Below are 55409 nucleotides of genomic sequence, written 5' to 3'. Positions count from 1 at the left end.
ACTTCGGCTGTGTAACTGCTCTGTGTAACTGTCTCTGTGTAACTGTCCTCTGTAACTGTACTCTGTCTCTGTGTGACTGTCTCTGTGTAACTGTCTCTGTGTGACTGTCGCTGTGTAACTGTCTCTGTGTGACTGTCTCTGTGTGTCTGTGTGACTGTCTCTGTGTGACTGTCTCTGTGTAACTGTCTCTGTGTTACTGTCTCTGTGTTACTGTCTCTGTGTGACTGTCTCTGTGTGACTGTCTCTGTGTAACTATGTCTGTGTGACTGTCTCTGTGTAACTATGTCTGTGTGACTGTCGCTGTGTAACTGTCTCTGTGTAACTGTCTCTGTGTGACTGTGTAACTGTCTCTGTGCGTCTGTGTATCTGTCTCTGTGTAACTGTCTCTGTGTGACTGTGTTACTGTCTCTGTGTGCCTGTGTAACTGTCTCTGTGCGTCTGTGTTACTGTCTCTGTGTAACTGTCTCTGTGTAACTGTCTCTGTGTGACTCTCTCTGTGTGACTGTCTCTGTGTGACTGTCTCTGTGTGACTGTCTCTGTGTAACTGTGTCTGTGTAACTGTCTCTGTGTATCTGTCTCTTTGTAACTGTCTCTGTGTAACTGTCTCTGTGTGACTGTCTCTGTGCCATCACATGTTTAAACACTCCTTTTGTAAACCTATCTGTAATGTCTGTGTGACTGTGTAACTGTCTCTGTGTAACTGTCTCTGTGTAACTGTCTCTGTGTGACTGTCTCTGCCATCACATGTTTAAACACTCCTTTTGTAAACCTGTTTGTAATGTATGTGGTCTCTGTAACTGTCTCTGTGTAACTGTGTCTGTGTTACTGTCTCTGTGTAAATGTGTCTGTGTATCTGTCTCTTTGTTACTGTCTCTGTGTAACTGTCTCTTTGTAACTGTCTAATGTCTGTGGTCTCTGTAACTGTTTCTGTGTAACTGTCTCTGTGTCTGTGTTACTGTCTCTGTGTAACTGTCTCTGTGTGTCTGTGTAACTGTCTCTGTGTAAATATGTCTGTGTAAATGTATGTGTAAATGTGTAACTGTTACTGTCTCTGTGTCTGTGTTACTGTCTCTGTGTAACTGTCTCTGTGTGTCTGTGTAACTGTCTCTGTGTAAATATGTCTGTGTAAATGTATGTGTAAATGTGTAACTGTTACTGCCTCTGTGTTACTGCCTCTGTGTAACTGTCTCTGTGTTACTGTCTCTGTGTTACTCTCTCTGTGTTACTGTCTCTATGTTACTGTCTGTGTTACTGTCTCTATGTTACTGTCTGTGTTACTGTCTCTATGTTACTGTCTCTATGTTACTGTCTCTGTTACTGTCTGTGTAACTGTCTCTGTGTAACTGTCTCTGTGTTACTGTCTCTATGTAACTGTCTGTGTAACTGTCTCTGTGTTACTGTCTCTATGTAACTGTCTCTGTGTAACTGTCTCTGTGTAACTGTCTCTGTGTTACTGTCTCTGTAACTGTCTGTGTAACTGTCTCTGTGTTACTGTCTCTGTGTTACTGTCTCTATGTAACTGTCTCTATGGTACTGTCTCTATGTAACTGTCTGTGTAACTGTCTCTGTGTAACTGTCTCTGTGTAACTGTCTCTGTGTAACTGTCTCTGTGTAACTGTCTCTGTGTAACTGTCTCTGTGTAACTGTCTCTATGTAACTGTCTGTGTAACTGTCTCTGTGTTACTGTCTCTATGTTACTGTCTGTGTAACTGTCTCTGTGTAACTGTCCTAGTAACTGTCCTGCCCTACCACAGAACTACTCCAGGTGTGTGTGCAGGAGGAGTGGCATCAGGAGAAATAACACTAAACCCTACCATAACCTAAACCCTAAACCCTACTATAACACTAAACCCTACCATAACCTAAACCCTAAACCCTACTATAACCTAAACCCAACCATAACCTTAACGCTGACCTTAACACCTAACCCTACCATAACCTTAACCCTACCATAACCTAAACCCTACCATAACCTAAACCCTACCATAACCTAAACCCTACCATAACCTTAACGCTGACCTTAACACCTAACCCTACCATAACCTTAACCCTACCATAACCTAAACCCTACCATAACCTAAACCCTACTATAACCTAAACCCAACCATAACCTTAACGCTGACCTTAACACCTAACCCTACCATAACCTTAACCCTACCATAACCTAAACCCTACCATAACCTAAACCCTACCATAACCTAAACCCTACCATAACCTAAACCCTACCATAACCTAAACCCTACCATAACCTAAACCCTACCATAACCTAAACCCTACCATAACCTAAACCCTACCATAACCTAAACTCTACCATAACCTAAACCTTACCATAACCTAAACCTTACCATAACCTTAACCCTACCATAACCTTAACCTTACCATAACCTAAACCCTACCATAACCTAAACCCTACCATAACCTAAACCCTACCATAACCTTAACCCTACCATAACCTAAACCCTACCTTAACCTAAACCCTACCATAACCTAAACCCTACCATAACCTACACTCTACCATAACCTAAACTCTACCATAACCTAAACTCTACCATAACCTAAACCTTACCATAACCTAAACCCTACCATAACCTAAACCCTACCATAACCTACACTCTACCATAACCTACACTCTACCATAACCTTAACCCTACCATAACCTAAACCCTACCATAACCTAAACCCTACCATAACCTACACTCTACCATAACCTAAACTCTACCATAACCTAAACCCTACCATAACCTACACTCTACCATAACCTACACTCTACCATAACCTAAACTCTACCATAACCTACACTCTACCATAACCTACACTCTACCATAACCTAAACCCTACCATAACCTTAACCCTACCATAACCTAAACCTTACCATAACCTAAACCTTACCATAACCTAAACCCTACCATAACCTACACTCTACCATAACCTAAACCTTACCATAACCTACACTCTACCATAACCTAAACCCTACCATAACCTTAACCCTACCATAACCTTAACCCTACCATAACCTTAACCCTACCATAACCTTAACCCTACCATAACCTTACCATAACCTAAACCCTACCATAACCTTAACCCTACCATAACCTTAACCCTAAAGCCTACCATAACCTAAACCCTACCATAACCTTACCATAACCTAAACCCTACCTTAACCTTAACGCTGACCTTAACACGTAACCCTAAACCCTACCATAACCTAAACCTTACCATAACCTAAACCCTACCATAACCTACACTCTACCATAACCTAAACCTTACCATAACCTAAACCTTACCATAACCTAAACCTTACCATAACCTAAACCGTACCATAACCTAAACCTTACCATAACCTAAACCTTACCATAACCTAAACCTTACCATAACCTAAACTCTACCATAACCTTAACCCTAAACCTTACCATAACCTAAACCTTACCATAACCTAAACCTTACCATAACCTAAACCTTACCATAACCTAAACCTTACCATAACCTAAACCTTACCATAACCTAAACCTTACCATAACCTAAACCCTACCATAACCTTAACCCTAAACCTTACCATAACCTAAACCTTACCATAACCTTAACCCTACCATAACCTTAACCCTACCATAACCTTAACCCTACCATAAACCCTACCATAACCTTAATCCTACCATAACCTAAACCATACCATAACCTAAACCCTACCATAACCTAAACCCTACCATAACCTTACCATAACCTAAACCCTACCATAACCTTAACCCTACCATAACCTTAACCCTAAAGCCTACCATAACCTAAACCCTACCATAACCTTACCATAACCTAAACCCTACCTTAACCTTAACGCTGACCTTAACACGTAACCCTAATTCTAACCCTAAACCCTACCATAACCTTAACCCTACCATAACCTTAACCCTACCATAACCTTAACCCTACCATAAACCCTACCATAACCTTAATCCTACCATAACCTAAACCATACCATAACCTAAACCCTACCATAACCTTAACCCTACCATAACCTAAACCCTACCATAACCTAAACCCTACCATAACCTAAACCTTACCATAACCTTAACCCTACCATAACCTTAACCCTACCATAACCTTAACCCTACCATAACCTTACCATAACCTAAACCCTACCATAACCTTAACCCTACCATAACCTTAACCCTAAAGCCTACCATAACCTAAACCCTACCATAACCTTACCATAACCTAAACCCTACCTTAAACTTAACGCTGACCTTAACACGTAACCCTAATTCTAACCCTAAACCTTAACCCCTACGCTTAAAATAGCCTTTGTGCTCATGGGGATGTGGGGAATGTCCCCAAGAGGGAGAATTGTCCTTGTTTTACTATCCTTGTGGGGACCTAAGTCTCCACAAGGATAGAAGAACCAACCCACACACACAAGCATGCAAGCCGTATAACCAAGCTATAGGCACACACAGCATGGGAGGACTTTGATTGACAGCTGATAATTAGAGGAGCATGTCTGACATACCATAAAGATTAGAGGTCAAATGACAGGGCAGAACTCCCTCCCTCTCCCTCACATTCTCTTCCTCACATTCTCTCCCTCACATTCTCTCCCTCACACTCTCTCCCTCACACTCTCTCCCTCACATTCTCTCCCCCCTCTTCCTTCCTCTACTTCACTCTCCCTCCTTCTGACCGACCGACCGCCTTGATTCTGACCGACCGACCGCCTTGATTCTGACCGACCGACCGCCTTGATTCGGGCTTATGTAGCAAACAGTGAAATGGTGTTTCTTACATTGGATTATAGTGGAGACTCAGAGCTACAAAATGGTATATAATACACTGCATTTGAGGAACAATGGGAAAGTAATTCTGCTTTGAAAGTTGATAGACTTGTAACCCCACTTTTGAGAAAATGGCCTTTGAATTTGGTGCCTAGTGGAGAGCTCTAGCCCCACCCATCTCTAAGGGTTGATCTGAGCATTCTGTCCCAACAGCAGCAGTCAAGCACCCAAGCTAACGTTGGCTAGCTACTTCCAGATACAAATGAGAGAACAGCTCACTGACCATTTTACTCACCCTAGCAGAGCTGGGTAGGCTGTTTTTATGTCATTCAGAGCTTTGGTGACTGCAACTGTGCTGCTGGCAACAATTTACGTTTTTTTTGTCAACGTTTACGGCCATATTCAACGGGTGTTGAGCGTTCGTAAATTTGTCAATTATTCTGCGCTCTGGCACACTCAGAAGAGAGTGCTCTGAAATCGGAGTAGATGGCCAGAGTGAATTTACCAGCTACGTCTATCAACAGATGTCGCAGTGACATCATTAACATTCTATTGAAATAGTTACTTGCATAGTGGAGTCTTTTGTTAAGACATGTAGCTAGCTAGCTAGGTAAACAATGAACCATAATCCCAACTCATGGTGTTACTACCCTGCATGAATCTGCCGGTAACTAACCAACCAGGTTCAATGTTAGCTAGCTAACATTAGGCTCTAACTAGCAAAGCAAATGGCTCTGAGATACGAATAATAAGATCATACATGTAATGTTAGCTAGTGAGCCAGTTAATGTTAGCTAGCTAGCTAACAGTACAATTTAACTTTCTGACAAAATTAGAAACGTGTAATAGCTGAAACTGTAGCTAGCTAGACTATCTCCCCGTACACATCATGGATGGACGCTTCTCCCTGTTACAGATGCCATGGTTGCCCTTAGTTTGAAGATGTAATCCGGAGACCGGCGTTTTCTCCATCTCTTTAGCTATCATACTCTAATTCCACTGATTTCAAAACTCTGTCCTCCAGAAAGAGGAAAGAAACACTGATGCAGTTGTACGACTGACCAGCTCATGTTATAGACAGAAGCATGCTATACGGCAGACCAATCTGAACTCATCTCTCTCTCTCTCTCTCTCTCTCTCTCTCTCTCCCTTTCTCCCTTTCTCTCTACAGTTCAACAGTGTCTGTGTTCAGCGGGCTGAGGCCGATGAGGCCAGAAAACAATGTGTATTTGTGTGGACATCTGCTCTGCCCAGAGAGAGAGAGAAGGAGAGTATGCATGTGTAGTAGTGTCCTCAAGAATATGTGTGTGTGTATATGTGTGTGTGTGTGTGTGTGTGTGTGTGTGTGTGTGTGTGTGTGTGTGTGTGTGTGTGTGTGTGTGTGTAGGCCTAGCTAAATATGTGTGAATGTATGTGTGTTGCAGTAACTCAAGTATGTGTGTATAGTGAGCTCATGCCAATAGAATAGATTAGATAGACTGATAGAAGATAAGGGCTAGCCTGGCTAAACGCCACTCTACACCACTCCTCGGGTCAGATATTGAGAGTTAAGGTCCAGCCTGGCTAAACGCCACTCTACACCACTCCTCGGGTCAGATATTGAGAGTTAAGGTCCAGCCTGGCTAAACGCCACTCTACACCACTCCTCGGGTCAGATATTGAGAGTTAAGGTCCAGCCTGGCTAAACGCCACTCTACTCTACACCACTCCTAGGGTCAGATAGAGAGTTAAGGTCCAGCCTGGCTAGAAGCCACTCTACATCACTCTACACCACTCTACACCACTCTACACCACTCCTAGGGTCATATATTGAGAGTTAAGGGCTAGCCTGGCTAAAAGCCACTCTACATCACTCTACTCTACACCACTCCTAGGGTCAGATATTGAGAGTTAAGGTCCAGCCTGGCTAGAAGCCACTCTACATCACTCTACACCACTCTACACCACTCTACACCACTCCTAGGGTCATATATTGAGAGTTAAGGGCTAGCCTGGCTAAAAGCCACTCTACATCACTCTACTCTACACCACTCCTAGGGTCAGATATTGAGAGTTAAGTTCCAGCCTGGCTAGAAGCCACTCTACTCTACACCACTCCTAGGGTCAGATATTGAGAGTTAAGGTCCAGCCTGGCTAGAAGCCCCTTCTCCAGGGACATGGCTCCTGACAGAGGAGAAAAACCCTCAGGTTGAACTACACAGGCTCTTACCTGGGCATAGTCCCTCTCCAACTGGCCCTTCTTCAAACTGTATGTCCTAGAGAGAGAGAGGAGAGAGAGAGATGTTCAAATATGTTTCCTTGCCAATAAAGCCCTTAAATTGAATTGAGAGAGAAAGATGTTATAGTTGACTGACAAAAGGAGATCCACCGTTGATGGAGCAGTGACACAGCAGTAAACCAGGCTATAACACACCTCCCAGTGAGACACTACCAGGCTAGAACACACCTCCCAGTGAGACACTACCAGGCTAGAACACACCTCCCAGTGAGACACTACCAGGCTAGAACACACCTCCCAGTGAGACACTACCAGGCTAGAACACACCTCCTAGTGAGACACTACCAGGCTAGAACACACCTCCCAGTGAGACACTACCAGGCTAGAACACACCTCCCAGTGAGACACTACCAGGCTAGAACACACCTCCCAGTGAGACACTACCAGGCTAGAACACACCTCCTAGTGAGACACTACCAGGCTAGAACACACCTCCCAGTGAGACACTACCAGGCTAGAACATACCTCCTAGTGAGACACTACCAGGCTAGAACACAACTCCTAGTGAGACACTACCAGGCTAGAACACACCTCCCAGTGAGACACTACCAGGCTAGAACATACCTCCTAGTGAGACACTACCAGGCTAGAACACACCTCCTAGTGAGACACTACCAGGCTAGAACACACCTCCCAGTGAGACACTACCAGGCTAGAACACACCCCGCAGTGAGACACTACCAGGCTAGAACATACCCCGCAGTGAGACACTACCAGGCTAGAACACACCTCCTAGTGAGACACTACCAGGCTAGAACACACCTCCTAGTGAGACACTACCAGGCTAGAACACACATCCTAGTGAGACACTACCAGGCTAGAACTTACCCCGCAGTGAGACACTACCAGGCTAGAACACACCTCCTAGTGAGACACTACCAGGCTAGAACACACCTCCTAGTGAGACACTACCAGGCTAGAACATACCTCCCAGTGAGACACTACCAGGCTAGAATATACCTCCTAGTGAGACACTACCAGGCTAGAACATACCCCGCAGTGAGACACTACCAGGCTAGAACATACCCCGCAGTGAGACACTACCAGGCTAGAACACACCTCCTAGTGAGACACTACCAGGCTAGAACACACCTCCTAGTGAGACACTACCAGGCTAGAACACACCTCCTAGTGAGACACTACCAGGCTAGAACATACCCCGCAGTGAGACACTACCAGGCTAGAACACACCTCCTAGTGAGACACTACCAGGCTAGAACACACCTCCTAGTGAGACACTACCAGGCTAGAACATACCTCCCAGTGAGACACTACCAGGCTAGAATATACCTCCTAGTGAGACACTACCAGGCTAGAACATACCTCCCAGTGAGACACTACCAGGCTAGAACATACCTCCCAGTGAGACACTACCAGGCTAGAACATACCTCCCAGTGAGACACTACCAGGCTAGAACATACCTCCCAGTGAGACACTACCAGGCTAGAACATACCTCCCAGTGAGACACTACCAGGCTAGAGCATACCTCCCAGTGAGATACTACCAGGCTAGAACACACCTCCCAGTGAGACACTACAAGGCTAGAACATACTTCCTAGTGAGACACTACCAGGCTAGAACATACCTCCCTGTGAGACACTACCAGGCTATAACATACCTCCCAGTGAGACACTACCAGGCTAGAACATACCTCCCAGTGAGACACTACCAGGCTAGAGCATACCTCCCAGTGAGATACTACCAGGCTAGAGCATACCTCCCAGTGAGACACTACCAGGCTATAACATACCTCCCAGTGAGACACTACCAGGCTAGAACATACCTCCCAGTGAGACACTACCAGGCTAGAACATACCTCCCAGTGAGACACTACCAGGCTATAACATACCTCCCAGTGAGACACTACCAGGCTAGAACATACCTCCCAGTGAGACACTACCAGGCTAGAGCATACCTCCCAGTGAGATACTACCAGGCTAGAGCATACCTCCCAGTGAGATACTACCAGGCTAGAACACACCTCCCAGTGAGACACTACCAGGCTAGAACACACCTCCTAGTGAGACACTACCAGGCTAGAACATACCTCCCAGTGAGACACTACCAGGCTATAACACACCTCCCAGTGAGACACTACCAGGCTAGAACATACCTCCCAGTGAGACACTACCAGGCTAGAACATACCTCCCAGTGAGACACTACCAGGCTAGAACATACTTCCTAGTGAGACACTACCAGGCTAGAACATACCTCCCAGTGAGACACTACCAGGCTATAACATACCTCCCAGTGAGACACTACCAGGCTAGAACATACCTCCCAGTGAGACACTACCAGGCTAGAGCATACCTCCCAGTGAGATACTACCAGGCTAGAGCATACCTCCCAGTGAGATACTACCAGGCTAGAACACACCTCCCAGTGAGACACTACCAGGCTAGAACACACCTCCTAGTGAGACACTACCAGGCTAGAACACACCTCCCAGTGAGACACTACCAGGCTAGAACATACCTCCCAGTGAGACACTACCAGGCTAGAACATACCTCCCAGTGAGACACTACCAGGCTAGAACATACCTCCCAGTGAGACACTACCAGGCTAGAACATACCTCCCAGTGAGACACTACCAGGCTAGAACACACCTCCTAGTGAGACACTACCAGGCTAGAACACACCTCCTAGTGAGAGACTACCAGGCTAGAACACACCTCCTAGTGAGACACTACCAGGCTAGAACACACCTCCCAGTGAGACACTACCAGGCTAGAACACACCTCCCAGTGAGACACTACCAGGCTAGAACATACCTCCTAGTGAGACACTACCAGGCTAGAACACACCTCCTAGTAAGACACTACCAGGCTAGAACATACCTCCTAGTGAGACACTACCAGGCTAGAACACACCTCCTAGTAAGACACTACCAGGCTAAATAACTGGAGAAAGGAAGCATGGGAATCTCACTGGTACATTCTACCTAGCAACAGAGTCACTCTGAACTGTTCCCGTCAAACACTACTTTATAGACCATCTAAATCAAAGTTTCAAAAACACTCTTTAAAAAGGACAACCAAAGCAATGTTTTCAACTCAACATCCTTGTGTTTTTTGTCTTCTACGTCATGTGGACATCAGACAATGCTGTCATGTTCCTGGCAGAGCAGGAGGAAGTACACTCAACTATCACTTAGTTTTCTGGAGGGGATTTCTGTTTGTTTGGTCCATTGCCAGGAGATGGAGAGAAGGAATGCAGGAAGAGAGGGAGAAAGTGAGATAAAGAGGGAGGAAGGAGAGAGAGAGTGGACTCAGCGACCCCAGGGTTACGCAAGGCAGGAATTTCTGTCCCTCTCGCCCCCCTCCCCCATCCATCCCCCATACATCCGCCAGCGGGACAGTGGAGCCCCTATCACAGCAGAGGAATGCATACATACTAAATGTATAACATAGATATACATCTAGTATGTAATGCTAGGCCTAACATAGATATGCCTAACATAGATATGCCTAGCATTACATACTAGATGAGAAAGATCCTCAGTCACCACCTGTCCAGTATCTCCACATCACATTGCCCTGTATGTGACTCACTCACTCACTCAGGTTGGGCGGTATTCAGGTTTTCATACCGTTTCTGTACCAATACCAGGATATACAGTAATACCTGAAAAATATATATATTCTCTCGCACAAAACAAATTTAGGAAACAAGGATCTTGATCCTGGAGGGGATTCAATGTTTCTGCTGTAACCAAGATGCTTGATCATGACATCTAGCCACTTAGCTACCAAGTTAGCAACACAATGCATAGCTGACATCTAGACACTTAGCTACCAAGTTAGCAACACAATGCATAGCTGACATCTAGCCACCTAGCTAGCAAGTTAGCAACACAATGCATAGCTGACATCTAGCCACTTAGCTAGCAAGTTAGCAACACAATGCATAGCTGACATCTAGCCACTTAGCTAGCAAGTTAGCAACACAATGCATAGCTGACATCTAGCCACTTAGCTAGCAAGTTAGCAACACAATGCATAGCTGACATCTAGACACTTAACTAGCAAGTTAGCAACACAATGCATAGCTGGAGCGCTGAGCTGGATATCATTTATTTGACACATCTTAGATTTCTTATAGTTATAATTAACTTGTAGCTATAAGCAGTGGCATAGCACGCACCCCTGCATTTTTTAAAATGGTATTGAAAAGCTGTCATCAAGGCAAAGGGTAGCTACTTTGAAGAATCTCAAATATAAAATATATTTTGATTTGTTTAACACTTTTTTGGTTACTACATGATTCCATATGTGTTATTTTATAGTTTTGATGTCTTCACTATTATTCTACAATGTAGAAAAGAGTAAAAATAAAGAAAAACCCTGTAATGAGTAGGTGTGTCCAAACTTTTGACTGGTATTGTATGTAAATCTGCTTTATGCCATGAGACATGTCTGGACACATCAGGTTAAACATAGCAAACACACAACTAACATCCATACAGGGTGCGTTCTTCCTCTACGCAGTGAAAGCTGATCTGTTTCTGAGTCAGGTCCCCTGGGCCGGCTTGTCCACCCACACACACTCTTTCCCAGGACAGTTAAACCAGCACAGTCATGTTATGAGCTTAGCTTCCGCCTCAAACTCTCAGAAACAGATAACCTCCCACCCTTCCCCCTCTCAACTTGACCCACTACTAGGGCTGAGACCCCAGAACAATCTCTGTTTCGGGGTCTCAAACAGGAGGACAGACAGACACAATGATTGCAGTCAGGGGGTCTGCAGACAGAGGGAGAGATGGATGGATAGATGGGAGGAGGAAGGCGACACTTAGAGAGCATAATTAGGCTACCCACAATCCCCTCAAACACTAATTACAGCCTAGACAGGAAGAGACCTCATCAAGCTCTTTACTGTGTGTGTGCGTGTGCGTGTGCGTGTGTGTGTGTGTGTGTGTGCGTGCGTGCGCGTGCGTGTGTGTGTGTGCGTGCGCACGCCTGAGAAACTGAGCCGTAAACATTCTGCGTTTAAATCCCAATCAAATAGTACAAATTCCACAGGTTCCCTAGTCACTGTTAAGAGAGAGAAATCCACTCTCTTCTCTCTGTCCAGAATGGGACTGCGTCACACACAAACCACTATATTCTCTCTCTCCTGACTGCACCAGTGTGCCTTCTTTACATAGAACGACACAGACTGACAGACAGACCAACAGTTGAAAAAACATACAGACAGATTAGGCATCTCTGGTCTAAAGCTGTGCTCTGAACTAGAGCCTCTGGTTGAAGCAACATCAGCCAATCAGGGATCAGAGTTTAACCCCACCTCCACCATCTACCCCAGAAACCTGACACACGGAAACAGACACAAGCTCCCTATGTCATGGAAACAGACACATGCTCCCAATCTCCTCCAGGCCTCTTTGGCGAAGTAGGTAGAGCGTCAGTCTCATAATCTGAAGGTTGTGAGTTCGATCCTCACACGGGGCAGACTGTTTTACTACGACAAACTCAAAGCCTCAACAAATGTAAAATGAACTCAACTTTGATCACTTAGGCTGAAAAAAACAAACAGAAAATACAAATTCAATTAACCTTAACAACAACAATATAATCTACTGAAACTGTTTGAGTTTCAGTTTGTAGGCTTGTTTGAATTTCTAGTTTAAGTCTGTAAAAGAAGGGCTCAAAGACTTCAATTCCCACCTCTCCACTTTGAATATCCTGTTTAGGAGGAGTATGCTGAAATCCGGAGACTGCATTACAAACAACTGAGTCACCCGTCAATGGGACCTCTCAACGATTAAAACAAAACACTCCAATGCAGCTAGAGAAATCACCTGGTGCTGTGGCTTAGTTGGTTAAAGAGCCTGTCTAGTAAACAGGAGATCCTGAGTTCAAATCTCAGCAGTGCCTTTTGCCGTTGGCAGCATGTGGTTTCACCAATGGCTTGAGAACAGATCACATTCCACCTTCAAAGGGTAGCCTAAAAGGTTAAGACACAAACTGGGCTATTTCCTGCTGTTCAATGGTCCTTTCAATTAATGACATGCCCATTGAGTCTGGACTGGAAACGTAGCCTGAAACGTATAAATAACCTACCATATGAACTTGGTGGAACTGTCTTACCTTTCATCATAACACAATCTGGTAACACTTTCATTGAAAATTGATTAATAGATCATATAAGGCATATGTTAATGATTTTCTGTTGTTAATTTTTTGGGGATCAATATCACTACTTTATTAAACACCTATAACGTTAACAATATGTCTGTTAAATGTTTTATTTATATATATATATTATTTCAACTTTATTTAACCAGGTAGGCCAGTTGAGAACAAGTTCTCATTTACAACTGCGACCTGGCCAAGATAAAGCAAAGCAGTGCGATACAAAGATCAACACAGAGTTACACATGGAATAAACAAAACATACAGTCAATAATACAATAGAAAAGGTCTATACACAGTGTGTGCAAATGAGGTAGGATAAGAGCGGTAAGGCAATAAACAGGCCGAAGTGGTGAGATAATTACAATATAGCAATTAAACACTGGAGTGATAGATGTGCAGAAGATGAATGTGCAAGTAGAGATACAGGGGGTGCAAAGGAGCAAAATAAATAAAATAAATAACAGTATGGGGGATGAGGTAGTTGGGTGGGCTATTTACAGATGAGCTATGTACAGGTGCAGTGATCTGTGAGCTGCTCTGACAGTTGGTGCTTAAAGTTAGTGAGGGAGATATGTCTCCAGCTTCAGTGACTTTTGCAGTTCGTTCCAGTCATTGGCAGCAGAGAACTGGAAGGAAAGGCGGCCGAAGGAGGAATTGGCTTTGGGGGTGACCAGTGAGATATACCTGCTGGAGTGCCTACTACGGGTGGGTGCTGCTATGGTGACCAGTGAGCTGAGATAAGGCGGGGCTTTACCTAGCAAAGACTTATAGACGACCTGGAGCCAGTGGGTTTGGCGACGAATATGAAGCGAGGGCCAGCCAACGAGAGCATACAGGTCGCAGTGGTGGGTAGTATATGGGGCTTTGGTGGCAAAACGGATAGCACTGTGATAGACTGCATCCAATTTGTTGAGTAGAGTGTTGGAGGCTATTTTGTAAATGACATTGCCAAAGTCAAGGATCGTTAGGATGGTCAGTTTTATGAGGGTATATTTGGCAGAAAGAGTGAAGGATGCTTTGTTGCGAAATAGGAAGCCGATTCTAGATTTAATTTTGGATTGGAGATGCTTAATGTGAGTCTGGAAGGAGAGTTTACAGTCTAACCAGACACCTAGGTATTTGTAGTTGTCCACATATTCTAAGTCAGAACCGTCCAGAGTAGTGATGCTGGACGGGCGGGCAGGTGCAAGCAGCGATCGGTTGAAGAGCATGCATTTAGTTTTACTTGCATTTAAAAGCAGTTGGAGGACACGGAAGGAGAGTTGTATGGCATTGAAGCTCGTCTAGAGGTTAGTTAACACAGTGTCCAAAGAAGGGCCAGAAGTATACAGAATGGTGTCGTCTGCGTAGAGGTGGATCAGAGAATCCCCAGCAGCAAGAGAGACATCATTGATGTATACAGAGAAGAGAGTCGGCCCGAGAATTGAACCCTGTGGCACCCCCATAGAGACTGCCAGACTGCCAGATGCCACAGATGTCTCAAGTTTTGAGGGAGCGTCCAATTGTCATGCTGACTGCAGGAATGTCTACCCTAAGCCGCCTCCAACGTCATTTTAGAGAATTTGGCAGTACGTCCAACCGGCCTCACAACCGCAGACCACTTGTAACCACGCCAGCCCAGGACCTCCACATCCGGCTTCTTCAACTGTGAGATCGTCTGAAACCAGCCACCCAGACAGCTGATGAAACTGAGGAGTATTTATGTCTGTAATAAAGCCCTTTTGTGGTGAAAAACTAACTCTGATTGGCTGGGCCTGGTTCCCAAGTGGCCCACCCATGGCTGCGCCCCTGCCCAGTCATGTGATATCCATAGATTAAGGCCTAATGAATTTATTTAAATTGACTGATTTCCTTATATGAACTGTAACTTCATAAAATCATTGGAATTGTTGCAAGTTGCGTTTATATTTTTGTTCAGTATATTTAAAAATCCTCATTACATAGCCTAATATGTACGAATGTCAGAGAGCTAAACTATTTATAAAGATGCTTATGAAGTTAGTTACTTGCTAATGGCTTAGGCCTATTAATGCTTTGGTTTGTGGTCAAAATCATTCTTAATAAGAACCGATTTACAAATTATTCGTAAACGTGATAGCAGTACCCAATCTAAAACTGCAACTACTTACACTTCAGGATTAAATAGCTACAGCAAGTAATTTATAAACTTTGAAATAATTGATAAATGTTTATAAAGTACGTAGTTGCAACATAAAATTGTGAGTAGAAAGAAAGTGTAAATACATTTACACTAGGTAGTAGATTTGAGTCCCAGAAAATTCTAGTTTCCCATTTGTCTGTTAACCGAATGGACGGTCGTTCGAGGCCACCCAGGGACGGCTAGCTTTTTATGAGCTGCCACTCTGGGTGCGGGCTTGGAAAATATACCCCCGTCACCTACCTATCAACAAACGCAAAACCAACAAACATTCAACTGAAACCAGAAACTGATCAAGTTTCTGGCACTAGGGGGTCATGAAGAGGGGCACTAGGGGGTCATGAAGAGGGGCACTAGGAGGTCATGAAGAGGGGCACTAGGGGGTCATGAAGAGGGGCACTAGGAGGTCATGAAGAGGGGCACTAGGAGGTCATGAAGAGGGGCACTAGGGGGTCATGAAGAGGGGCACTAGGAGGTCATGAAGAGGGGCACTAGGAGGTCATGAAGAGGGGCACTAGGAGGTCATGAAGAGGGGCACTAGGAGGTCATGAAGAGGGGCACTATGGGGTCATGAAGAGGGGCACTATGGGGTCATGAAGAGGGGCACTAGGGGGTCATGAAGAGGGGCACTAGGGGGTCATGAAGAGGGGCACTATGGGGTCATGAAGAGGGGCACTAGGGGGTCATGAAGAGGGGCACTAGGGGGTCATGAAGAGGGGCACTAGGGGGTCATGAAGAGGGGCACTAGGGGGTCATGAAGAGGGGCGCTAGGGGGTCATGAAGAGGGGCACTAGGGGGTCATGAAGAGGAGCGCTAGGAGGTCATGAAGAGGGGCGCTAGGGGGTCATGAAGAGGACACACTGGTCATTTATCCAAGGGCACAGAGAAACCCACATCCAGACCAGACTAAACAAACGTACTACCACTGGCAAAACAACAACATCACCTAGCCTATCACCTAGACTCCACCACAGAGCTCACCTTGTCACCATGACAACAGATAAGAGGGTAGGAAGATAAGAAGGATGGGGGGGACAAGCTCTCTCTCAGCTCTCTCTCTCTCGCGCACACACACACACACACACACACACACACACACACACAACACATACGGAGAGAGAGAGAGACAGGAAAAAGCAGGCCTAGACTTGGTATGCACACACACACACACATGATCTTTGGACATGTCTAAGCCTCTCATGCCTCCATGGTAACACTGCCATGGTTGGCTCTGCTGTAGGTAAACAAGAGCAACCAATGATAAGATCTCTCGCACGTGTGCGCACACATTCCCCAATGACTCATTTACACCTGGTTAAATATGAAATATTATTTAATATGACTGGTTTCACTGAGGACAGAATATGTCAGTTTGAATCCTGCAGACAATATCACATAACTAGCATTCACAGGCTTGCAGTTAGGTGTGCTGGGTGGCTGTGTTATTTAATGATCTGTGGCTATGTTATTTAATGATCTGTGGCTGTGTTATTTAATGATCTGTGGCTGTGTTATTTAATGATCTGTGGCTGTGTTATTTAATGATCTGTGGCTGTGTTATTTAATGATCTGTGGCTGTGTTATTTAATGATCTGTGGCTGTGTTATTTAATGATCTGTGGCTGTGTTATTTAATGATCTGTGGCTATGTTATTTAATGATCTGTGGCTGTGTTATTTAATGATCTGTGGCTATGTTATTTAATGATCTGTGGCTGTATTGTAGACCGTGTTTGTTCTTTCAGTAATATAATTTTTTGACAAAGCATTGAAAACGAATGTTCTCAAGAGAGGACGACATATGAAATCTGAATCAGAAATGCATGAGATCATATTAGCTTCATCCCAATGATGCAAAAAATGTCTGAGTCCAAAGAGGGCTATACATAGCTAGAGATGCACGTGTCCTTTGGTCAGCTAGCAAGAACTTAAACGACTGTTAATCAATTAGCATATCTCTTGCGTTCACAAATTCACTCTGGCTATCTACTATGATTTCAGAGCACTCTCGTCTGAGTGTGCAACAGCGCAGAATAACACAACAATGGCTGAATATGACCATAAATGTAGGCAAAAAAAAACAATAGTTAGTCACGAACTCTCTAGATAACATGTAAACAGGCTAGCTAAACAACTCTGCTAGTGTGAGTTAAATGGTCAGAGTAAGGTTTTTGTGAGTAGCTAGCAAGCAAGCTAGCCAACTTTAGCCAGTTAGCTTGGGTGCTTCGTTGCAGGCAAGCTGCAGAAGGCTACAATTCCCCATCGTTTATAAGTGCAATTTTGATGGCCAACTAGCTGAAACAGTTTGAGAGGGTTTATCTTCGTTAGATTTGAGCTCATCTTGCTCTGGCTAGCACTAGTTGTTGATCTAGTTGTTGTTTATGTTCATAACTGAGGCAGAGAGCCTACCTTTTTATGAAAGTTTGATCAAGTTGGACTGTAAAGTTCCCAAATGTAAGAGGACTCCCATGGTATTGACATATTTGTAGAAATCCATTAGGGTGTATTTTGTGGCTTTTTGTTCTATTGATCTAAAGTCACACTGTTGTAACTTCCTGTAAACACACAGTCCAGTTCAAAGTGAATGATGGCAGGTCCTACTGCCTGTAAACACACAGTCCAGGTCCTACTGCCTGTAAACACACAGTCCAGTTCAAAGTGAATGATGACAGGTCCTACTGCCTGTAAACACACAGTCCAGTTCAAAGTGAATGATGGCAGGTCCTACTGCCTGTAAACACACAGTCCAGGTCAAAGTGAATGATGGCAGGTCTGTGTGGCAAATGGCTTGTTTGCATAAAGGCCTACTGTAGTTCTATGGTGCACAGTAGACTCCGGTCCTGGACGAGACATGTTTTTATTAGGTTTCATTTACTGCAATGTATATTAATTGTCCAAACACACCGTCGCTTAACCCCTCTATATTGCTATAGAATTTTCATAAATTCCTTAGCATATAAGTTATTCCCAAACGTTCTAAGAATTTATGAAAACGTGAAAGTCTTATGGCTTGGGATTAGAAGCTGTTCAGGGTACTGTTGGTTCCAGACTTGGTGCATTGGTACCGCTTGCCGTGTAGTAGCAAAGAGAACATTTTATGACTTGGGTGGCTGGAGTCTTCGACAATTTTTAGAGCTTTCCTCTGACACCGCCTGGTATAGAGGTCCTGGATGGCAGGGAGCTCTGCCCCAGTAATGAGCTGGGCCTTACGTGCTATCCTCTTTAGCGCCTTGCGGTCGGAAACCAAGCAGTTGCCATGCCAAGTGGTGAGCAGCCAGTCAAGATGCTCTCAATGGTGCAGCTGTAGAACTTTTTGAGGATCTGAGGGCCCAGGTCAAATGTTTTCAGCCTCCCGAGGGGGAAGAGCTGTTGTCTTGCCCTTTTTACTGTGCTGGTGTGTTTGGACCATGATAGACCTTTAGTGATGTGGACACAGAGGAACATGAAGCTCTCGACCCACTCCAATACAGCCCCGTCAATGTGAATGGGGGCGTGCTCGGCCCTCCGTTTCCTGTAGTCTACAATCAACACCTTTGTTTTGCTCACGTTGAGGGAGATGTTGTTGTCCTGGCACCACACTGCCAGGTCTCTGGCCTCCTCCCGATAAGATGTCTCATTGTCGGCGGTGATCAAGCCTACCACCGTCGTGTCGACGGTAAATTTAGTGATGGAGTTTTTAGTCATGTGCGGCCACACAGCCGTGGGTGAACAGGGGGTAAAGGAGGGAACTAAGAACACACACCCGAGGGGCCCCCGTGTTGTGGGTCAGCGTGGGGGAGGTACTGTTTCCTACCCTCACCACCTGGGGGTGGCCGGTCAGGAAGTCCAGGATCCAGTTGCAGAGGGATGTGTTTAGTCCCAGGATCCTTAGCTTAGTGATGAGCTTGGAGGGCACTATGGTGTTGAACGCTGAGCTGTAGTCAATGAACAGCATTGTCGCGTACAGTAGATGTTCCTTTTATCCAGGTGGGAAAAGGCAGTGTGGAGTGCAATAGAGATTGCATCATCTGTGGATCTGTTGGGGTGGAATGCGAATTGTAGTGGGTTCAGGGTGCCTGGGACGATGATGTTGATGTGAACCATGACCTGCCTTTTCATAGCTACAGATCTGAGTACGGGGCGGTAGTCATTTAGACAGGTTACCTTGGCATTCTTGGGCACTCTGACAATGGTGTTCTGCTTGAAACATGTAGGTATTACAGACTGGGTCAGGGAGAGGTTGAAAATGTCAGTGAAGACACTTGGTCAGCGCATGCTCGGAGTACGTGCCCTGGTAATCCGTCTGGCCCTGCAGCGTTGTGAATGTTAACCTGTTTAAAAGGTCTTACATCGGCTATGGAGAGCGTGATCACATAGTTGTCCGGAACAGCTGGTGCTCTCACGCATGGTTCAGTGTTACTTGCTTTGAAGGGAGCATAGAAGGCATTTAGCTTGTCTGGTATGCTCGCATCACTGAGCAGCTTGCGGCTGAGTTTCCCTTTGTAATCCGTGATAGTTTGCAAGCCCTGCCACATCCGACGATCTTCACAAACGGTATAGTAGGATTCTATCTTAGTACCGTATTGACGTTTTGCTTGTTTGATGGTTCGTCAGAGGGCTTAGCGGGATTTCTTCTAAGCGCACGGAATAGTGTCCCGCTCCTTGAAAGTGGCACCTCTAGCCTTTAGCCCAGCGCGGATGTTGCCTGTAATTAGAGGTCGCCTGATTAATCGGAATGGCTTTTTATATGCACTTCATCATTCCCGCAGCTTTTTATGTGCACTTCATCATTCCCGCACAGCTTTTTATGTGCACTTCATCATTCCCACACAGCTTTTTATGTGCACTTCATCATTCCCACACAGCTTTTTATGTGCATTTCATCATTCCCACACAGCTTTTTATGTGCATTTCATCATTCCCGCACAGCTTTTTATGTGCACTTCATCATTCCCGCACAGCTTTTTATGTGCACTTCATCATTCCCGCACAGCTTTTTATGTGCACTTCATCATTCCCGCACAGCTTTTTATGTGCACTTCATCATTCCCGCACAGCTTTTTATGTGCACTTCATCATTCCCGCACAGCTTTTTATGTGCACTTCATCATTCCCACACAGCTTTTTATGTGCACTTCATCATTCCCGCACAGCTTTTTATGTGCACTTCATCATTCCCGCACAGCTTTTTATGTGCACTTCATCATTCCCGCACAGCTTTTTATGTGCACTTCATCATTCCCGCACAGCTTTTTATGTGCACTTCATCATTCCCACACAGCTTTTTATGTGCACTTCATCATCACACCTTAGTGCTGCTTTTGACATCATCGATCACCACATTCTTTTGTTGAGATTGGAAACCCTAATTGGCCTACACGGAAAAGTTCTTGCCTGGTTTAGATCTTATCTGTCCGGAAAGATATCAGTTTGTCTCTGTGGATGGTCTAGGAGCAATTGTGAGTTTCGGTGTTCCTCAAAGTTCCGTTTAAGGACCACTATTGTTTTCACTATATATTCTACCTCTTGGCGATGTCATTCGGGAAGCACAATGTCAACTTTCACTGCTATGCGGACGACACATATTGTACATTTCGATGAAACATGGTGAAGCCCCAAAATTGCAACCATGGAAGCCTGTGTTTCAGACAATATTTTTTATTTTACCTTTATTTAACTAGGCAAGTCAGTTAAGAACAAATTTTCAATGACGGCCTAGGAACAGTGGGTTAACTGCGTGTTCAGGGGCAGAACGACAGATTTGTACATTGTCAGCTCGGGGATTTGAACTTGCAACCTTTCGGTTACTAGTCCAACGCTCTAACCACTAGGCTACCCTGCCGCCCCATATGAAGTGGATGAAGTGGATAGCGGCAAATGTTTTACTTTTAAAACAGAGATGCTAGTTCTAGGTCCCAAGAAACAGAGAGATATGCTGTTGGATCTGACAATTCAACTTGATGGTTGTACAGTCGTCTGAAATAAAACTGGAAGGACCTCGGCGTTACTCTGGACCCTGATCTCTCTTTTGATGAATATATCAAGAATATTTAAAGGGCAGCTTTTTTAAATTTGATTTCAAGGTTTTACTGCGAACCTACAAAGCATTACATGGACTTGCTCCTACCTATCTCTCCAATTTGGTCCTGCCGTACATACCTACACGTACACCACGGTCACAAGACGCAGGCCTTTTTATTGTCCCTAGAATTAAACAGCTGGAGACAGGGCTTTCTCCTATAGAGCTCAATTTCTATGGAATGGTCTGCCTATCCATGTGAGACGCAGACTCGGTCTCAACATTTAACTATTCACTGAAGACTAAACTCTTCAGTAGGTCCTATGATTGAGTGTAGTCTGGCCCAGAGGTGTGAAGGTGAACGGAAAGGCACTGGAGCAACAAACCGACCTTGCTGTCTCTGCCTGGCCTGCACCCCTCGCTCCACTGGGATTCTCTGCCTCGCAATTACGGGGGCTGAGTCACTGGCTTAATAGAGCTCTTCCATGCTGTACCTAGGCGGGGTGAATCACTTGAGTGGTTTGAGTCACTGATGTGATCTTCCTGTCCGGTTTTGGGCCGCCTCAGGCTCGTGCGGAGGAGGAGATCTTCGAGGGCTATACTCAGCCTTGTCTCAGGGTAATAAGTTAGTGCTCTGTTGATATCCCTCTCGTGGTGTGGGGGCTGTGCTTTGGCAAAGTGGGTGGGGTTATATCCTGCCTGGTTAGCCCTGTCCGGGGGTATCATTGGACAGGGTCACAGCGTCCGCCAACCCCCCCGTCCACGTCTCAGCCTCTGGTAACTATGCTGCAATAGTGTGTGCCGGGGGGCTAGGGTTAGTTTTATATCTGGTGTAATTCTCCTGTCGTATCTGGTGTCCTGTGTGAGTTTAAGTACGCTCCTTTAAACTCTCTCTCTTGCCCTCCCCTCCTGGTGGACGTGAGCCCTGGGACCATGCCTCAGGACTACCTGGCCTGATGACTCCTGGCTGTCCCCAGTCGTGCTGGTCATGCTGCTGCTCCAGTTCTGCCTGCGGCTATGGAACCCTGACCTGTTCACCGGACATACTATATTGTCCTGGACCTGCTGTTTTCGACTCTCTCTCTCCTCTCCCCCTCTCTACCACACCTGCTGTCTCGACCTCTGAATGCTAAGCTATGAAAAGCCAACTGACATTTGCTCCTGAGGTACTGACCTGTTGCACCATCTACAACCACTGCAATTATTATTTGACCCCGCTGGTAATCTATGAACATTTGAACATCTTGAAGAACAATCTGACCTGGCACAGCCAAAAGAGAACTGGCCACCCCTCTGAGCCTGGTTCCTCTCTAGGTATCCAAGAAATTGGGCTTCTACATCTGCATTGCTTGCTGTTTAGGGTTTTAGGCTGGGTTTCTGAACAGCACTTTGTGACATCTGCTGACGTAAAAAGGGCTTTATAAATACATTTGATTTTAAATAATATAAAAATGAAAAATCTTTATATTACTTAAACTAAAAAAACTAGCAAATCAGGTCTCAAAAACTAACTGAAACTAAAATGAATTCTCAATAAAAATCTAAAAACGAATCAAAATAAACACTAATCAACTCAGCAAAAAAATAAACGTCCTCTCAACAAACATAAACTGAACAAGTTCCACAGACATGTGACTAACAGAAATGGAATAATGTGTCCCTGAACAAAGGGGGGGTCAAAATCAAAAGTAACAGTCAGTATCTGGTGTGGCCACCAGCTGCATTAAGTACTGCAGTGCATCTCCTCCTCAGCTGTCCGTCCTGTCTCCCTGCAGCGCTGGCTTAGGTGTCTCACAGTACGGACATTGCAATTTATTGTCCTGGCCACATCTGCAGTCCTCATGCCTCCTTGCAGCATGCCTGAGGCACGTTCACGCAGATGAGCAGGGACCCTGGGCATCTTTATTTTGGTGTTTTTCAGAGTCAGTAGAAAAGCCTCTTTAGTGTCCTAAGTTTTCATAACTGTGACATTAATTGCCTACCGTCCATAAGCTGTTAGTGTCTTAACGACCGTTCCACAGGTACATGTTCATTAATTGTTTATGGTTCATTGAACAAGCATGGGAAACAGTGTTTAAACCCTTTACAATGAAGATCTGTGAAGTTATTTGTATTATTACAAATTATCTTTGAAAGACGGTCCTGAAAAGGGGACGTTATTTTTTTGCTGAGTTTATAAAAACACAAAACTATAATATCCTTGTGCGCGTGAGAGAGAGGGAGAGAGGGCGAGAGACTCAAGAGGCTGTGTCTGCATCACCTGTGCAACCAAAAACAAACACCCCGACAAGACCTGTGGGTGAGTGTGACAGCACACACACACAGCATTTGTGTGTGTGTGTGTGTGTGTGTGTGTGTGTGTGTGTGTGTGTGTGTGTGTGTGTGTGTGTGTGTGTGTGTGTGTGTGTGTGTGTGTGTCTGTGTGAGTGTGAGTGTGTGTCTCAGCAGAGAGTGAACGAGAGAGTGAAATACTTACACAAACAAAGTAAGAGAGAGGGATCAAACATGGGAAAGAGCTGGGATCAGGTGATGAACTATAGAGATCAACGTAAACACTCATATATTCATTGGTCAGAGAGATAATGTAGAGATGGAGGTATGATGGGAGACAGAGAGAGAAAGACACACAGAGAGAGAGAGAGATATAGGAGACTCAACAGACGATAGAGACTCCACTAAATAAGGCTTAAGTGAGGTTGCAGGCAAGGACACAGGCCATGTTAGCCATGAGCAAAAAGCCATATTAACCATGAGCAACAGGCCATGTTAGCCATGAGCAACAAGCCATGTTAGCCATGAACAACAGGCCATGTTAGCCATGAGCAACAGGCCATGTTAGCCATGAGCAACAGGCCATGATAGCCATGAGCAACAGGCCATGTTAGCCATGAGCAACAGGCCATGGTAGCCATGAGCAACAGGCAATATTAACCGACAACACTATAGCCATGAGCAACAGGCCATGTTAGCCATGAGCAACATGCCATGTTAGCCATGAGCAACAGGCCATGTTAGCCATGAGCAACAGGCCATGTTAGCCATGAGCAACAGACCATGTTAGCCATGAGCAACAGGCCATGGTAGCCATGAGCAACAGGCCATGGTAGCCATGAGCAACAGGCCATGTTAGCCATGTGCAACAGACCATGTTAGCCTATAACACTATAGCCATGAGCAACAGGCCATATTAGCCATGAGCAACAGGCCATATTAGCCATGAGTAACAGGCCATATTAACCTACAACACTAGAGCCATGTGTAACAGGCCATATTAACCTATAACACTATAGCCATGTGTAACAGGCCCTATTAACCTATAACACTATAGCCATGTGTAACAGGCCATATTAACCTATAACACTATAGCCATGTGTAACAGGCCATATTAACCTATAACACTATAGCCATGAGTAACAGGCCATATTAACCTATAACACTATAGCCATGTGTAACAGGCCATATTAACCTATAACACTATAGCCATGTGTAACAGGCCATATTAACCTATAACACTATAGCCATGTGTAACAGGCCATATTAACCTATAACACTATAGCCATGTGTAACAGGCCATATTAACCTATAACACTATAGCCATGTGTAACAGGCCATATTAACCTATAACACTATAGCCATGTGTAACAGGCCATATTAACCTATAACACTATAGCCATGTGTAACAGGCCATATTAACCTATAACACTATAGCCATGTGTAACAGGCCATATTAACCTATAACACTATAGCCATGTGTAACAGGCCATATTAACCTATAACACTATAGCCATGTGTAACAGGCCATATTAACCTATAACACTATAGCCATGTGTAACAGGCCATATTAACCTATAACACTATAGCCATGTGTAACAGGCCATATTAACCTATAACACTATAGCCATGAGTAACAGGCCATATTAACCTATAACACTATAGCCATGTGTAACAGGCCATATTAACCTATAACACTATAGCCATGTGTAACAGGCCATATTAACCTATAACACTATAGCCATGTGTAACAGGCCATATTAACCTATAACACTATAGCCATGAGTAACAGGCCATATTAACCTATAACACTATAGCCACGTGTAACAGGCCATATTAACCTACAACAGGCCATATTAACATATAACACTATAGCCATGAGTAACAGGCCATATTAACCTATAACACTATAGCCACGTGTAACAGGCCATATTAACCTATAACAATATAGCCATGTGTAACAGGCCATATTAACCTATAACACTATAGCCATGAGTAACAGGCCATATTAACCTATAACACTATAGCCATGTGTAACAGGCCATATTAACCTATAACACTATAGCCATGTGTAACAGGCCATATTAACCTATAACACTATAGCCATGTGTAACAGGCCATATTAACCTATAACACTATAGCCATGAGTAACAGGCCATATTAACCTATAACACTATAGCCATGTGTAACAGGCCATATTAACCTATAACACTATAGCCATGAGTAACAGGCCATATTAACCTATAACACTATAGCCATGTGTAACAGGCCATATTAACCTATAACACTATAGCCATGTGTAACAGGCCATATTAGCCTACAACACTATAGCCATGAGTAACAGGCCATATTAACCTATAACACTATAGCCATGTGTAACAGGCCATATTAACCTATAACACTATAGCCATGTGTAACAGGCCATATTAACCTATAACACTATAGCCATGAGTAACAGGCCATATTAACCTATAACACTATAGCCATGTGTAACAGGCCATATTAACCTATAACACTATAGCCATGAGTAACAGGCCATATTAACCTATAACACTATAGCCATGAGTAACAGGCCATATTAACCTATAACACTATAGCCATGTGTAACAGGCCATATTAACCTATAACACTATAGCCATGTGTAACAGGCCATATTAACCTATAACACTATAGCCATGTGTAACAGGCCATATTAACCTACAACACTATAGCCATGTGTAACAGGCCATATTAACCTATAACACTATAGCCATGTGTAACAGGCCATATTAACCTATAACACTATAGCCATGTGTAACAGGCCATATTAACATATAACACTATAGCCACGAGTAACAGGCCATATTAACCTATAACACTATAGCCACGTGTAACAGGCCATATTAACCTATAACACTATAGTCATGAGTAACAGGCCATATTAACCTATAACACTATAGCCATGAGTAACAGGCCATATTAACCTATAACACTATAGCCATGAGTAACAGGCCATATTAACCTATAACACTATAGCCATGTGTAACAGGCCATATTAACATATAACTCTATAGCCATGTGTAACAGGCCATATTAACATATAACTCTATAGCCATGTGTAACAGGCCATATTAACATATAACTCTATAGCCATGTGTAACAGGCCATATTAACATATAACTCTATAGCCATGAGTAACAGGCCATATTAACCTATAACACTATAGCCATGAGTAACAGGCCATATTAACCTATAACACTATAGCCATGAGTAACAGGCCATATTAACCTATAACACTATAGCCATGTGTAACAGGCCATATTAACCTATAACAATATAGCCATGTGTAACAGGCCATATTAACCTATAACACTATAGCCATGAGTAACAGGCCATATTAACCTATAACACTATAGCCATGAGTAACAGGCCATATTAACCTATAACACTATAGCCATGTGTAACAGGCCATATTAACCTATAACACTATAGCCATGAGTAACAGGCCATATTAACCTATAACACTATAGCCATGTGTAACAGGCCATATTAACCTATAACACTATAGCCATGTGTAACAGGCCATATTAGCCTACAACACTATAGCCATGAGTAACAGGCCATATTAACCTATAACACTATAGCCATGTGTAACAGGCCATATTAACCTATAACACTATAGCCATGTGTAACAGGCCATATTAACCTACAACACTATAGCCATGTGTAATAGGCCATATTAACCTATAACACTATAGCCATGTGTAACAGGCCATATTAACCTATAACACTATAGCCATGTGTAACAGGCCATATTAACCTATAACACTATAGCCATGTGTAACAGGCCATATTAACCTATAACACTATAGCCATGTGTAACAGGCCATATTAACCTATAACACTATAGCCATGTGTAACAGCCCATATTAACCTACAACAGGCCATATTAACATATAACACTATAGCCATGAGTAACAGGCCATATTAACCTATAACACTATAGCCACGTGTAACAGGCCATATTAACCTATAACAATATAGCCATGTGTAACAGGCCATATTAACCTATAACACTATAGCCATGAGTAACAGGCCATATTAACCTATAACACTATAGCCATGAGTAACAGGCCATATTAACCTATAACACTATAGCCATGTGTAACAGGCCATATTAACCTATAACACTATAGCCATGTGTAACAGGCCATATTAACCTATAACACTATAGCCATGAGTAACAGGCCATATTAACCTATAACACTATAGCCATGAGTAACAGGCCATATTAACCTATAACACTATAGCCATGAGTAACAGGCCATATTAACCTATAACACTATAGCCATGTGTAACAGGCCATATTAACCTATAACACTACAGTCATGTGTAACAGGCCATATTAACCTATAACACTATAGCCATGAGTAACAGGCCATATTAACCTATAACACTATAGCCATGTGTAACAGGCCATATTAACCTATAACACTATAGCCATGTGTAACAGGCCATATTAACCTATAACACTATAGCCATGTGTAACAGGCCATATTAACCTATAACACTATAGCCATGTGTAACAGGCCATATTAACCTATAACACTATAGCCATGAGTAACAGGCCATATTAACCTATAACACTATAGCCATGTGTAACAGGCCATATTAACCTATAACACTATAGCCATGTGTAACAGGCCATATTAACCTATAACACTATAGCCATGTGTAACAGGCCATATTAACCTATAACACTATAGCCATGTGTAACAGGCCATATTAACCTATAACACTATAGCCATGAGTAACAGGCCATATTAACCTATAACACTATAGCCATGTGTAACAGGCCATATTAACCTATAACTCTATAGCCATGTGTACCAGTGCATTCGGAAAGTTGACCCCTTGACTTGTTCCACATTTTGTTACATTACAGCTTTGTTCTAAAATTGATGAAAATAGCCCCCCCCCCCCCCCCCCCTCATCAATCTACACACAATACCCAATAATCACAAAGCAAAATAATGCTTGCAAAATATATATATATCCCATTTACATAAGAATTCAGACCCTTTACTCAGTACTTTGTTGAAGCACCTTTGGCAGAGTTTGACTCTTCTTGGGTATGACGCTACAAACTTGGCACACCTGTATTTGGGGAGTTTCTCCCATTCTTCTCTGCAGATCCTCTCAAGCTCTGTCAGGTTGGATGGGGAACGTCGCTGTACAGCTATTTTAAAGCTCTCTCCAGAGATGTTCGATCGGGTTCAAGTCTGGGCTCTGGCTAAGCCAGTCAAGGACATTCAGAAAGCCACTCCTGTGTTTGCTTAGGGTCGTTGTCCTGCTGGAAGGTGAACCTTTGCCCCAGTCTGAGGTCCTGAGTGCTCTGGAGCATGTTTTCATCAAGGATCTCTCTGTGCTTTGCTCTGTTTATCTTTGCCTCAATCCTGACTAGTCTCCCAGTCCCTGCCGCTGAAAAACATCCACACAGCATGATGCTGCCACCACCATGCTTCACCGTGGGGATGGTGCCAGGTTTCCTCCAGACGTGACGCCTGGCATTCAGGCCAAAGAGTTCAATAATGGTTTCATCAGATCTGAACATTTTGCTTCTCATGGTGAGAGTCTTTAAGTGCCTTTTGGCAAACTCCAAGCGGGCTGTCATGTGCCTTTTACTGAGGTGTGGCTTCCATCTGGTCACTCTACCGTAAAGGCCTGATTGGTAGAGTGCTGCAGAGATGGTTGTCCTTCTGGAGCTCTGTCAGAGTGACCATCGGGTTCTTCTCACCTCCCTGACCAAGGCCCTTCTCCCCCAATTGCTCAGTTTGGCCGGGCAGCCAGCTCTTAGAAGAGTTTTGGTGGTTCCAAACTTCTTCCCTTTAAGAATGATGGAGGCCACTGTATTCTTGGGGACCTTCAATGCTGCAGAAATGTTTTGGTACATTTCCCCAGATCTGTGCCTCGACACAGTCCTGTCTCTGCACTTTACAGACAATTCCTTCGACCTCATGGCTTGGTATTTTGCTCTGACCTGCACTATCAACTATGGGACCTTATATAGACTGGTGTGTGCCTTTCCAAATAATTTACAATCAATTGAATTTACCACAGGTGGACTCCAATCAAGTTGTAGAAACATCTCAATGATGATCAATGGAAACAAGATGCACCTGAGCTCAATTTCGAGTCTCATAGCAAAGGGTCTGAATACTTATGTAAATAAGTTTAACTTTTTTTTTTTTTTTTTTTTTACATTTACTTTAAAAAATAAAATAAAAACTGTTCTCACTTTGTCATTATGGGGTATTGTGATGTCATTATGGGGTATTGTGATGTCATTATGGTTTATTGTGTGTAGATTTCTGAGAAAAAAATGATATTCAATCCATTTTAGAATAAAGCTGTAACGTAACAAAATATGGAAAAAGTCAAGGGGTCTGAATACTTTTTGAAGGTACTGTACAACACTAGGCCTGAGAGGGAGAGTAGTCAACATAGCCTACACTTGTGCATCAGATTTGTGTGTCTGAGCAATCTTGTATGTGTGTAGAGTATGTGTGCGCGCGTGCGTAGAGACTTTGTGAAGGAGACATAAGGGAAATGCAGATTTAGCTGGATTTAGGACGCTTAGCTGACTCGCTAACTTTTTTCTCCTCATCTTCTTCATCCCCTCGCTCGCTCTCCCTCTCTCTTCCTCATCCTCTCTAAGCCCACTCCGTCTACAAGACTGTCTCTGGGGATTAAAGCCACTGGTCGATCTCTCTCTCTGTGTCCGTCTCTTTCTCTCTCCCCCTCCCTCCGTCTCTCTCTCCCCCTCTCTCCGTCCCCCTCCCTGCCTCCCTCCGTCTCTCCGTCTCTCCCTTCCTCCATCACCCCACCACCCCTCCCCCTCCCTCCCTCTCTCCCTCCGTCTCCCTCCTTCACCCCTCCCCCTCTCTCTCATGAGGATCATATGTCTGTGTATGCATACGTCAGCTTTAGTTTGTGTCAGCATATGTGTGCCTAGAGAGAGAGAGAGAGATATATTATGCGTGTGTGTGTGTGTATGTATCTTGGTGTTATTGTCCTCTCCGATTAAACAAGCCCCAGGATTAATTAGGGTAATGAACTCAGAGCAGCTTTGGGGACTAAAGAGTTAATACCTCAGCTTTGCAGAGGAAAGTGTGTGTTTCTACTCTGCCGTCTCTGTCCCTCCTCAGGAACTGAAACAAGACAGATATAAAATGTTTGCATACTCTTCCGCTCACATTAATAAAACATTCACCCACCTGCATTGCACCGATATGCATCAGCAAGCAGACATTAGCTAACTAGTACCCTTTTGCTAATGCTAGCCACAGAGAACAGGGGCTATGTGGACATCCCTTCAAATTAGTAGCTTTGGCTATTTCAGCCTCATCCGTTGCTGACGGGTGTATAAAATCGAACACACAGCCATTCAATCTCTATAGACAAACATTGGCAGTAGAACGGCCTTACTGAAGAGCTCAGTGACTTTCAACATGGCACAGTCATAGGATGCCACCTTTCCAACAAGTCAAATAATAAATTTCTGCCCTGTTAGAGCTGCCCTGGTCGACTGTAAGTGCTGTTATTGTGAAGCGGAAACGTCTAGGAGCAACAACGACACAGCCGCGAACTGGTAGGCCACACAAGCTCACAGAACGGGACCGCTGAGTGATGAAGCGCATAAATATCATCTGTCCTCGGTTGCAACACTTACTACCGAGTTCCAAACTCACTCTGGAAGCAACATCAGCACAATTATAGTTCAACAAGAGCTTAATGAAATGGGTTTCCATGGCCGAGCAGCCGCACACAAGCCTAAGATCACCATACACAATGCCAAGAGTCGGCTGGAGTGGTGTAAAGCTCATCGCCATTGGACTCTGGAGCAGTGGAAACACGTTCTGTGCTTCAACATCTGGCAGTCCGACGGACAAATCTGGGTTTGGCAGATGCCAGGAGAACACTACCTGCCCAAATAAAGTGCCAACTGTAAAGTTTGGTGGATGAGGAGTAATGGTCTGGGACTGTTTTTCATGGTTCCGGCTAGGCCCCTTAGTTCCAGTGAAGGGAAATCTTAACGCTACAGCATACAATGACATTCTAGAAGATTCTGTGCTTCCAACTCTGTGGCAACAGTTTTTGGAAGGCTCTTTCCTGTTTCAGCATGACAATACCCCCGTGCACAAAGTGAGGTGCACACAGAAATGGTTTGTTGAGATCGGTGTGGAAGAACTTGACTGGCCTGCACAGAGCCCTGACCTCAACCCCATCGAACACCTTTGGGTTGAACTGGAAGAAATGTTTCAACATATAGTGGAAAACCTTCCCAGACGAGTAGAGGCTGTTACGGCAGCAAAAGGGGAGACCAACTCCATATTAATGCCCATGATTTTGGAATGAGATGTTCGACGAGCAGGTGTCCACATACTTTTGGTCATGTAGTGTGTACATGTCAACACTGGCTGCAGGCAGAGCTAAGCAGACTCCCTAACAGTTGCCAGCACCCCTCTCACCAAACAGAGACTGAGGCAGATATACCATAAAATATGTTTCCCTAAACAAAAGCAACACCAGCGGTGCAGGGATGAGATCTTTCTCAAACAGACGTGACTGCTGTGTGTTGTCATACATAATCAATGCCTTGTGTACACAGATAGGAGAGCTTCAGAGAGCAGGCAGGCGGTTTCTTCCGTTGTGAAGCTGGGGGTGGCGGGGCAGCTGGGGGGTGGCGGGGCAGCTGGGGGGTGGCGGGGCAGCTGGGGGCGGCGGGGCAGCTGGGGGTGAAGCTGGGGGGGCAGCTGGGGGCGGCGGGGCAGCTGGGGGCGGACGGGGCAGCTGGGGGTGGCGGGGAAGCTGGGGGTGGCGGGGCAGCTGGGGGTGGCGGGGCAGCTGGGGGCGGCGGGGCAGCTGGGGGCGGCGGGGCAGCTGGGGGCGGCGGGGCAGCTGGGGGTGGACGGGGCAGCTGGGGGTGGCGGGGAAGCTGGGGGTGGCGGGGAAGCTGGGGGTGGCGGGGCAGCTGGGGGTGGCGGGGCAGCTGGGGGTGGCGGGGCAGCGTATCATTGCTGCTGCTGTACTTGAAACACACAGTAGATTTGGATCTCATTGCTATTTCCTTCTGGGAACGACTTTTCTCCATTTTATAAAGTGGAGAAAACTGCACTGGTTTCCCGTTATGACTTCCAGCTGTGGGAGGGTCCAGACCGAGAGAGAGACACAGAGACAGAAACACAGAGAGAGAGAGAAAAACACAGAGAGAGAGAGAGAGATACAGAGACACAGAGAGAGACAGGGAGAGAGAGAGAAACAGAGAGAGAGAGAAACAGAGAGCGAGAAACAGAGAGAAAGACAGAGAGCGAGAGAGAGAAACAGAGAGAGAGAGAGAGAGAAACAGGGAGAGAAACAGAGAGAGAAACAGAGAGAGAGAGAGAGAGAGAGAAACAGAGAGAGAGAAACAGAGAGAAAGACAGAGAGAGAGAAACAGAGAGAGAGAAACAGAGAGAAAGACAGAGAGAGAGAGAGAGAGAAACAGGGAGAGAAACAGAGAGAGAAACAGAGAGAGAGAGAGAGAGAGAGAGAGAGAGAGAGAAACAGAGAGAGAGAAACAGAGAGAAAGACAGAGAGAGAGAAACAGAGAGAGAGAAACAGAGAGAAAGACAGAGAGAGAGAAACAGAGAGAGAGAAACAGAGAGAAAGACAGAGAGAGAGAGAGAGAGAGAGAAACAGAGAGAGAGAAACAGAGAGAAAGACAGAGAGAGAGAGAGAGAGAGAAAGACAGAGAGAGAGAGAGAGAGAGAGAGAGAAACAGAGAGAGAGAAACAGAGAGAAAGACAGAGAGAGAGAAACAGAGAGAGAGAAACAGAGAGAAAGACAGAGAGAGAGAAACAGAGAGAAAGACAGAGAGCGAGAGAGAGAAACAGAGAGAGACAGAGAGAAAAACAGAGAGAGAGAGAGAGAGAAACAGGGAGAGAAACAGAGAGAGAAACAGAGAGAGAGAGAGAGAGAGAGAAACAGAGAGAAAGAGAGAGAGAGAGAGAGAGAGAAACAGAGAGAGAGAGAGAGAGAGAGAGAAACAGAGAGAGAGAAACAGAGAGAGAAAGACAGAGAGAGAGAAACAGAGAGAAACAGAGAGAAAGACAGAGAGAGAGAAACAGAGAGAAAGACAGAGAGAAAGACAGAGAGAGAGAAACAGAGAGAGAGAAACAGAGAGAAAGACAGAGAGAGAGAGAGAGAGAAACAGAGAGAGAGAGAGAGAGAAACAGAGAGAGAGAAACAGAGAGAAAGACAGAGAGAGAGAGAGAGAGAGAGAGAAAGAGAAAGAAAGACAAACAGAAAGACAGAGAGAGAGGAGAAGGGGAGCAGCAGGAAATTCCTTCGTCAGATCCCAAATCGGTGTGTTCTTCCAATAAATAGGAATACTGGAATCCTCCTCCTCCTCCTCCTCATCTCTGTGTGTGTAGTATGTAGTGTGTGTACCTCATGTCCTCCAGCAGGTCACATTCTGTCTGATGTTTGAGGTGCAGTCTGGTCATCTGCTCTATGTGACAATTCTTCAGCTCCTGAGTCACTTTTACCTGCAGGGAGGGACACAGTCACACTGTCAATCAATCAATCAATGGTAGATTCAGCAATATTAAGTTACCATAAGTAACAGGGTGACTTCCCAACCACACACACTATCAGCCATTGTCTGTTGGGGGAGAATTCCACTGGCTATTCACTGGGGTTACGCAGTCAGAGATTCAGGACTATTCCAGACAAAACAACAACACAGAGCTCACACTCTCTCACACACACACACACACACACACACACACACACACACACACACACACACACACACACACACACACACTGTCCTGTAGATTTCATGTCGCCTGCCTTTAAATATACAGAAGTAGTGGTCCATGGAGGGGGTTATCATGGATAGAGGGGGAGTGGTCCATGGAGGGGGAGTGGTCCATGGAAGGGGAGTGGTCCATGGAGGGGGTTATCATGGATAGAGGGGGAGTGGTCCCTGGAAGGGGAGTGGTCCATGGAGGGGGAGTGGTCCCTGGAGGGGGAGTGGTCCCTGGAGGGGGAGTGGTCCCTGGAGGGGGGAGTGGTCCCTGGAGGGGGGAGTGGTCCCTGGAGGGGGGAGTGGTCCCTGGAGGGGGGAGTGGTCCATGGAGGGGGAGTGGTCCATGGAAGGGGAGTGGTCCATGGAGGGGGAGTGGTCCATGGGGGGGGAGTGGTCCCTGGAAGGGGAGCGGTCCCTGGAAGGGGAGCGGCCAATGGAAGGGGAGCGGCCAATGGAGGGGGAGTGGTCCATGGAGGGGGAGAGCAAAGGAACTGAATATATATTAATATTAAGAAATGCTATAGATGGAAGGAATGTAGTGTGGAAACGTACCAAAAAACTATTAGGCAACAACAAAATAAATTCCTTTTAGACAACTTCCTGGACAAAACGTTTAGTGAAGGTGTAAACCTGGCAGTAGAAAACCAAAACAGTATATTTGACTTCTCAGCGTCCTTATCAAATTAAACAGCAAAAACATATACATGATCAAATACAAATCTTAGAATCAACTATTAAAGACTACCAGAATCAACTGGATTCTTTAATTACATTAAATTAACTACAGGACAAACCCTCAAACCCAAAAAGGCCTGTGGTGTTGATGGTATCCTCAATGAAATGATAAAATATACAGACCACAAATTACAATTACAATATACTTCAACTCTTTAACATCATCCTTAACTCTGGCATCTTCCACAATATTTGGAACCAAGGACTGATCAGCCCAATTCACAAAAGTGGAGACAAATATGACCCAAATAACGACCGGGGGATGTGTGTCTAAACATTTCCTCAGTTAAAACAATGTACTGCGCAAATGTCAAATTGGCTTTTTACCAAATTACCGTACGACAGACCACGTATTCACCCTGCACACCCTAATTGACAAAAACAAACCAAAGGCAAAGTCTTCTCATGCTTTGTTGATTTCAAACTCGATTTGACTCGATTTGGCGTGAGGGTCTGCTATACAAATTTATGGAAAGTGGTGTTGGGGGAAAAACATACGACATTATAACATCCATGTACACAAGCAACAAGCATGTGGTTAAAATTGGCAAAAAATACACACATTTCTTTCCACAGGGCCGTGGGGTGAGACAGGGATGCAGCTTAAGCCCCACCCTCTTCAACATATAAAGTACCAGTCCAAAGTTAAGACGCACCCACGCATTCAAGGGTTTTTCTTTATTTGTACTATTTTCAACGTTGTAGAATAATAGTGAAGACGTCACTATTAACCAAAAAAGTGTTAAACAAATCAAAATATATTTTAAAATTATTCAAAGTATCCCCCCTTTGTCTTGATGAAAGCTTTGCACACTCTTGGCATTCTCTCAACCAGCTTCATGAGGAATGCTTTTACAACATATGCTGAGCACTTGTTGGCTGCTTTTCATTCACTCTGCGGTCCAACGAGGGTTGCACATTTTGGGGAATATTCAGAGGTGGAAACTTTCTGTGGGAATTAACAGGTATATGGGAATTAACAGAAATATATGCAAATTAATATTAATACCATTTAAATGTAGATGTTTTTTGCATTGGATATATTTACCATATCATATGGAGATAGAAACAGAAACCTTTTACCTTATCATAAGTAGACATATTTGCAAATTATTAAATCCTTCCAATAGAAATGTAAAAAACAATTTAGTTACGAATTGAACTTTAAATGAGTTGACTCTTCACACGGGATGATTTCACTGAACAACAAAAGAAAGGGAATATAGAATGATCCCCAATGATCCATCGCATCTCCCAAAAATGTTTTCAACATACATCTGTAAAATTATAGTCTAGAAACTAAAGCTTTGGTTGTCTTCCTCTCAGGCTTCCATGTCTTCTCCCTGGACCTCCTCAATGTCCAATACTTGAACATCAGACTGAGGCCTCATCTTCACTGTCACTTTCCAACCTTGTGACGACCCTCCCACTCTGTCTACCGAAATCTTTCTCTTTGCTCTCGTTTTCCTTAATATGATGTCGGTGGGCGGAGCCAGGAGGGTCGTCAGCGAAATGGGACACACCTGGGCTTGGGTGTGTCCCAGGATAAATGCACCTCTTCCCCATTCATTGAGGAGACTCTCTCCATGCAGACACTGATATGTTTTGGTTGTGGCATTTTTGTGGCCATTTTGTTTGTTTGCTTTGGCACCTTTCATTATCACATTTATACACGCAAACACTCACTTACACTACTGATTACACGCACACACCATTGTTAATTGTATTTAGTTTACCTCAGTTAATAAATATATTTTGTTATTCCTTATCTCCACGTTGTCTCCCTTTTTGTTACGAACTTCGAGCCGGTTTGTGACAAACATCAGACTCTGAGGCTTCATCATCACTGTCACTTTCCAACCTTGTTGAGGATGGCTCGTTGTCAGACACAAAAAGCCTCAAATTTGCCCGGATGGCAAAAAAATGTAAACCCTTGTATTGATCAGCCTGTTGCGTACTTTGGTGTGTGTGTTCCCAAACAAGGACCAGTTGCGCTCTGAGGCGGCTGATGTTGGTGGGATTTTGAGGATGATGGAGGCAACAGGGGAAAGAGCCTCAGATCCACAAAGTCCCTTCCACCAGGTGGCTGATGAGATATGTTGGCACGACTGCCATATTGCATCTCCATCCCAAAGCCCTTGCTTGGAAGTGGACTTCGCCAGACTGCCAAGAACCTTGCCATCATCCAGGCCAAGGTGGCGTGACACGCCCTGTTGATCTCTGCACCAGACAGGATGCTCTTTCCAGCATATTTGGGGTCCAACATGTACGCTGCAGCGTGTATGGGCTTCAGGCAGAAGTCTTCAGGCTGATGAATTTCAGAACTGCAGTTTCCTCTGCTTGGAGCAACAGTGAAGTGGGCAGGGCAGTACGGATTTCTTGTCTTACATCTATCTGCAAGCAGAGTCTGAACATCAGACAGGATGGCATTGTCTCCCTCAATCCGTGCAATGGCTACTGTTATAGGTTTCAGGAGTTTCAGGCTGCTTACCACTCTCTCCCAAAATACATCAACCAGGAGGATCCTCTTGATGCGGCTGTCCATATCAGCAGACTGTGATATGGCCATTTCTTGGAGAGACTCCTTCCCCTCCAGGAGACTGTCAAACATGATGACAACACCACCCCAACGGGTGTTACTGGGCAGCTTCAACGTGGTGCTCTTATTCTTCTCACTTTGCTTGGTGAGGTAGATTGCTGCTATAACTTGATGACCCTTCACATACCTAACCATTTCCTTGGCTCTCTTGTGGAGTGTATCCATTGTTTGCAGTGACATGATGTCCTTGAAGAGGAGATTCAATGCATGAGCAGCACAGCCAATGGGTGTGGTGGAGGGTAGGTCTCCTCCACTTTAGACCAAGCAGCCTTCATGTTCGCAGCATTGTCTGTCATCAGTGCAAATACCTTCTGTGGTCCAAGGTCATTGATGACTGCCTTCAGCTCATCTGCAATGTAGAGACCAGTGTGTCTGTTGTCCCTTGTGTCTGTGCTCTGGTAGAATATTGGCTGAGGGGTGGAGATGATGTAGTTAATTATTCCTTGCCCAAGAATATTCGATAATATTCTATGATTTGCTTGACGTTTACTTGAACTCTGTTGAATTCTGCATTCATCAAATGAGTAGATAAAGCATGTCTGGTTGGAGGGGTGTATGCTGGGCGAAGAACATTCAGAAATCTCTTCCAATACACATTGCCTGTGAGCATCAGAGGTGAACCAGTTGCATACACAGCTCGAGCAAGACATTCATCAGCATTTCTCTGACTACGTTCCTCCATTGAGTCAAAAAAACGTATGATTTCAGGAGGACCGTGAGCTGTTGCTATCGATAAGGTGTCTGATTAATAATTTTCACCTTGAATAGAAGTAGAGGGACTTTTGTCAGAGGTTGCTTGTTGTGAGCGCTGAGGGAACTTTATGCACTTGGCCAGATGATTCTGCATCTTTGTTGCATACCTCACATATGATTTGGCACAGTATTTGCAAATGTACACCGCTTCTCCTTCTACACTAGCTGCAGTGAAATGTCTCCACATATCAGATAGTGCCCGTGGCATTTTCCTGTAAAGATTAGAAAAGTATGAGTAAAAAAAATGTACGGATAAATAGTTAAGCAGTTAGATTAAACAACTCCTTTGTAAGATAAATGTTTTAAAATGAAACATGTATGGAAACAGGTGAATAAACACTCCTCATGTATGTCATATAAAATATATTCACCCCAACCAGAATTGTAATCAAAACTTACCAGAAAACATGTAGTCCTTGGCTCAGACAGTGTAGTAGTGTGGGCTCAATAGCATCTCATTAGGGATCTTAAGAATCAGCTGTACATGTGATGGAAGAATGCACTGTGCATGCAGAGGATTACAATTCCATTGAATTGGGGATAGTATAACCAAAATATGCCACAAGACCTAGAATTGCCCTGTGTATCCCACTAAAAAAAATTCAGTTATAAGCGAACACTTGATGAATTTAAGCAAAACTCCCCAAATTCCAAGGTTTAACTTTCCATGGAAAATTTCCGGGAAAATTATGGAAATTTAACGGAAAGTTTCCGACCCTTTGTAACTCTAGGTCCAACTCATCCCAAACCATCTCAGTTGGGTTGAGGTCGGGGTGATTGTGGAGGCCAGGTCATCTGATGCAGCACTCCATCACTCTCCTTCTTGGTCAAATAGCCCTTACACAGCCTGGAGGTGTGTTTTGGGTCACTGTCCTGTTGAAAAAACTAATGATAGTCCCACTAAGCGCAAACCAGATGGGATGGCGTATCGCTGCAGAATGCTGTGGTAGCCATGCTGGTTAAGTGTGCCTTGAATTCTAAATAAATTACAGACAGTGTCACCAGCAAAACACCGCCACACCTCCTCCTCCATGCTTCACGGTGGGAACCACACATGCAGAGATCATCTGTTCACCTACTCTGTATCTCACAAAGACACAGCGGTTGCAACCAAAAATCTAACATTTGGACTCATCAGACCAAACGACAGATTTCCACCGGTCTAATGTCCATTGCTCGTGTTTCTTGGCCCAAGCAAGTCTCTTCTCCTTATTGGTGTCCTTTAGTATTGGTTTCTTTGCAGCAATTCGGCCATAAAGGCCTGAATCACTCAGTCTTCTCTGAACAGTTGATGTTGAGATGTGTCTGTTACTTGAACTCTGTGAAGCATTTATTTGGGCTGCAATCTGAGGCTGGTAACTCTAATGAACTTATCCTCTGCAGCAGAGGTAACTCTGGGTCTTCCTTTCCTGTGGCGGTCCTCATGAGAGCCAGTTTCATCATAGCACTTGATGGTTTTTGCGCCTGCACTTGAAGAAACTTTCAAAGTTCTTGACATCTTCCGTATTGACTGACCTTCATGTCTTAAAGTAATGATGGAGTGTCGTTTCTCTCTGCTTATTTGAGCTGTTCTTGTTAGAGGTCGAACGATTAAAATCGGCATGGCCGGTTAATTAGGTTCAAGTTTTCATAACAATCGGTCATCTGCATTTTTGGACACCGATCACGGCCGATTACATTGCACTCCACGAGGAGACTGCGTGGCAGGCTGGCAACCTGTTATGCGATTGCAGCAAGGAGCCAAGGTAAGGTGCCAGCTAGCATTAAACGTATCTCATAAAAAACAATCAATCTTAACATAATCACTAGTTAACTACACATGGTTGATGATATTACTAGTTTATCTAGCTTGTCCTGCGTTGCAAATAATCAATGCGGTGCCTGTTAATTTATCATTGAATCCCAGCCTACTTCGATAAACGGTGATGATTTAACAAGCGCATTCGCGAAAAAAGCACTGTCGTTGCATCAATGTACCTAACCATGAACATCAATGCCTTTCTTAAAATCAATACACAAGTATATATTTTTAAACCTGCATATTTAGTTAAAAGAAATTCATGTTAGCAGGAAATATTAACTAGGGAAACTGTGTCTCTTCTCTTGCGTTCTGTGCAAGCAGAGTCAGGGTATATGCAGCAGTTTGGCCCGCCTGGCTCGTTGCGAACTGTGTGAAGACCATTTCTTCCTAACAAAGACCGTAATTAATTTGCCAGAACAAACATTTTGCAAAAGGGTTTTCTAATCATCAATTAACCTTTTAAAATGATAAACTTGGATTAGCTAACACAATGTGCCATTGGAACACAGGAGTGATGGTTGCTGATAATGGGCCTCTGTATGCCAATGTAGATATTCCATTAAAAATCAGCAGTTTCCAGCTACAATTGTCATTTACAATTATTTCTGATCGATTTAATGTTATTTTAATGGACAAAAAGTTTGCTTTTCTTTCAAAAACAAGAACATTTCTAAGTGACCACAAACTTTTGAACGGTAGTGTACATCTTCACTATTACTCTACAATGTAGAAACTAGTAAAAAAGAAAAGAAAAACCCTTGAATGAGTAGGTGTGGCCAAGCTTTTAACTGGTACTGTATATCAACGAATCGGTGAGGGCACTAGAACATTCTACTGCACCCGGCCTCACCCTGCTAGAATCTGAAGTCAAATGTCTACTGTTTGCTGATGATCTGGTGCTTCTGTCTCCAACCAAGGAGGCCCTACAGCAGCACCTAGATATTCTGCACAGATTCTGACAGACCTGGGCCCTGACAGTAAATCTCAGTAAGACCAAAATAATGGTGTTCCAAAAAAGGTCCAGTCGCCAGGACCACAAATACAAATTCCATCTAGACACTGTTGCCCTAGAGCACACAAAAAACTATACATACCTCGGCCTAAACATCAGCGCCACAGGTAACTTCCACAAAGCTGTAAACGAACTGAGACAAGGCTAAGAAGGGCCTTCTAAGCCATCAAAAGGAACATAACATTTGACATTCCAATTAGAATACTTTAATCAATCAGTTATAGAACCCATTTCCCTTCAGGGTTGTGAGGTATGGGGTCCGCTCATAAACTAAGAATTCACAAAATGGGACAAACACTAAATTTAAACTGCATGCAGAATTCTGCAAAAAGTCCCAAACCTTCCATAACAAAGCCATCCCCTACAGAGAGATGAACCTGGAGAAGAGTCCCCTAAGCAAGCTGGTCCTGGGGCTCTGTTCACAAACACAAACAGACCCCACAGAGTCCAAGGACAGCAACACAATTAGACCCAACCAAATCATGAGAAAACAAAAAGATCATTCCTTGACACATTGGAAAGAATTAAAAAACAGAGCAAACTAGAATGCTATTTGGCCTTAAACAGAGAGTACACAGTGGCAGAATACCTGACCACTGTGACTGACCCAAATTTAAAGAAAGCTTTGACTATGTATAGACTCAGTGAGCATAGCCTTGTTATTGAGAAAGGCCGCCGAAGGCAGACCTGGCTCTCAAGAGAAGACAGGCTATGTGCACACTGCCCAGAAAATGAGGTGGAAACTGAGCTGCACTTCCTAACCTCCTGCCAAATGTATGACCATATTAGAGACACATATTTCCCTCAGATTACACAGACCCACAAAGAATTTGAAAGCAAACCCAATTTTGATAAACTCCCATATCTATTGGGTGAAATATCACAGCTTGCCATCACAGCAGCAAGATTTGTGACCTGTTGCCACAAGAATAGGGAAATCAGTTTAGAACAAACACCATTGTAAATACAACCCATTTTTATATTTATTTATTTTCCATTTTGTACTTTAACTATTTGCACATAATATTACATTTGAAATGTCTTTATTCTTTTGGAACTTTTGTGAGTGTAATGTTTACTGTTAATTGTTTATTTCACTTTTGTTTATTATCTATTTTACTTGCTTTGGCAATGTAAACATATGTTTCCCATGCCAATAAAGCCCCTTAAATTGAATTGAGTGGTGTACGGAGGGGTTTATCAGGGTTAGAGAGGGAGTGGTGTACAGAGGGGTTTATCAGGGATAGAGAGGGAGTGGTGTACGGAGGCGTTTATCAGGGAAAAGTGACTTCACTCCATCCCTCCTTTCATCAGTCACATACGAGACCACAGAAAAAAAGGACAGAGGGAGGAGAGAGAGTGAGGGAAGAGAGAGAGAGACAGAGCGAGAGAGTGAGGGAAGAGAGAGACAGAGCGAGAGAGTAAGGGAAGAGAGAGAGAGACAGAGCGAGAGAAGAGAGAGCGAGAGAGTGAGTGAGGGGAGAGAGAGAGAGAGAGAGAGAGAGCAAGGAGAAACAGGAAAGATAACGGAGGGAGAAAGAAATAGAGAATGGGGAGGTAGAGGGGAGATGTACTCTCTATCCCACCCATAAAGGGGAGGACGGGATGTGACATGTTCAGTCTGCCCACAACGTGTCTTACAGACCCAGTGGAGCAGCAACAGCACCAGGGAATAACCAGTAATTAAGTGAAAACTGTGCTCAGGTACTGCAAGCCGGTAACTGGTTCTCATACACCTATTCTAGAATAACTAAGAGCATGAAAGAGAAACACGGACTATCTATCTCACACACACGGTAAATGGCAGTCAGAAAGAGACAAAGGGACACTATACTTTGTTACAGTATATTCTACATTGTACCAGAGAGTTGTCACAAAACACAAACACACACAAAGGGAAGACTGTAGACAATGGCCCATGGATTACTGCAGTATCCTCTTTTATGAGCTACCGACAGAGGTCATGTCGTTGAATATTATCGGTGATGGAAACTAGGGTTCGAGACCGGATAACTACCGGTCTCTATGGTATGGAAATGAAATGCGCGGTGTTTATGCGTGTTTTGTGTGGGCTGTCGGTAATAACTAGACAGCTGTGATGAGCTATCCTGAATAAGGCACTGTGCTGCTTTTATAGCAAACAACGTCATTACAGTAACCCTTCACTGACTGACCACAGCGGAACATTCCTTCTCCTTCAGTTGACTGAACGGCGCAAACAAAATGCCAGTTAGCTAGCTAGGTTTTGTCCAAATACACTAAAAGCCAATGTAATGGTGTGTTAAAAACACCTAATGGAACAGCGTTGTTCGGCTACCAAATGCACCCCCTTCCTATCTTCTGGTTAGCTATGTTTAACGAGGGGCAGAACCCGTGGACATTACTCCAGCCCAGATGAAATGACAGCGATAACATCATCATCGGAGCTGTCAGAAACATGATTTTTTTTTGTCCTGTTTTATACTTCATCACTGTACTTCAAATTTGTTTCGAAACATTATCATAACTAGCTATGTCCCGAATGTTCCTTAAACTACAGATAATATGCCTATAACTATACCTTTCTGGAAGACTGTTATCTAACTGGCTAACCCGCCTGGGTTAACGGGACAGACTAGCTACAGCTTGCCAGTCATCTGATAGATAACAGCAGGTCATCAAGTAGTGTGTCAACAAGGTTGTTAGCTAGCTCAACAAAACGTTTCATCATTTGCACAACTATAAACTATAGATAAGGGAACAAACTGCAACAGAAAGATAATGAATTGTACAGTACTTGTTCAGCCACCTTAGCGATCTAGTAACATTAGTTATAGCAAGCTGTTGGGCTATTCAACATTTCGCTAACGTTAGAAGGGGCCAGTATCTTTGGCTATCTGTGGTTAGCTAGCTAACGTTACCAGATAGCGGTTCCTCAAGACCTCCACAACCAGACCTAGCTAGCTAACCAAACAGCTCGTAGTGCCTAGTTGGCTAGCTGGCATAACTACAACCAGGGTTGAAATTGACAGTCGTTTACAAATAGCTACAATATGTGCAACCCACATAGCTAATAATAGCAAGCTAGCTAAGTAGCTAACCTTAACGTTACATATAAATGTTATTAGCAAGTCAACATCCCACTGAGAGCTGGCTAACTAGTAGCAATCTAACATAAATCATTTAGATGCCTAGATAGCACAGGGTTGGAGAGAAATAACGTTAGTTAGCCAAGTAAAACTCACCTTTCTCGGCGGGGGCTGCATGTTGAAGCATTGACATGAATGGTGTATTCCTTAAGAAATAGCTATGTTTATTCCAAAGAAATCCAAGGGTGGGGGGGTGGATAATTCCTTCAAACCACCAAGAAGGAGGGAAATGTGAAAAAAGCAGTCAGATTTGGACTCTGGCGGACATGTTAGAATTAAAGCGAACGCTGGCTAAACCAACTCTACACTAACAGACTTTAAGAGAACACTGCGGGGTCCAGAGACAGGCGGGGACTGGAAAATGATGGAGAAATCAATGGAGGCCAGAGGTGTTGAGGCTTCCCCACGAAATTAGGCACGACTGCGCCTCCCTGTGGTGATGGAAGGTAAAGACAAATCCAAACAGCGCCAGAAACGTTCCTTTCTTTATTTTCTATATAGCTCTATAACAATCCTTTCTTGTTTTAAACCGCTAGCAACAAAATTCGAATCGGAATCTCTTGTAATATGAGCTCAAAAAAATAAATGAACGGTTGTTTTACGTGAAACGAAAGCCCCTTCGTCGTGACAATACGCCGTTGCTGCTTCGCAAGGAGACTGGCTGCGTCTCTGGACCTGCATAGCAACAAGAAAGTGTAGTCGATCGAGGAAACATCGATTGAACGTAGAAAGACCAGATCTGCCAGACATTTAAAAGCAAGCTAGCCAATCCCAGATATATAGATTTTCGCCCTTCAGGAATTTACGCACTTTATTTCAGTCCAAGTTCAACACACACACGTCTGACTTTACTTGGGAGGACTTTTTGGGGAACAACAATTGATTCCTATTCAAAATCCTACTATCCCTTACCCAAACCCTAATTTTAATCCTAACCCTAGTTTTAACACTAACCCTAAACTTCTCAGCCTAAAATAGCCTTTTTACAAGTGAGGATCGGAAAAATGTCCTCATCTCATAATTTTAGTTGGTTTACTATTCTTGTGAGGACTTTTGTTACTGACAAGTATAATAACATGTGTACACGCACGCACAGTTGAGATTGTTTGAGGTCCATGTAATGGGTTGCACCTGTGTCGAACTCTGACGTGAAAGATACAGTACAGTTCAGTGGACAGTAACATGAATTGTCAATTTCCTAGATCTCTCTCAATTCAAATTCAATTTCAATTTAAGGGCTTTATTGGCATGGGAGACACATGTTAACATTGTCAAAGCAAGTGAACTAGATAATAAACCAAAGTGAAATAGATTTTAAACAAAAGGGATATAAAGAATAAAAAATAAACAGTAAACATCAAATTAAATGTTATTGGTCACATACACGTGGTTAGCATATGTTAATGCGAGTGTAGAAAAATGCTTGTGCTTCTAGTTCCGACAGTGCAGTAATATCTAACAAGTGATCTAACAATTCCCCAACAACTACCTAATACACACAAATCTAAAGGGGTGAATGAGAATATGTACATGTAAGTATATGGATGAGTGATGGCTGAGCAGCATAGGCAAGATGCAATAGATGGTATAAAATACAGTATATACATGTGATAAGAGTAATGTAAGATATGTAAACGTTATTAAAGTGACATTATTTAAAGTGGCATTGTTTAAAGTGACTATTAAAGCAGCCAGTGATTGGGTCTCCATGTGCAGTAGACAGCAGCCTCTGAGTTAGTGATGGCTGTTTAACAGTCTGGCCTTGATATAGAAGCTGTTTTTCAGTCTCTCGGTCCCAGCTTTGATGTACCTGTACTGCTAAACCTTACACTCACAAACGTTCCAAAAAAATAAAGACATTTCAAAAATCATATTATGTCTGTACAAAATGGAAAATAAATTAACATAATTATACTGTAGGTTGTATTTACAATGGTGTTTGTTCTTCACTGGTTGCCCCTTTCTTGTGGCAACAGGTCACAAATCTTGCTGGTGTGATGGCACACTGTGGTATCTCACCCAATAGATATGGGAGTTTATCAAAATTTGATTGTTTTGCCGGTCAGTGTAATCTGAGGGAAATATGTGTCTCTAATATGGTCATACATTTGGCAGGAGGTTAGGAAGTGCAGCTTAGTTTCCACCTCATTTTGTGGGCAGTGTGTACATAGCCTGTCTTCTTTTGACAGCCAGGTCTGCCTTTGGTGGCCTTTCTCAATAGCAAGGCTATTCTCACTGAGTCTGTAGATAGTCAAAGATTTCCTTCATTTTGGGTCATTCACAGTGGTCAGGTATTCTGCGACTGTGTACTCTCTGTTTACGGCCAAATAGCATTCTAGTTTGCTCTGGGTTTTTTTTGTAAATTCTTTGCAATGTGTCAAGTGAGCACAAACAAAGCAACTGGGCTGGATAACCTTCCTGTAAGATTCATAAAGGATAGTGCTCGTTTCACTGCTAAAATGATAACGCATATTGTAAACCTTTCTATTAGTAGTGGTACATTACCCAATGATCTCAAAACAGCCCGGGTGGTTCCACTCCACAAGAAGAGTAGTAAAACAAATGTAGGAAACTACAGGCCTGTGTCAATCCTCAACACCGTATCCAAAGTTGTTGAGAGATTCATTTTTAATCAACTTGAGGGATACCTTCTCGAGCACAAACTTCTTTATGTACTCCAGTCTGGCTTTAGAACAGCTCATTCTACTGATTACTTGCCTCATCCACATTTTTGACCACATCAAGCAGGAAAGTGAGAAGGGGAACTATACAGGTATGGTCATGTTAGACTTACAGAAAGCTTTTGACACTTGACCATGATATTCTCCTGATGGAACTGAAATGCACGTGTCTAAATGATGAAGCAGTGAATTGGTTTACGTCTTATCTGACCAGAACACAAGTATGTAATGTTGGTGATGTTCTGTCAGAGGCCAAATAAATATCCCGTGGAGTACCACAGGGATCCATTTTAGGGCCTCTCTTATTTCTTATATATGTTAATGATATGCCAGATACAGTAAAGTGCTGTAACGAATCTCTAGCTCTTCCTCCTCCTCGGACGAGGAGAGGAGAGAGGGATCGGAAGACCAATGTGCAGCGAGGTATGATGACATAATGATTTATTAACAGAAGTCAAAGACGAACACGAAAAACACTTGGAAAATTACAAAACAACAAACGAACGTAGACTGACCTAAAACATGTGAACTTATATATAACGAAGAACGCACGAACAGGTACACGACTACAAACAAACGATACAGTCCCGTGTGGTAACATATACGACACAGGAGACAACCACCCACAACAAACAATGTGAAACAACCTACCTTAATATGGCTCTCAATCAGAGGAAACGTAAACCACCTGCCTCTAATTGAGAACCATATCAGGTAACCCATTAACCAACATAGATACACATAACATAGAATGCCCACCCCAACTCACGCCCTGACCGACTAAACACATACAAAACAACAGAAAACAGGTCAGGAACGTGACAAGTGCAAACTCCTGATTTATGCTGATGATTCAGTCATACTGGTATCAGGGAAGGATACAGTTTACATAGAGGAGAACCTGAGTAAGGAATTGCATTTTGATAGAGATTGGTTGACTGACAACAAATTGTCGCTACATTTGGGAAAAACCTAATTGATTTTGTTTGGAACAAAACATACAGTAAATTGCTTAGGGCTGACAAGATAAAGGTAAACTGTGCTGGCAAGGAGATTGAATCTAAAACAAGTGTAACTTATCTTGTTGTGTCCCTAGATCACTCCCTTTCTGGAGACCTGATTGCTGCTAAAATTATTTCTAAAATGCCGAACAAATTGAAATTTTCATATCGTAACACTACATATTTGAACATTAAAGTTAAGAAACTGCTTGTCTCAGCCTTGATTCAGTGTCATTTTGATTATGCCTGCTCTGCTTGGTATAGTGGGCTATTGAAAAAGCTGAACAAGAGAATGCTGGTCATGCAAATTAATGTTATCCGGTATATGCTGAATGTCCCCCCTAGGACCCACATAATGTTATCCGGTATATGCTGAATGTCCCCCCTAGGGCCCACATAATGTTATCCGGTATATGCTGAATGTCCCCCCTAGGACCCACATAATGTTATCAGGTTTATGATGAATGTCCCACCTAGGACCCACATAGAGGTACAGGAGTTCTGGGAGATGGGCTTGTTGTCTTTGGAGTCCAGAGTGGACCAACTTAAACTCAATCATATGCTTGACATCTTAAATGATCATGCACCAGGTTATATGAAAAACCACATTGATATGGTCTGTAACCAACACAGTTACAATACCAGAGCTAGTGTTATGTCTTGTAAAATCCCAAGAGTAAACAGTACTGTTTACTGCACATTTTTTCTATACAGGCATTTGTCTATGGAATAGCCTCCCCTTGGAGATCAAGCAAAGAAAAAGTGGAAATAGTTTTAAAAAGTGGAGAAAGTTTTTCATTTGGACAAGGTCATCTAAGTAAGAGAAACCACTCCACTGCTCCTTGTGCCCCTACTGCTGGTCAGGTGTATATATTTGAAGGATCGGTATGATGTGCAATTAATAGATTGTTTTTTATTTTTAAGGTTAGGGAATAGTGACACTTTTAGTGAATAGTGAATAGTGACACTTTTTAGGATGTCAATATAAATGAATGTATTTATGGTTGTTTGTAATTTTGTCTTGTCTTTTAATCATTATATGTGTTATTGTTTTTACCATCGAGGACCACTTTGGAAATAAGTGTTTAAATTAATACTTTTAAGTGATATCCTCTGGGTCAACATTGTACATTTTGTTGTATATGTCTGTTACCCAAAATAAATTAAATTTAAAAAATATATTTTAAAAAGTAATTATCTTTTTGTTTTCACATGATTCGGTTGGGTCTGATTGTGTTGCTGTCCTGGGGCTCTGTGGGGTGTGTTAGTGTTTGTGAACAGAGCCCCAGGACCAGCTTGTTTAGGGGACTCTTCTCCAGGTTCATCTCTCTGTAGGTGATGGCTTTGTTATGGAAGATTTGGGAATCGCTTCCTTTTAGGTGGTTGTAGAATTTAACGTCCCTTTTCTGGATTTTGATAATTAGTAGATATCGGCCTAATTCTGCTCTGTATGCATTATTTGGTGTTTTACGTTGTACACAGAGGATATTTTTGCAGAATTCAGCATGCAGAGTCTCAATTTGGTGTTTGTCCCATTTGGTCTGGACCCCAGACCTCACAACGATAAAGGGCAATGGGTTCTATAACTGATTCAAGTATTTTTAGCCAGATCCTAATTGGTATGTCGAATTTTATGTTCCTTTTGATGGCGTAGAAGGCCCTTCTTGCCTTGTCGCTCAGATCGTTCACAGAATTGTGGAAAATACCTGTGGCGCTGATGTTAAGGCCGAGGTATGTATAGTTTTTGTGTGCTCTTGGGCAACGGTGTCTAGATGGAATTTGTATTCGTGGTTGTGGCAACTGGACCTTTTTTGGAACACTATTATTTTTGTCTTACTGAGATTTACTGTCAGGGCCTAGGTCTGACAGAATCTGTGCAGAAGATCTAGGTGCTGCTGTAGGCCCTCCACGGCTGGAGACAGAAGCACCAGATCATCAGCAAACAGACATTTAAATTCAGATTCTAGTAGGGTGAGGTCGGGTGCTGCAGACTGTTCTAGTGCCCTCACCAATTTGTTGATATATACTGTATGTTGATGAGAGTGGGGCTCGAGCTGCATCCCTGCATCCCCCCCCCCCCCCCCTCCACTTGTTTGTTTGTGTACATTGTTCTTTGTTATAGAGCCAAAAATATTGGAGAAGTGGTTTATCCATACATACTTTTTGTGTTGTTGTTTGTTTAGAGTTTTCCATTTTTCCCAGAAGTGGTTAGATTCTATGGATTCTTCAATTACATTGAGCTGATTTCTGACGTGCTGTTCCTTCTTTAGTGTATTTCTGTATTGTTTTAGTGATTCACCATAGTGAAGGTGTAGACTCAGGTTTTCTGGGTCTCTCTGTTTTTGGTTGGATATGTTTCTCAATTTCATTATTAGGTTTTTGCATCAAACCATTTGTCATTGTTGTTAATTTTCTTAGGTTCTCTGTTTGACATTTTTAGATTTGATAGGGAAGCTGAGAGGTCGAATGTACTCTTTAGGTTTTCTACTGTGAAGTTTACACCTTCACTATTACAGTGAAACATTTTGTCCAGGAAATTGTCTAGAAGGGATTGAATTTGTTGTTGCAGTACTACTGCCAAGAGACGAGTTATAGGTATACCTACCATAGGAGTCTCCTCGAAGCCTATCATTGACTATGTACATACCCAGCGTCCGACAGAGCTGCAGGAGTTGCGACCCATTTTTGTTGGTTATGTTGTCATAGTTGTGTCTAGAGGGGCATATGGGGGAGGAAATGCTGTCACCTCCAGGTAGGTGTTTGTCCCCCTGTGTGCTGAGGGTGTCAGGTTCTTGTCCAGTTCTGGCATTTAGGTCGTCACAGACTAGTACATGTCCCTGGGCCTGGAAATTGTTGATCTCCCCCTCTAGGATCGGGATGCTGTCATCATTAAAGTACAGGGATTCTACTAGGGGGACATAGGTAGCACACATTCTGACATTTTTCTCTGTTGAGATAATTTCTTTAGTAATTTCTAGCCAGATGTAAAATGTTCCTGTTTTGACTAATTTAATAGAGTGGGTTAGGTCTGCTCTATACCAAATTAGCGTACCCCCTGAGTCTCTTCCCTGTTTTACACCTGGTAGTTTGGTGGATGGGACTACCAGCTCTCTGTAACCTAGAGGGCAACCAGTGGGTCCGTCTCCTCTATACCATGTTTCTTGTAGGATGACAATGTCTGTATTTCCAATTTCTTTGATGAAGTCTGAGTTCCTGCTCTTTAGGCCAAAGGCAGATGACCTCAGACCTTGTATATTCCAGGATGAGATAGTAAAATATTTGTGTTCCATAGTGTCTAGTGTTGTTTTTGTGTGGTTTAGGCCCAGACCATCACAGTAGGTGTGAGCAGAGCATGTTGAGCATCTGATACATACCTCTTAGGTCGCAGGATGGGGCTTGGGCGGGTGTAATAGTGGGGGTTGGGCCTGTTGTTCTTCTCAAGGCCTGGGCATATGTCTTGCTGTCATGTTGAGGTCCTTGCCGCAGGGGAAATGGGGTGGGCAGAAGGGGCATAGGTCTGATATGGGGGGCCTATATAGGGTGTGGCCAGGGTTTGCTTGGGGTGGTCTCAGCTGGTTGGGGTGGTGCTGGTGATGCTGTGGTCTGGGTGTAGGTCCTCTTGGCGTAGGTTCTCTCAGTGCAGGTCCTTCAGGAGGGGGTCTTGCAGGTCTGGAAGCGTGTCTCGCTAGTCTAGGTGGGGTGTCCGTAGATGTTTTGCTCCTGTGTGAGATGCTGGGGCTACGGTTGAGGGTGACGTCCTTCAAGGGCCTGGCAAAAGTTGGGATTGCTGCCTTGTTGGGATTACTTCCTCTTGAATTTGCAGACGTGTTGCTGTGCGTTTTGTTGCCAACCTTACTTTACTAGCTGACAACTTTACGTTTGTTTTTTTTTCTTTTTAATTACCGTTTATATTTTTAGTTTTTCCATCACAACTTTTTTCCCTCATTCAACTTTTTCACTCCGGACGCTTTATCTGGACATGGTTCGTCAGCACTTTCAACAGCCGAAGCTAAGTAGTAACATTAACATGATGTCTTCTAATTGCAGTCGCTGTACTCATAATATACAGGAGAACGATCGCCTTATGGCGAGGATAGCTGTGCTGCAAGCCCAGCTTCAGACGCAATCGTTAGGCAAGGGTAATTTCAGTGTAGGAAAGGATGAAACAGCGTCTGTGCCACCAGTAAGTACAGATAGTAACGTTAGTATAAATCCCCCCGCACAGTCCCCGCAGCCGGACAACTTTCTCATGGCTTCTGGAGGGAAATGCTGTAGGAATGCTCAACTGGTGTCGCTCATTCAGCCGACAGAAACTTTCAACCGGTTTTCCCCATTAAGTAGCGAGTCGGAGTCTGAGGCCGAGTCTTCTCTTGTCTCTACTCCTCCCGTTAGGGGGGCTGAGACGCCGAAGGCTCCCACCATTAGCTCTGACAAATTGAAAACCCTAGTCATTGGCGACTCCATTACCCGCAGTATTAGACTTAAAACGAATCACCCAGCGATCATACACTGTTTACCAGGGGGCAGGACTACCGACGTTAAGGCTAATCTGAAGATGGTGCTGGCTAAAGCTAAAACTGGCGAGTGTAGAGAGTATAGAGATATTGTTATCCACGTCGGCACCAACGATGTTAGGATGAAACAGTCAGAGGTCACCAAGCGCAACATAGCTTCAGCGTGTAAATCAGCTAGAAAGATGTGTCGGCATCGAGTAATTGTCTCTGGCCCCCTCCCAGTTAGGGGGAGTGACGAGCTCTACAGCAGAGTCTCACAACTCAATCGCTGGTTGAAAACTGTTTTCTGCCCCTCCCAAAAGATAGAATTTGTAGATAATTGGCCCTCTTTCTGGGACTCACCCACAAACAGGACCAAGCCTGACCTGCTGAGGAGTGACGGACTCCATCCTAGCTGGAGGGGTGCTCTCATCTTATCTACCAACATAGACAGGGCTCTAACTCCTCTAGCTCCACAATGAAATAGGGTGCAGGCCAGGCAGCAGGCTGTTAGCCAACCTGCCAGCTTAGTGGAGTCTGCCACTAGCATAGTCAGTGTAGTCAGCTCAGCCATCCCCATTGAGACTGTGTCTGTGCCTCGACCTAGGTTGGGCAAAACTAAACATGGCGGTGTTCGCCTTAGCAATCTCATTAGGATAAAGACCTCCTCCATTCCTGCCATTATTGAAAGAGATCGTGATACCTCACATCTCAAAATAGGGTTACTTAATGTTAGATCCCTCACTTCAAAGGCAGTTATAGTCAATGAACTAATCACTGATCATAATCTTGATGTGATTGGCCTGACTGAAACATGGCTTAAGCCTGATGAATTTACTGTGTTAAATGAGGCCTCACCTCCTGGTTACACTAGTGACCATATCCCCCGTGCATCCCACAAAGGCGGAGGTGTTGCTAACATTTACGATAGCAAATTTCAATTTACAAAAAAAAAAATGACGTTTTCGTCTTTTGAGCTTCTAGTCATGAAATCTATGCAGCCTACTCAATCACTTTTTATAGCTACTGTTTACAGGCCTCCTGGGCCATATACAGCATTCCTCTCTGAGTTCCCTGAATTCCTATCGGGCCTTGTAGTCATTGCAGATCATATTCTAATTTTTGGTGATTTTAATATTCATATGGAGAAGTCCACAGACCCACTCCAAAAGGCTTTCGGAGCCATCATCGACTCAGTGGGTTTTGTCGAACATGTCTCTGGACCTACTCACTGCCACAGTCATACTCTGGACCTAGTTTTGTCCCATGGAATAAATGTTGTAGATCTTAATGTTTTTCCTCATAATCCTGGACTATCGGACCACCATTTTATTATGTTTGCAATCGCAACAAATAATCTGCTCAGACCCCAACCAAGGAGCATCAAAAGTCGTGCTATAAATTCTCAGACAACACAAAAATTCCTTGATGCCCTTCCAGACTCCTTCTGCCTACCCAAGGACGTCAGAGGACAAAAATCAGTTAACCACCTAACTGAGGAACTCAATTTAACCTTGCGCAATACCCTAGATGCAGTTGCACCCCTAAAAACGAAAAACATTTGTCATAAGAAACTAGCTCCCTGGTATACAGAAAATACCCGAGCTCTGAAGCAAGCTTCCAGAAAATTGGAATGGAAATGGCGCCACACCAAACTGGAAGTCTTCTGACTAGCTTGGAAAGACAGTACCGTGCAGTATCGAAGAGCCCTCACTGCTGCTCGATCATCCTACTTTTCCAACTTAATTGAGGAAAATAAGAACAATCCAAAATTTATTTTTGATACTGTTGCAAAGCTAACTAAAAAGCAGCATTCCCCAAGAGAGGATGGCTTTCACTTCAGCAGTAATAAATTCATGAACTTCTTTGAGGAAAAGATCATGATCATTAGAAAGCAAATTACGGACTCCTCTTTAAATCTGCGTATTCCTCCAGGGCTTAGCTGTCCTGGATCTGCACAGCTCTGCCAGGGCCTGGGATCGGGAGAGACACTTAAGTGTTTTAGTACTATATCTCTTGACACAATGATGAAAATAATCATGGCCTCTAAATCTTCAAGCTGCATACTGGATCCTATTCCAACTAAACTACTGAAAGAGCTGCTTCATGTGCTTGGCCCTCCTATGTTGAACATAATAAACGGCTCTCTATCCACCGGATGTGTACCAAATTCACTAAAAGTGGCAGTAATAAAGCCTCTCTTGAAAAAGCCAAACCTTGACCCGGAAAATATAAAAAACTATCGGCCTATATCGAATCTTCCATTCCTCTCAAAAATTTTAGAAAAAGCTGTTGCGCAGCAACTCACTGCCTTCCTGAAGACAAACAATGTATACGAAATGCTTCAGTCTGGTTTTAGACCCCATCATAGCACTGAGACTGCACTTGTGAAGGTGGTAAATGACCTTTTAATGGCGTCAGACCGAGGCTCTGCATCTGTCCTCGTGCTACTAGACCTTAGTGCTGCCTTTGACACCATCGATCACCACATTCTTTTGGAGAGACTGGAAACCCAAATTGGCCTACACGGACAAGTTCTGGCCTGGTTTAGATCTTATCTGTCGGAAAGATATCAGTTTGTCTCTGTGAATGGTTTGTCCTCTGACAAATCAACTGTACATTTCGGTGTTCCTCAAGGTTCCGTTTTAGGACCACTATTGTTTTCACTATATATTTTACCTCTTGGGGATGTTATTCGAAAACATAATGTTAACTTTCACTGCTATGCGGATGACACACAGCTGTACATTTCAATGAAAACTGGTGAA

General features: G+C 43.7%; 1 long non-coding RNA gene and 1 other non-coding gene across 2 annotated transcripts; one reads left to right on the top strand and one right to left on the bottom strand.

Moving 5' to 3' along the window:
* Positions 1 to 6924: 6924 nt before the first annotated feature.
* On the bottom strand, positions 6925 to 44776 carry LOC120028642. The gene is made up of 3 exons (XR_005473494.1): positions 44563 to 44776; positions 34075 to 34172; positions 6925 to 7015 (listed from the first exon to the last, which is right to left on the bottom strand). It is a non-coding gene; the product is annotated as an uncharacterized LOC120028642 (long non-coding RNA).
* trnat-agu lies at positions 12845 to 12918 on the top strand. The gene has a single exon. It is a non-coding gene; the product is annotated as a tRNA-Thr (tRNA).
* Positions 44777 to 55409: the final 10633 nt, after the last annotated feature.

This window comes from Salvelinus namaycush, chromosome 34 (genome assembly GCF_016432855.1).
Source record: "Salvelinus namaycush isolate Seneca chromosome 34, SaNama_1.0, whole genome shotgun sequence".
NCBI classification, from domain to species: Eukaryota; Metazoa; Chordata; class Actinopteri; order Salmoniformes; family Salmonidae; genus Salvelinus; species Salvelinus namaycush.
This window is presented reverse-complemented; position numbering and strand designations above follow the sequence as displayed.